This window comes from Zea mays, chromosome 4, assembly GCF_902167145.1.
Source record: "Zea mays cultivar B73 chromosome 4, Zm-B73-REFERENCE-NAM-5.0, whole genome shotgun sequence".
NCBI classification, from domain to species: Eukaryota; Viridiplantae; Streptophyta; class Magnoliopsida; order Poales; family Poaceae; genus Zea; species Zea mays.
The window spans coordinates 18,742,043-18,802,990 of record NC_050099.1 but is presented as its reverse complement, the minus strand read 5'-3'; the positions used below and the strand labels follow the sequence as shown (position 1 = coordinate 18,802,990).

The 60,948-nt window shown below is 45.9% G+C and overlaps 1 protein-coding gene across 1 annotated transcript; it reads right to left on the bottom strand.

Moving 5' to 3' along the window:
- Nucleotides 1–17,819: 17,819 nt before the first annotated feature.
- LOC103652905 (protein transport protein SEC23) lies at nt 17,820–27,127 on the bottom strand. The gene is made up of 12 exons (XM_008679894.4): nt 26,158–27,127; nt 25,911–26,084; nt 25,461–25,622; nt 23,445–23,587; nt 22,164–22,239; nt 21,902–22,074; nt 21,751–21,832; nt 20,165–20,242; nt 19,178–19,339; nt 18,837–19,100; nt 18,436–18,540; nt 17,820–18,224 (listed from the first exon to the last, which is right to left on the bottom strand). Exons 1-12 carry the CDS (start codon nt 26,965–26,967, stop codon nt 18,078–18,080), a joined length of 2,376 nt encoding a protein of 791 aa, XP_008678116.1. The 5' UTR covers nt 26,968–27,127; the 3' UTR covers nt 17,820–18,077.
- Between the last annotated feature and the right edge of the window lie 33,821 nt (nt 27,128–60,948).

Below are 60,948 nucleotides of genomic sequence, written 5' to 3'. Positions count from 1 at the left end.
AAGGATGACACCACAGTTACCGGATGGGACTCGAAGTAGTGTCGTAGCTTCCGCCTTGTCAGGATCACAGCATACAGCAGCTTTTGAACTTGTGGGTAGCGGATCTTAGTCTCGGACAGCACTTCGCTGATGAAGTAGACCGGCCTCTGAACGGGCAATGTATGCCCTTCCTCCTGCCTTTCGACCACAATCGCGGCGCTAACCACCTGAGTGGTCGCGGCGACGTAGACCAAGAGGGTTTCTCCGTCCGCCGGCGGCACCAAGACTGGCGCCTTTGTAAGGAGCGCCTTCAGGTTGCCGAGGGCTTCCTCGGCCTCAGGGGTCCAAACGAAACACTCGGCCTTCCTTAAGAGGCGGTACAGAGGCAGACCTCTTTCGCCGAGGCGTGAGATGAAGCGGCTCAGGGCCGCGAGGCATCCCATGACCCTCTGTACCCCTTTTAAGTCCTTGATGGGTCCCATGCTGGTGATGGCCGCAATCTTCTCCGGGTTGGCCTCGATGCCTCGCTCAGAGACGATGAACCCTAGGAGCATGCCTCGGGGCACCCCGAAGACACACTTCTCAGGATTAAGCTTGACTCCTTTCGCCTTGAGACACCGGAATGTCACTTCAAGGTCGGAGAGGAGGTCGGGAGCCTTCCGTGTCTTGACCACGATGTCATCGACGTAGGCCTCGACTGTGCGACCGATGTGTTCGCCGAACACATGGTTCATGCACCGCTGGTACGTCGCGCCTGCATTCCTCAGGCCGAACGGCATGGTGACGTAGCAGTACATGCCGAACGGCGTGATGAAAGAAGTCGCGAGCTGGTCGGACTCTTTCATCCGGATCTGGTGATACCCCGAGTAGGCATCGAGGAAGGACAGGGTTTCGCACCCAGCAGTGGAATCCACGATTTGGTCGATGCGAGGCAGAGGGTAGGGAACCTTCGGACATGCTTTGTTGAGACCAGTGTAGTCTACACACATCCGCCATTTCCCCCCTTTCTTCCTCACAAGCACAGGGTTGGCAAGCCATTCGGGATGGAATACCTCTTTGATGAACCCTGCCGCCATTAGCTTGTGGATCTCTTCGCCAATCGCTCTGCGCTTCTCCTCGTCGAATCGGCGCAGAGGCTGCCTGACGGGTCGGGCTCCGGCCCGAATATCCAGCGAGTGCTCGGCGACATCCCTCGGTATGCCGGGCATGTCCGAGGGACTCCACGCAAAGACGTCGGCGTTTGCGCGGAGAAAGTCGACGAGCACTGCTTCCTATTTGGGGTCGAGCCCGGAACCGATCCGGATCTGCTTGGTGGTGTCGCCGCTGGGGTCGAGGGGGATGGCCTTGACCGTCTCCGCTGGCTCGAAGTTGCCGGCATGGCGCTTCACGTCTGGGACCTCCTTGGAGAGGTTCTCCAGGTCGGCGATGAGGGCCTCGGACTCGGCGAGGGCCTCGGCGTACTCCACGCACTCCACGTCGCATTCGAACGCGTGTTTGTACGTGGGGCCGACGGTGATGACCCCGTTGGGGCCCGGCATCTTGAGCTTCAGGTAGGTGTAGTTGGGGACGGCCATGAACTTCGCGTAGCATGGCCTCCCTAACACGGCGTGGTAGGTTCCTCGGAACCCGACCACTTCGAACGTCAGGGTCTCCCTTCGGAAGTTGGAGGGTGTCCCAAAGCAGACTGGGAGATCGAGTCGCCCGAGGGGCTGGACGCGCTTCCCAGGGATGATCCCGTGGAAGGGCGCAGCGCCTACTCGGACGGAGGACGGATCGACGCGCAGAAGCTTGAGGGTCTCGGCGTAGATGATGTTGAGGCAGCTGCCTCCGTCCATCAGGACCTTGGTGAGCCTGACATCGCCGACAACGGGGTCGACGACGAGCGGGTATTTCCCCGGGCTCGGCACATGGTCGGGGTGGTCGGCCTGGTCGAAAGTGATGGGCTTGTCGGACCAGTCTAGGTAGACTGGCGCCACCACCTTCGCCGAGCAGACCTCCCGGCGCTCTTGCTTGCGGTGCCGAGCCGAGGTATTCGCCGCATGCCCTCCATAGATCATGAAGCAGTCGCGGACCTCGGGGAACCCCCCTGCTGGGTGTTCTTCGTTCTTGTCGTCGTCGTGGGCCCTGCCACCCTCGGCGGGTGGCCCGGCCCTGTGGAAATGACGCCGAAGCATAACGCACTCCTCGAGGGTGTGCTTGACGGGCCCCTGATGGTAGGGGCACGGCTCCTTGAGCATCTTGTCGAAGAGGTTTGCACCTCCGGGGGGCTTCCGAGGGTTCTTATACTCGGCGGCGGCGACAAGGTCCGCGTCTGCGGCGTCGCGTTTCGATTGCGACTTCTTCTTGCCTTTCTTCTTGGCGCCGCGCGGAGCAGACGCCTCGGGAGCTTCTTCCGACGGGCGGCCCTGGGGCTGCTTGTCCTTTCGGAAGATAGCCTCGATCGCCTCCTGGCCGGAGGCGAACTTGGTGGCAATGTCTATCAGCTCGCTCGCCCTGGTGGGGGTTTTGCGACCCAGCTTGCTCACCAGGTCGCGGCAAGTGGTGCCGGCGAGGAACGCGCCGATGACATCCGAGTCGGTGATGTTGGGCAGCTCGGTGCGCTGCTTCGAGAATCGCCGGATGTAGTCCCGGAGCGACTCCCCCGGCTGTTGCCGGCAGCTTCGAAGGTCCCAGGAGTTCCCGGGGCGCACGTATGTGCCCTGGAAATTGCCAGCGAAGGCTTGGACCAAGTCGTCCCAGTTGGAAATCTGCCCCGGAGGCAGGTGCTCCAACCAGGCGCGAGCAGTGTCGGAGAGGAACAGGGGGAGGTTGCGGATGACGAGGTTGTCGTCGTCCGTTCCGCCCAGTTGGCAGGCAAGGCGGTAGTCCGCGAGCCACAGTTCCGGTCTCGTTTCCCCCGAGTACTTTGTGATAGTAGTCGGGGGTCGGAACCGGGTCGGGAATGGCGCCCGTCGGATGGCCCGACTGAAGGCCTGCGGACCGGGTGGTTCGGGCGAAGGACTCCGATCCTCCCCGCTGTCGTAGCGCCCCCCACGCCTGGGGTGGTAGCCTCGGCGCACCCCTTCGTCGAGGTGAGCCCGACGGTCGCGTCGATGGTGCTCGTTGCCGAGGTGGCCCGGGGCCGCAGGCGCGGTGTTGCGCGTGCGCCCGGTGTAGACCGAGGCCTCCCGCATGAATCGGGAAGTCGCGGCATGAGGTTCCGAGGGATATCCTTGCCTCCGGGATGCAGTGCTCTCGGCCCGCCGGGCCGCAGCGCCTTCCAGGAGATTCTTGAGTTCTCCCTGTATTCGCCGCCCCTCGGTGGTTGACGGCTCCGGCATCGCGCGGATGAGCATCGCTGCGGTCGCCAGGTTCTGACCGACCCCGCTGGATGCGGGCGGCGGCCTGATCCTGACGTCGTTGGCGACGCGGTGCTGGAGACCTTGGGGCAGATGACGTATTTCTCCGGCCAGGGGTTGGCCCACCCATGCCTGTCCGGCGTCCCGACGGATCGGTTCAAGCGCCCCTGTTCCCTCGTTGAGCCTGGCCTGCGCCTCGCGGACTTGCTCGAGTTGTGGGTCGTAACCCCCCGCCGGAGCGGGGACCACAGCTAGCTCCCGTGGGATGTCGGCGCGAGGCACCGGCCTAGGGAGATCACCATCCTCCGGCATGCCAAGATGGTTGCCTTCGGTGGGATCCCCTAGCTCGATGTGGAAACATTCGCGGCTTGGGCCGCAGCTCTCGTCACCGAGGCTGCGGCTTCCGTCGGAACGGTCGGATAGACAGTAGTCACATGCGGTCATGAAGTCCCGCATGGCACTGGGGTTGCCATGTCCGGAGAAATCCCAACCGATGCTGGGATCGTCATCTTCCTCGGACCCGGAGGGCCCGTAGGTCGAGACGTCCGTCAGTCGGTCCCAAGGCGACCGCATACAGAACCTCAGTGGGGTTGAACTCGCCTCAATGAGAGCGCCCGCCAAAACGAGGTCGTTTGGCGGGTTGAGGCCGAGTCGAAATGACGCAAGATTGGAGTTAGTCGTTACCTTTTGGTCGACGAGGAGCGACGTAGTCACATCGGGGACTGGTTGCGCCGTCGTCTCTGGTTCGAGGGCGACGTCCTGCAGGCTTTCCGCGAGCGCGCCGGCGTCGTCTTCTTGCTCGGGGTCAGCGTGCCGCGGGGGGACGGCGCTTGCCTCCGTCTCGAACGCGAGGTCGACGTCCGGCGTGCCTTCCGTCGGGGCGTCGGGGGCGTCGATTCGCTCGACGACCGGCGAAGCGTGACCTCCCGTCTGGCCTTGACGGCCCCGCCTCCTCCTCCGTTGGCGGGGGAGAGAACGGAGCGAGCCCGAATGTTGCTCTTCCACCACGCGGGGTAGACGTCGTCGATTCCGCCGCCGGCGGGCGGGTTGTCGGCCGCCATTGTCGTAGTCGCGCGGCGGTGGAAGAAGTGTCATGTCGTAGCTGCCATCGAAGGACATGAACTCAAGAGTCCCGAAACGAAGCACCGTCCCGGGCCGGAGAGGCTGCTGGAGACTGCCCATCTGGAGCTTGACGGGGAGCTGTTCGTCAGCACGCAGCAGGCCCCTACCTGGCGCGCCAACTGTCGGCGTTTCGAGACAGGGGGGTCCCTAAGCCTACGAGTGAGTGTGCTGCGTGCCCCAGCCCAGATGGGTCGAGCGCGTGGGCGAGCGCGAAGGGGGGAGAGGCGAGGCGGCCAGAGCCGAGCGTGAGAGAGGTGGAAGTCCCGCGGCCTTCGTGTTCGTCCCGCGCCCAGGTCAGGTGCGCTTGCAGTAGGGGGGTTACAAGCGTCCACGCGGGTGAGGGAAGCGAGCGGCCCCAAGAGAGCGCCTGTCCCGTCCTCGGTCCCGCGCGGCCAACCTCCTCTGAGAAGGCCCTGGTCCTTCCTTTTATAGTCGTAAGGAGAGGATCCAGGTGTACAATGGGGATGTAGCAGAGTGCTACGTGTCTAGCGGAGGGAGAGCTAGCGCCCTAGGTACATGCCAATGTGGCAGCCGGAGAGATCTGGGCACCCTGCTGGCGTGATGTCGTGGCTGTTGGAGGTGCGGCGGAGCCTGATGGAGGGACAGCTGTTGGAGCGGTCGAGTCCCTGCTGACGTTGTCCTGCTTCCGTAAGAGAGCTAGGGGCCGCCGTCGTCATAGAGCTTGTGGAGCGCCATCATTGCCTCTCTGGCGGAGCTGGCCGGATGAGACGCCGGTCTTGTTCTCCGTGACCCGAGTCGATTCGGGGTGGGATGATGATGGCGCCTCCTGTTGACGTGGCGGTCTGTGCCCTAGGCAGGGCGACGTGGGGTTTCCTCCGAAGCCGAGGTTGAGTCTGCCTTCTGTTGCCGTGGCCGAGCCCGAGCCAAGGGGTCGGTCGAGGCGGAAGTCGTTTGGCCGAGGCCAGGGCGGAGTCCGAGCCCTGGGGTCGGGCAAGGCGGAGTTTCGTCGTCTTCCGGGTCTTAGCCCGAGTCCGAGCCCTGGGGTCGGGCGGAGCGGACTTCGCCGTCTTCCGGGTCTTAGCCCGAGTCCGAGCCCTGGGGTCGGGCGGAGCGGAGTTCGTGAAAGGGAATTAGGCTTACACCTAGTTCCTATATAATTTTGGTGGTTGAATTGCCCAACACAAATCTTTGGACTAACTTGTTTGCCCAAGTGTATAGTGTATACAGGTGTAAAAGGTTCACACTTAGCCAATAAAAAGGCCAAGTTTTGGATTCAACAAAGGAGCAAAGGGGCTACCGAAGGCACCCCTGGTCTGGCGCACCGGACTGTCCGGTGTGCCACCGGACAGTCAACAGTACCTGTCCGGTGCACCAGGGGACTCAGACTCAAACTCGCCACCTTCGGGAATTTCCAAGGTGACTCGGCTATAATTCACCGGACTGTCCGGTGTACACCGGACAGTGTCCGGTGCGCCAAGGGAGGTCGGCCTCAGGAACTCGCCAGCCTCGGGTTAGCGCGGCAGCCGCTCCACTAAAATTCACCGGACTGTCCGGTGTGCACCGGACTGTCCGGTGTGCCTGCGGAGCAACGGCTCCCTGCGGCGCCAACGGCTCCCTGCGGTGCATTTATTGCGCGCGCAGCGCGCGCAGACGTCAGGCACGACCATACCGGTGCACCGGACATCAAACAGTACATGTCCGGTGTGCACCGGACACCCAGGCGGACCCACAAGTCAGAAGCTCCAACGGCTAGAATCCAACGGCAGTGATGACGTGGCAGGGGCACCGGACTGTCCGGTGTGCACCGGACTGTCCGGTGCGCCATCGAGCAGACGCCTCCAGCCAACGGTCAAGTTTGGTGGTTGGGGCTATAAATACCCCAACCACCCCTCCATTCATTGCATCCAAGTTTTCCACTTCCCAACCACTTACAAGAGCTAGGCATTCAATTCTAGACACATACAAAGAGATCAAATCCTCTTCAATTCATCACAAAGCCCTAGTGACTAGAGAGAGTGATTTGCCGTGTTCATTTGAGCTCTTGCGCTTGGATTGCTTCTTTTCTTTCTCACTTGTTCTTGAGATCACAACTTCATTGTAATCAAGGCAAGAGGCACCAATTGTGTGGTGGCCCTTGCGGGGAAGTTTTGTTCCCGGCTTTGATTTGAGAAGAGAAGCTCACTCGATCCGTGGATCGTTTGAGAGAGGGAAGGGTTGAAAGAGACCCGGCCTTTGTGGCCACCTCAACGGGGAGTAGGTTTGCAAGAACCGAACCTCGGTAAAACAAATCTCCGTGTCTCACTTGCTTATTCGCTTGGGATTTGTTTTGCGCCCTCTCTTGTGGACTTGTTCCTTATTACTAACGCTAACCCCGGCTTGTAGTTGTGTTTATATTTGTAAATTTCAGTTTCGCCCTATTCACCCCCCCCCCCCTCTAGGCGACTATCAATTGGTATCAGAGCACGGTGCTTCATTAGAGCCTAACCGCTCGAAGTGATGTCGGGAGATCACGCCAAGAAGGAGATGGAGACCGGCGAAAAGCCCACTACAAGCCAAGGGAGCACTTCATCGGAAGAGTCCCGCACCAAAAGGAGGGAGAAGAAGAAGAGCTCCTCCAACAAAGGGAAGGAGAAGAAATCTTCTTCTCACCACAAAGAGAAGAAGGAAAAATCTTCTTCCCACAAGCCGCATCGGAAAGGCGACAAGCACAAGAGGATGAGGAAGGTGGTCTACTACGAGACCGACACTTCATCAACATCGACTTCCAACTCCGATGCGCCCTCCGTCACTTCTAAGCGCCAAGAGCGCAAGAAGTATAGTAAGATCCCCCTACGCTACCCTCGCATTTCCAAACATACACCTTTACTTTCCGTCCCATTAGGCAAACCACCAACTTTTGATGGTGAAGATTACGCTAGGTGGAGCGATTTAATGCGATTTCATCTAACCTCGCTCCACAAAAGCATATGGGATGTTGTTGAGTTTGGCGCGCAGGTACCAACCGTAGGGGATGAGGACTATGATGAGGATGAGGTGGCCCAAATCGAGCACTTCAACTCTCAAGCAACAACAATACTCCTCGCCTCTCTAAGTAGAGAGGAGTATAACAAAGTACAAGGGTTGAAGAGCGCCAAGGAGATTTGGGATGTACTCAAAACCGCGCACGAGGGAGACGAGCTCACCAAGATCACCAAGCGGGAAACGATCGAGGGGGAGCTCGGTCGGTTCCGACTTCACAAAGGAGAAGAGCCACAACACATGTACAACCGGCTCAAGACTTTGGTGAACCAAGTGCGCAACCTCGGGAGCAAGAAGTGGGACGATCACGAAGTGGTAAATGTTATTTTAAGATCTCTCATTTTTCTTAATCCCACTCAAGTTCAATTGATTCGTGGCAATCCTAGATATACTAAAATGACCCCCGAGGAAGTTATCGGGCATTTTGTAAGTTTTGAGTGCATGATAGAAGGCTCGAGGAAAATCAACGAGCTTGGCGACTCATCCGAAGCCCAACCCGTTGCATTCAAGGCAACGGAGGACAAGAAGGAGGAGGCTACACCAAGTCGACAACCAATCGACGCCTCCAAGCTCGACAATGAGGAAATGGCGCTCGTCATCAAGAGCTTCCGCCAAATCCTCAAACAAAGGAGGGGGAAAGACTACAAGTCCCGCTCCAAGAAGGTTTGCTACAAGTGTGGTAAGCCTGGTCATTTTATTGCTAAATGTCCTATATCTAGTGACAGTGACCGAGGTGACGACAAGAAGGGGAGGCGAAAGGAGAAGAAGAGGTATTACAAGAAGAAGGGCGGCGATGCCCATGTTTGTCGCGAGTGGGACTCCGACGAGAGCTCAAGCGACTCCTCCGACGATGAGGACGCCGCCAACATCGCCGTCACCAAGGGACTCCTCTTCCCCAACGTCGGCCACAAGTGCCTCATGGCAAAGGACGGCAAAAAGAAGGTTAAATCTAAATCCTCCACTAAATATGAATCCTCTAGTGATGACAATGCTAGTGATGAGGAAGATAATTTGCGTTCCCTTTTTGCCAACCTTAACATAGCTCAAAAGGAAAAATTGAATGAATTGGTTAGTGCTATTCATGAAAAGGATGACCTTTTGGATTCCCAAGAGGATTGTCTAATTAAAGAAAACAAAAAACATGTTAAGGTTAAAAAGGCTTATGCTCTTGAAATTGAGAAATGTGAAAAATTATCTAGTGAGCTAAGCACTTGTCGTGAGATGATTGACAACCTTAGAAATGAAAATGCTATTTTAAATGCTAAGGTTGATTCACATGTTTGTAATGTTTCAATTCCCAATCTTAGAAATGATAATGTTGATTTGCTTGCTAAGATTGATGAATTGAATGTATCTCTTGCTAGCCTTAGAGTAGAAAATGAAAAGTTGATCACTAAGGCTAAAGAACTAGATGTTTGCAATGTTACAATTTCTGACCTTAGAACTAAAAATGATATGTTGCATGCTAAGGTTGTAGAATTAAAATCTTGCAAACCCTCTACATCTATTGTTGAGCATGTATCTATTTGTACTAGATGTAGAAATGTTGATATTGATGCTATTCATGATCATATGGCTTTAATTAAACAACAAAATGATCATATAGCAAAACTAGATGCTAAAATTGCCGAGCACAACTTAGAAAATGAGAAATTTAAATTTGCTCGTAGCATGCTTTATAATGGGAGACGCCCGGGCATTAAGGATGGCATTGGCTTCCAAAGGGGAGACAATGTCAAAATTAGTGCCCCTCCTAAGAGATTGTCCAACTTTGTTAAGGGCAAGGCTCCCATGCCTCAGGATAACGAGGGCTACATTTTGTACCCTGCCGGTTATCCCGAGAGCAAAATTAGGAAAATTCATTCTAGGAAGTCTCACTCTGGCCCTAATCATGCTTTTATGTATAAGGGTGAGACATCTAGTTCTAGGCAACCAACCCGTGCTAAGTTGCCTAGAAAGAAAACTCCTAATGCATCAAATAATCATGCTATTTCATTTAAAACTTTTGATGCATCTTATGTTTTGACTAACAAATCCGGCAAGGTCGTTGCCAAGTTTGTTGGGGGCAAACACAAGGGTTCCAAGACTTGTGTTTGGGTACCCAAAGTTCTTGTTTCTAATGCCAAAGGACCCAAAACAGTTTGGGTACCTAAAGTCAAGAACTAAATTTGTTTTGTAGGTTTATGCATCCGGGGGCTCAAGTTGGATACTCGACAGCGGGTGCACAAACCACATGACCGGGGAGAAAAGGATGTTCTCCTCATATGAGAAAAACCAAGATCCCCAACGAGCTATCACATTCGGGGATGGAAATCAAGGTTTGGTCAAAGGTTTGGGTAAAATTGCTATATCTCCTGACCATTCTATTTCCAATGTTTTTCTTGTAGATTCTCTAGATTACAACTTGCTTTCTGTTTCCCAATTATGTCAAATGGGCTACAACTGTCTTTTTACTGATACAGGTGTCACTGTCTTTAGAAGAAGTGATGATTCAATAGCATTTAAGGGTGTGTTAGAGGGTCAGCTATACTTAGTAGATTTTGATAGAGCTGAACTCAACACATGCTTAATTGCTAAGACTAACATGGGTTGGCTCTGGCACCGCCGACTAGCCCATGTTGGGATGAAGAATCTTCATAAGCTTTTAAAGGGAGAGCACATTTTAGGATTAACAAATGTTCATTTTGAGAAAGACAGGATTTGTAGCACATGCCAGGCAGGGAAGCAAGTTGGAGTCCATCATCCACACAAGAACATCATGACGACCGACAGGCCGCTTGAACTACTCCACATGGATCTATTCGGCCCGATTGCTTACATAAGCATTGGCGGGAGTAAGTATTGTCTTGTAATAGTGGATGATTATTCTCGCTTCACTTGGGTATTCTTTTTACAGGAAAAATCTCAAACCCAAGAGACCCTAAAGAGATTCTTGAGACGGGCTCAAAATGAGTTTGACTTAAGGATCAAGAAAATAAGAAGCGACAACGGGACGGAGTTCAAGAACTCTCAAATTGAAGGCTTCCTTGAGGAGGAGGGCATCAAGCATGAGTTCTCTTCTCCCTACACGCCACAACAAAATGGTGTAGTGGAGAGGAAGAATAGAACTCTATTGGACATGGCAAGGACCATGCTTGATGAATACAAAACTTCGGATCGGTTTTGGGCCGAGGCGGTCAACACCGCCTGCTACGCCATCAACCGATTGTATCTACACCGAATCCTCAAGAAGACATCATATGAACTCCTCATCGGTAAAAAGCCTAACATTTCATATTTTAGAGTTTTTGGTAGCAAATGCTTTATTCTTGTTAAAAGAGGTAGAAAATCTAAATTTGCTCCTAAAACTGTAGAAGGTTTTTTACTTGGTTATGACTCAAGCACAAGGGCATATAGGGTCTTTAACAAGTCCACTGGACTAGTTGAAGTCTCATGTGACGTTGTGTTTGATGAGACTAACGGCTCTCAAGTAGAGCAAGTTGATCTTGATGAGATAGGTGAAGAACAGGCTTCGTGCATCGCATTAAGGAACATGTCCATTGGGGACGTGTGTCCTAAGGAATCCGAAGGGCCTCCAAATGCACAAGATCAACCATCCTCCTCCATGAACGCATCTCCACCAACTCAAGATGAGGAAGAGGCTCAAATTGATGAAGAAGAAGATCAATCAAATGAGCCACCTCAAGATGATGGCATTGATCAAGGGGGGGATGCAAATAATCAAGAAAAGGAGGATGAGCAAGAACCAAGACCGCCACACCCAAGAGTCCACCAAGCAATCCAACGAGATCACCCCGTCGACACCATCCTCGGCGACATTCAAAAGGGGGTAACTACTCGATCTCGTGTTGCACATTTTTGTGAACATTACTCGTTTGTTTCCTCTATTGAGCCACACAAGGTAGAGGAAGCACTTCAAGATTCGGATTGGGTGGTGGCGATGCAAGAGGAGCTCAACAACTTCACTAGAAATGAGGTATGGCATTTAGTTCCACGTCCTAACCAAAATGTTGTAGGAACCAAATGGGTCTTCCGCAACAAGCAAGATGAGCATGGTGTGGTGACAAGGAACAAAGCACGACTTGTGGCCAAGGGATATTCCCAAGTCGAAGGTTTGGATTTCGGTGAAACCTATGCACCCGTAGCTAGGCTTGAATCAATTCGCATATTATTGGCCTATGCTACTTACCATGGCTTTAAGCTTTATCAAATGGACGTGAAAAGTGCCTTCCTCAACGGACCAATCAAGGAAGAGGTCTATGTTGAGCAACCTCCCGGCTTTGAAGACAGTGAGTACCCTAATCATGTTTATAGGCTCTCTAAGGCGCTTTATGGGCTCAAGCAAGCCCCAAGAGCATGGTATGAATGTCTTAGAGATTTCCTTATTGCAAATGGCTTCAAAGTCGGCAAGGCCGATCCTACACTCTTTACTAAAACTCTTGAAAATGACTTGTTTGTATGCCAAATTTATGTTGATGATATTATATTTGGGTCTACTAACAAATCTACATGTGAAGAGTTTAGTAGGATTATGACACAGAAATTCGAGATGTCGATGATGGGGGAGTTGAAGTATTTTCTAGGATTTCAAGTCAAGCAACTCCAGGAGGGCACCTTCATTAGCCAAACCAAGTATACTCAAGACATTCTTTGCAAGTTTGGAATGAAGGATGCCAAGCCCATCAAGACACCCATGGGAACCAATGGGCATCTCGACCTCGACACGGGAGGTAAGTCCGTGGATCAAAAGGTATACCGGTCGATGATAGGTTCTTTACTCTACTTATGTGCATCACGACCGGATATTATGCTTTCCGTTTGCATGTGTGCAAGATTCCAATCCGACCCTAAGGAATCTCACCTTACGGCCGTAAAACGAATCTTGAGATATTTGGCTTATACACCTAAGTTTGGGCTTTGGTACCCTCGGGGATCCACTTTTGATTTGATTGGTTATTCGGATGCCGATTGGGCAGGGTGTAAGATTAATAGGAAGAGCACATCGGGGACTTGCCAGTTCTTGGGAAGATCCTTGGTGTCTTGGGCTTCAAAGAAGCAAAATTCGGTCGCTCTTTCCACCGCCGAAGCCGAGTACATTGCCGCAGGACATTGTTGCGCGCAATTGCTCTGGATGAGGCAAACCCTGCGGGACTATGGTTACAAATTAACCAAAGTCCCTTTGCTATGTGATAATGAGAGTGCAATCAAAATGGCCGATAATCCCGTCGAGCATAGCCGCACTAAACACATAGCCATCCGGTATCACTTTTTGAGGGATCACCAACAAAAGGGAGATATCGAGATTTCATACATTAATACTAAAGATCAATTAGCCGATATCTTTACCAAGCCTCTTGATGAACAAACTTTTACCAAACTTAGGCATGAGCTCAATATTCTTGATTCTCGCAACTTCTTTTGCTAGATTGCACACATAGCTCATTTATATACCTTTGATCATAGCTCTTTTATATGCTATGACTAATGTGTTTTCAAGTCTATTTCAAACCAAGTCATAGGTATATTAAAAGGGAATTGGAGTCCTCGGCGACGACAAAGGCTTCCACTCCGTAACTCATACTTCGCCATCACTCCAAGCAACTCTCTATTCTTTGGGGAGAAATGAGCATCAAAGAAAAGGACTTCATCTTTGGTATAATCTTAACTCATTTTCATATGCCCAAAGAGGAAGGTAATTCTAAAAGGGCTCTAATGATTCCGTTTTTGGCGATTCATGCCAAAAAGGGGGAGAAAGGAGCCCAAAGCAAAAGGACCGCACCACCACCAATTTCAAAAAACTTAGTGTTTTCAAAGAAGTATTTATCACTTGGTATCCTATTGTGTTCAAAAGGGGGAGCAAGTAGTATTTCAAAATGGTATATCAAAACCCTCTTGAACACTAAGAGGTGGATCTCCGCTAGGGGGAGTTTTGTTAAGTCAAAGGAAAAGCATTTAAAACAAGGGAGAAAATTTCAAATCTTGAAAATGCTTTTGCAAACTCTTATTCATTTACCTTTGACTATTTGCAAAAGATCTTTGAAATGGATTTACAAAAGGATTTGCAAAAACAAAACATTTGGTGCAAGCGTGGTCCAAAATGCTAAATAAAGAAAGAAACATTCCATGCATATCTTGTAAGTAGTTATATTGGCTCAATTCCAAGCAACCTTTACACTTACACTATGCAAACTAGTTCAATTATGCACTTCTATATTTGCTTTGGTTTGTGTTGGCATCAATCACCAAAAAGGGGAGATTGAAAGGGAATTAGGCTTACACCTAGTTCCTATATAATTTTGGTGGTTGAATTGCCCAACACAAATCTTTGGACTAACTTGTTTGCCCAAGTGTATAGTGTATACAGGTGTAAAAGGTTCACACTTAGCCAATAAAAAGGCCAAGTTTTGGATTCAACAAAGGAGCAAAGGGGCTACCGAAGGCACCCCTGGTCTGGCGCACCGGACTGTCCGGTGTGCCACCGGACTGTCAACAGTACCTGTCCGGTGCACCAGGGGACTCAGACTCAAACTCGCCACCTTCGGGAATTTCCAAGGCGACTCGGCTATAATTCACCGGACTGTCCGGTGTACACCGGACAGTGTCCGGTGCGCCAAGGGAGGTCGGCCTCAGGAACTCGCCAGCCTCGGGTTAGCGCGGCAGCCGCTCCACTAAAATTCACCGGACTGTCCGGTGTGCACCGGACTGTCCGGTGTGCCTGCGGCGCCAACGGCTCCCTGCGGTGCATTTATTGCGCGCGCAGCGCGCGCAGACGTCAGGCACGACCATACCGGTGCACCGGACATCAAACAGTACATGTCCGGTGTGCACCGGACACCCAGGCGGACCCACAAGTCAGAAGCTCCAACGGCTAGAATCCAACGGCAGTGATGACGTGGCAGGGGCACCGGACTGTCCGGTGTGCACCGGACTGTCCGGTGCGCCATCGAGCAGACGCCTCCAGCCAACGGTCAAGTTTGGTGGTTGGGGCTATAAATACCCCAACCACCCCTCCATTCATTGCATCCAAGTTTTCCACTTCCCAACCACTTACAAGAGCTAGGCATTCAATTCTAGACACATACAAAGAGATCAAATCCTCTTCAATTCATCACAAAGCCCTAGTGACTAGAGAGAGTGATTTGCCGTGTTCATTTGAGCTCTTGCGCTTGGATTGCTTCTTTTCTTTCTCACTTGTTCTTGAGATCACAACTTCATTGTAATCAAGGCAAGAGGCACCAATTGTGTGGTGGCCCTTGCGGGGAAGTTTTGTTCCCGGCTTTGATTTGAGAAGAGAAGCTCACTCGATCCGTGGATCGTTTGAGAGAGGGAAGGGTTGAAAGAGACCCGGCCTTTGTGGCCTCCTCAACGGGGAGTAGGTTTGCAAGAACCGAACCTCGGTAAAACAAATCTCCGTGTCTCACTTGCTTATTCGCTTGGGATTTGTTTTGCGCCCTCTCTTGTGGACTTGTTCCTTATTACTAACGCTAACCCCGGCTTGTAGTTGTGTTTATATTTGTAAATTTCAGTTTCGCCCTATTCACCCCCCCCCTCTAGGCGACTATCAGTTCGCCGTCTTCCGGGTCCTAGCCCGAGTCCGAGCCCTGGGGTCGGGCGGAGCGGAGTTCGCCGTCTTCCGGGTCTTAGCCCGAGTCCGAGCCCTGGGGTCGGGCGGAGCGGAGTTCGCCGTCTTCCGGGTCTTAGCCCGAGTCCGAGCCCTGGGGTCGGGCGGAGCGGAGTTCGTCGTCTTCCGGGTCTTAGCCCGAGTCCGAGCCCTGGGGTCGGGCGGGGCGGAGTTCGCCGTGGCGCCTTTGGCGAGGCTTGACTGCCTGTCAGACTTACTCTGTCGAGTGGCGCTGCAGTCGGAGTGGCGCAGGCGGCGCTGTCCTTCTGTCAGACTGGCCAGTGGAGCGGTGGAGTGACGGCGGTCACCTCGGCTCTGCCGGAGGCGCGTGTCAGGATAGAGGTGTCAGGCCTCCTGTGCGTTAAATGCCCCTGCAATTTGGTCAGTCGGTGTGGTGATTTAGTCAAGGTTGCTTCTGAGCGAAGCCAAGGCCTTGGGCGAGCCGGTGATGTGTCCGCCATAAAAAGGGGGCCCCGGGCGAGACGGAAGTCTCTCGAGGTCGGCTGCCTTCGGCCGAGGCTAGGCTCGGGTGGAGCGTGATCGAGTCACTCGTGTGGACTGATCCCTGACTTAATCATGCCCATCAGGCCTTTGCAGCTTTATGCTGATGGGGGTTACCAGCTGAGAATTAGGCGTCTTGAGGGTACCCCTAATTATGGTCCCCGACAGAGGCGCTCCGCTATAATTCACCGGACTGTCCGGTGTACACCGGACAATGTCCGGTGCTCCAAGAATGAAGCGTCTCTGAACTCGCCAGCTTCGGGAATTCGCTCCGCTATAATTCACCGGACATGTCCGGTGTGCACCGGACTGTCCGGTGAGCCAGCGAAGCAACGACTACTTCGCGCCAACGGTCACCTGCAGAAGCATTAAATGCGCGCCAGAGCGTGCAGAAGTCAGGCACGCGCAAAGTGGCGCACCGGACACTCTACAGTACATGTCCGATGTGCCACCGGACATCCAGGCGGGCCCAGCAGTCAGAGCTCCAACGGTCGGAACCCAACGGCCTGGTGACGTGGCTGGCGCACCGGACAGTGTCCGGTGACGCACCGGACTGTCCGGTGCACCATGCGACAGCAGCCTCCACCAAACGGCTAGTTTGGTGGTTGGGGTTATAAATACCCCCAACCACCCCACATTCAAGTCATCTAAGTTTTCCAACTTCCAACCACTTACAAGAGCTAGGCATTCAATACAAGACACACTCAAGTGATCAAATTCTCTCCCAATTCCACAAAAGCTTTAGTAACTAGTGAGAGTGATTTGTAGTGTTCTTTTGAGCTCTTGCGCTTGGATTGCTTTCTTCTTTCTCATTCTTTCTTGTGATCAATACTCACTTGTAACCAAGGCGAGAGACACCAATATTGTGGTGGTCCTTGCGGGGAAGTTTTGCTCCCGGATGATTTGAGAAGAGAAAGCTCACTCGGTCCGAGGGACCGTTTGAGATAGGGAAAGGGTTGAAAGAGACCCGGTCTTTGTGACCACCTCAACGGGGAGTAGGTTTGCGAGAACCGAACCTCGGTAAAACAAATCTGCGTGTCACACTCTTTATTCGCTTGCGATTTGTTTGTCACCCTCTCTCGCGGACTCAATTATATTTCTAACGCTAACCCGGCTTGTAGTTGTGATTAACTTTGTAAATTTCAGTTTCGCCCTATTCACCCCCCTCTAAGCGACTTTCAAACCTCGCGCCTCATGCGTCATCGTCGCTACTCACACGTCGAGAGGGTGACGCTTGCTCGCCGGTCTTGGAAGTGCCGCCGTCTCGAGGCCCCGGGGACACCGTCGCTTGCTCGCACAAGGGCCCCGCTGTCGCTCGCCCTCTGAATCAGGGAGTCACCGCCACTACTCCGGATCGAGGAACCGCCGCCACGCGCATCGAGGTGAGGTCAGGGAGCCGCGGCCACCGGCTGGTGGTCCACCATCGCGCACGCTCTCGAGCAACCGCCATCGTCGCACGCGTCGTCGCTAATGAATCGATGTGAAGCGTAAAAAACTGAACCCTAACACTCCAGATCTTGTTTTATAAACGTCTGGACATGTCCGACTCGACCGGATTGTACCGTCCGACCTGGGCTTCCTCTAATTATTGGAAGCCAGGGCTCTTAATTAATATATATATATATATATATATATATATATATATATATATATATATATATATATATATATATATATATTATACATATATATATATCAGAACTTCGATATTAGTTCTGTCTAGAGTATAAAAGCTATATCTTTAAAAACTACTTACAATTTAAAATAAAGAGAGTAGCAATTAAAATCTCATTTTCTGTACAAATTTTATTTTTTCCATGAAAAACTTAGTCATAGTGTCTCGGCATAATTCACTAAGGGCTCCAATTTAAAAAACCCATTTTATAAATGTGCCATTTTTTATGTATAAGATAGCAGTAAAATCTAATGTTGAAGAGCATGTCAATCGTCCAAAATGTCACATTTACAAACTGATGTGCTTGAGAGACAATTGCTTAAGGGAGTATTTGAATGCACTAGAGCTAATACTTAGGTGGGCTAAAAAATACTAGTGGAATTAGCTAGCTAACAAATAGATAGCTTAACTATTAGCTAATTTACTAAAAATAATTAATAGCTGAACTATTAGCTAAATGTTTTCAACTAATTTTAGTAGCTAACTATTAGACCTAGTGCATTCAAACATGATCTAAGCTGCTCAATTGTATGCACACTGCATTATAATGCCTTGCGATCTTACATTTCTGATTTCTGGAAAGTGAACTTGACACACAACTCAATTCATGCAACCACCTTGCAGAAGAAAGCTGGGTGATGTCAACATAAATAAGTATATATACTATATATGTAGATAATAGACCTCTGTAGGCAACTTACACATTCCTTTAGGGCAGTTTCCCGAAAAAATTGTCTGATCTCAGAAAACTATGGCCAAAGAGAAACAGAAAAGGGAAATTCTCACAACTCCAACCTAAGAACCCAGTGCATTATGAGCAACTATCAAATAGGGTGTACAACCTTTGCATACAGGTAGGTCCTCAAGACTGAACAGCCAGCCTTTGTAGGTGCTCACAGAAGACCTGGAAGCTAACATCATCGGTGAAAATGATGTCAGAACCAGGAGCAACATCATGAGCTGAGTTATATGTGGCCGATGGATTCAGCTTAGCCAACAAAAACCTTGCCTGCAAAGATTTGTATGATATGCGACGTTAATAGGTTGAAGGCACTTGCTTCACCAATGTAAGGAATTTTGCACAAAATAATATCACGTGGGGAGAATCCAGGTAATTTACAAGATGAAAAGGGTACTAATTTTCGAAGCATTTGTTGAATGTTTGCAACATGAAGGTGGCAGAAAGCAAATGCAACATAAAGCGTGTAAAAATCACAAACCTGCGAGCCATGTTGGTCGCAGACAACTAGTCTTGGAACTGGAAATCGACCCTTTATTATCATTTGTGCCTCCTCATGTGGTGCTTGTAATAGTTGTGCAAATTGCTAAAAAAGTGAACAGAAAGCATCAGAATGTGAGAACACTTAGATTGTGTGCACATCAGCCCTGAAAAAGAATGAAAAACAATACATGCAACCACAATGTGTTCTCATAAATGACAGCACGTAAGGCCATTAGTGTGAAACCAGCACGACAGTGGCTTCCAACTTCTAGCAAAAATGCACTCCATAAAAAAGAACATAGCTCTCAGCATCAAAACATGGGATCAGGCTAGTAATAAAGGAACATGGTCTCAGGCTAGTAATAAAGGGAAGGAATTGTTGTGGATTATTCTAGTTACCTCATGCTCAGGTTGGTTCTGATAACCCATGTTTCTCCACTGAGCAATTGTCATTCCGTGAAAAATGACAACACTAAAGTACGCATCAAGTAGCAGTATACGATCTGCTGCTATTGATGCCACATCTAGAAATACCGGAGATGGAGGTGAATCAAAAGAAAATGATATCAAGGAAGGCTGGATCATGGCAACCGAGTTAGTGATACTCTCACGATTGAGTAACATCCTGAAATAAGCTGTCTCATCTGGACTGTTATTGAAAACCTGTAACATAAAATCTGATAGTATTAGTGGGGCAAAAACATTTTCAGTACATAGGGTGAAAATGCATGCCAGCTCACCTGAACAAATTGTGAACGCCGAAGATTAAACATAAACTGAGGGAACAATGAGAAATTTGAATGCAGGCTAAATGAAGAGGGATCATCCTTCCGGTAATCCCCAAATCTTGAACAAAGACGTATGAGAGATCTATCAAGCCACCGGGTTGCATCGAACTCTTCCTACAAATATAAAAATAAAATGTTAATGTCATGTTTCAATTTCTAAGCATACATTTTTTATCAATCACAAAAGGACAATGGCCCAAAACATATCTTTAGACTATCTCCAGAGGTTCGCGTAAAATAGGGGACGCAGAGTGAAGTTTGAAATAGAGGATCAGATAGGGGGATTGAATACAGGATCTGCTGGAGATAGCCGCGGAAATCAGTCAGATATTGATGATAGGTGACAACCAAATTTCCCAATGCAAAACAGAACGTACCCCAGCCATGGAACAATACAGTTCGAATTGAAAAAGAATGAATGGCAATTCCAGTTGGCACATTTGTGACGATAACAAGGTTAAGAATTTTGGTTATGTTCAAATTTGTCAAACAAGTTCACAATTCAAACCAGCTTGAGTAAGAATCATTCCCACTGGTTAAAGACTGAACTGGTGTCGGCCATGGTTAACATTGTTTGATAAATGCAAATCTGGACTTCTAGACCTCTGGTCTTAATTCAGAGGGCCCTACACAGTACTCTAACAGCTCCTTGAATAATAAAGTAATATATAGCAAATAGAGTGGAGCGGAAACATGTGTACTGTTTAAAGAAAAGATTGTAGTCAACATTCCTACTTCCCAGACTGCCCAAGTCTGTAACTCATAGAAACATGACAATATATATTTTAAACCAAAAATAACATAGAACAAAAAAAGGACTAGTATGTGCCTAGTAGAATGCCGATTAGATAACAGAAGGACCAATACACGACTGTTACTGCTTTATAACAGCATTAAATGTTTAACATATTGCTCAATTCAAGTGCACCAAAAGTTTACCTCCATCTCCATTTTCAAAGAGATGTATCTTGCCAACACAACAGCTGCAGTTTCCTGGTCAAAACCTTCAACTAATTCCTATTTGAAAAAAAAAAAATCGGTCAAGTCAAAATGCACAATGCTGGCACTTACCACTTCTTGCATATCATCCAAGAAAGTCCAATATATTCACACAAAACTGAATCAATACTCCACATGAATAAGCAGGTGCAGATTTGTTTGAATAGAATATCATAACAAAAAAAAGAAACTATGAAATCGTTGTATATTACCATAAAAAAGATATACATGTAGTAAAAGTAAAGTACTATCTATCCAGCATGAGCATAACACTTAATAAGTACAGACTAGGATATTATAACAAAGAAAATTGCAAAGAAAACACCTCACATGGGATAATTTGGGCCCTAGCGCAAAATGCTAGTGAGGTCATGCATTGAAATGCCACGAGCCAGTCTTTTCATTTGCAGTTGCAGCATGCGTTTCATAAAAATACCACTTCTATAGTTCATGTTCAAAGAACCAAAACATTAATCACCAAGTACGTTCCGTGAAATATTGAGCTGTATTTATAGAAAATAATGTACCACAAAACTAAATATTCGATGTGAACACTCCAGGTTAAAGCTAGTTGATGCAAGTTTGTTCCCGTGCATCGATTATGCTTGTTCACCATGTATTATGAACAAATATTGACGGTGTATAAAGCTTGTCACGTGAATGGTGATTGCTTTGGGGGAAGCTCTAAAATTTTTGAGTATGAACTTTAAAAAAAACTCGACCTGTGGAGGGTAAGACAGCCCCTGGCCATTATATTAAGAAGAAGACCTCACGCAGGTCGAGAAAACCCTCGAACGCCTGCCCCACCCATACACAGTGGCACCGTAACCCATGTGAGAAACGACCACGATCGGGACCGGGCCTTAGACCTGTGCTTTGGCATGGGAGTATGGGACGGACGAGGGGGGGTTTAACCACAGCCTGAAATTTGCTCCCACGGGGAGTCAAACCCAGGACCTGAGGAGTGCTACTCAGGGTGTGTTTGGTTTGGCTTTTGGCTTTGGCTTTTGTCCCCTAAAAGCCAAAAGTCAAACCAAATGGCTGAATCTGGAAAGCAGCTTTTTCTAAAAGCCGACTTTCCTGTAGTGCAAAACTGAAAGCACCTCTAGACCTGCTTTTAGCAGCTTTTAGGTGGAACTGTGAAAATATATATGGAAGAATTTTTAGCGACTTTTAGTGGTTTCACCAAACGATTTTTAGTTTTTTAGCAGTTCACAGCCCACAGCAGCTTTTTTCACAGCTCACAGCCCACGGCAGCTTTTTTCACAGCCACAGCCCAACCAAACAGACCCTCAGACTGCCTAACCAACTCGGCTAGAGGCCCTTTCATATTGAGTTTGAACATTTAGAACACTGAACCTGATCAAGACTGTTATCAAGCCCTCATTGCCAAAAAAACGGTGGAATCAGAACCTCAAAACTGAAGTGACATATGTGGAGAGTTTGGCAATTTTCCCTAGTAACAACTTAAGGTAGAAGAGAGTATACCATCACAAACAAAGCAGATAAGAAATTTTAAAGCTAACCTCGGTATTAGTGGAACCATCTACCCATTTCCTGCATATCGTAGTAACTCTTATCCTCATTTGACCTTCTGGGTGTTGGTAACTACAAAAGAATCAGCACATTTAGCATATTGAGTCATTCTTAGATCAAAGGTGGCAAAAGAGTAAATACCTTGTCACAAATTGTATATACAAATGGGGATTTTGGTTTCCTGGCTGGCTCGATCGTTCACTCGGTGAGACATCAAAAAATACTGTAAGAGAAGTATTTCTATCGAGACCACACATTTTCCATGCTGATGTATTTCCTTGACCGACAACTGTGTCAGAGCACATGGCTCCTTTCTGTGAGAGAGGTGCAAACATCAAGCCAAATTTTAATATTAATGCCACCAATTTAAAGAACACTGAGAACACAATACAAATAGATGTACCTTCTCCAAAGATGTGCATGGTCCAATAATACCTTGGACTTTAATATCTTTTGAACAGTTTATTTCAATTATGCCACTGCAGAACAAAACAAACCATGAATAACTGCATTTTAGGAGTTATCAAAATGATATCACAAAATGACAAAGCAGTTGTTCTGAATTTTGTATATAAAGTAGTATGCGAGCTTATAAGACTAGTCAAAATAACACCCAGTTTATGGGACCTTATGGTTCTCTATAATTATGGATTTGCCGGCTTTTGAGAAGCAATTCTATTGGGTTTTCTTTTTTACTTCTAACTGTTAAGTGTTGTTTCCTTTATGAAAGCAAAACCTATGATACAAAAGAAACATATTTGTGGCCACTTCAACTTCTCCATGGAAATGCTTTCAGAAAAAGCCCCCGAAAAATCACCCAGCATGTTGTACGGGTTTATGTCAAGTCTATTGATTTTGTATGCACAAAAGACAATTCAGTTCCACCCCGATACTCCACTACCAATTTGTAATAAACACAACTAATTTATGTTAGGAAAACTGTCAATCAATCACCTAATTGATGTACCTAATTAATTGAAGAAAATAGCAGGCTCGAATAATTTATGCAGTTCACATAATCAGCTGTTTCTCTTTCGCATGGACAATGGACCAGAAATAGAGCAATTGGATGTTACCTATGGTTATAATAAACCCAAAACATAACACACTGTCCAGTACTGCAGTATAATCAAGTTGGTTAGAAATCTCATTGCTGCTCTTCTTTTATATAGTTTGCATTATTTTTGCACCATTTGCACTCCTAAAGACATGATTTTGTTTGTCCCAGATTCCAAATAGGCAAATATTAACTTCTATTTTTTTCTGAATCAAACAGTTCAAAATAATTTAGATCTCAAACAACAAACCCAAATCAACTAAAAATAATGAAACAACTTGGTCGGTGGGGAAAGACTGCCCCCGCAGTATTGCACTAAGAAGAAGCTCTTAGTCAAACCAACAAACAGAACCTCTGAAGCCGGTTTCGCCCTCAAGGTCACACAACAAACCTGGACCGATCACAACCTTCTGGGCTTGCAGTTACCCCCTGGTAAGAGGGCCAAACCAACCATGTTCACCAAAGGGGGCTTACCTCTATTTTTTCAGGTGTTAGCTATGGGATCTACTGTGATTCTCCAGGAGATAAAAGTAAATATTGATAAATCATGATACAGATCAACCCACACCTATCAACTTAAGAAGGATATGTAAACACGAAAGAAAAAATGAGAGGCAGAAAACGCACTTGAAAGAAAGTCCTAGAGACTGTTCACCTCCCTCAAAAATGCGTTTGAAAGAATCCTTGAATACGGAATGCCCAAAACTTTCAGACAAGACAACAAGGCCACCTGTTCTCTCAATAGCAACCTTCATCTCAGCTAGCCCAACCTGTTAGCATTGCAAATATTAACCAAGATAAAAAAAAGACATCAGATCAAGTAACATGTCTAGCAGGAATAAAAAATAAGAACCAGGTGTAGAAGAGAGAAATCCATAGTATAACCCTCGCATGGAGTTAACATTTTGTTAATTTATACTCCCTCTGTTCCATAATAAAATTCGTTTTGGCCTTTTGACAGATTCATGTAACAATTGATGTATGTGTTTTGTAGAAGTGTCTAGATTCATCATCATCCATTTGAATATAGACATAAAAATCAAGAGCTAAAATGAATACTAATTTGGGACGGAGGGAGTATTAGGTATTATAAATTGTGCACTTTTTGCTGACGGAACACACAAGCTCCCAAACACACCAGCAAACTTATTAATATAATTTGATTGACTGATATTGTCTTGCTTAGTTGGATTTACATCAATATTAAACAAGCACTAACAGATAGATGTCAATGAACAAGGACTGACATGAAAAGCAAACAAGAGAACCATATCTAATGTCAGTGTTATAAGCTTATGCATTGTTGCCCAATTAATGAAGGGGAAAATCCACTTCTGTTTTTTAGATAATGTTTGTAAAATATTTCTCTGCCTAATGACATTTTTCCTTTTTAATCTCACATAAGTCATGTCTTAAGGTTGCCTCTTGCCGTCCAGGGAAGCTGGCACTTTCCTTTATTAAGGCAAGGGAAGGTCGAGGTTGACATGGTAAGAGACGGTAAAAGAAGACTAAGAATATACCCAAAGATTTAGCCTTGAATAGAAGCGAATGAAAAACAGCTACCCACGTGCCTGAACCTTGAGTTATTGCTAGTATTGGGTTTCAACTCTAACCAACCCCAACTTGCTTCGGACTAAAAGGCTTTGTTGATGTAGTGGTATTGCCTATTCTAGAGCTGGAAAAAAAGCTCGAGGCTCGCGAGCCTCGAGTGAGCCGAGCCGAGCCAGATTTTCAAGCTCGTTGGTGCAGCGAGCCGAGCCGAGTCAGCTCGTTACGGACCTATGCTAAAATAATCAACCTATAGAATAATGGTGGATATTGGATAATTTTATAGATATTTGACTCGTTCCTTAGCCTTTAATGATGAATATATGACAACTTATAATTTAGATTACTTAAAATGTTGAATGACGATTATATATTTCACATTAAGTCACTATATAATGCAATATTATTTATCAAGGATTCAAGGTGCATCTCGCGAGCTGAGTCGAGCCTCCTCATTCAGCTCGTTGAGTGGGCGAGCCAAGCCGAGCCAAGCTCAGCTCATTTCCAACCCAAGTTTGTTCTGCGTTCCGTCAAACTTTTGTAATGTTGTTGCTTCTGGTAATCAAATTTGGTTTCAACCATGATGGAAAAGATGTTATGTTTTAAGTCTTAAAACTTGTGACGATTGAAGAAATTGTGCCCTATGTTATGAAATATTTCCATTTTTTACCATTTGCAAGGATCTTTCGTATCTCAGGATTAAACTAGCTTCAGTTGACTCCCAATGTAAAACTTAATTAATACTACCTCCATGCCAATTAGAAAATGTTTTGGCTTTTCTGATACATAGTAAAAGCAATGTATCTAGAAAAGCCAATACACCCTATAATTTGGGACGGAATAGAATCTTTAGGGAATTAAAAATCTGTTGAACAAGAACAATATATTCATCAAGATTAGAATTCAATTAAACAATCTAGTTATCCATCAATTCAGTTTACGACCAGAATCCAAATATCCAATATTCGATCAACTATAATCAAAAATCACTGGGAAACAAATTCAGGATTTTCTCTTCTGTTTATAAACTAATGAAAATAGAAATCTTGATGCAAATGCAAGCATAAACAACCTTAAACAATGTGCTAAACAAACCTGATCGAGAGCAGAAGCAAAAACATCTAACACGTGACCTTGACTGACCAACTGCTTAGCAAGACCATCATAAAATTTAACTGCTTTCTGGAAGTGAGGAGCTGCATCCTTGTCAAGATCCTTATGTGATCTAACTGGTTCTGACAAATCTTTTGAAACAATCTGCACTCACGAATACAGTATTAGAAAGACTTTAAAAGAATTATGAACAATAAATAGAGAAAAATTCTGCTATGAACAGAGGAGCATGATAAATTCCATATTGCATACAAAAGCTAGGCTAAATGCACATCAGGCATGACAACCGACAAAGCATAAATATTTTTCAACTTTTAACGTCTTAATCAAGCCAACATTCATGTACTTGAAAACTTCACAAGAATCACAAAATTGTAACGCAATTATGTTAATGTAGATCAATATAAGGAGTAAAATAGGAGTGATCTTTACCATTCCAGGTCCCTCAGTACACGGACCACCTAGCAATGCGATGATCCTTGCACCTGTTCCAGGCATGCAAGCACCAAGTAACCCAGCAGCTACACTGAGCGCAACACCAGTGCAACGGATCGCACGGTTCCCAGCCTCGACTGGCCATTGGTCAGGCTGCAACTCGTCCAGCAACTGCATGGGACAAGGAACTACATCAGCTTCCAGTAAACCCAAGTCCAACGAGATCAAAACCAAAATCCCTTACCGTGCTGAGAGCAATCTCACAATCTGACACCGGGAGCAGGAACCTGTTGACCCCGGCCGTGGACGGCGGATGCATCCCATTCACCTGTGGCCCGCCCGGTTGCTGTGGCATCTTGGGGAAGCCCGGCCGCCCAGCACCCGCCAGGCCAAGCTGATCCAAAATCTGGTCCTTAGAGATCTCCTTGGTCCCCCGGAAGACGTAGATCTTGCTGAGATCGGAGAATCCGAGCTCGTGCAGGTGCACCTGCGTGCCGAAGGTGACGAGGCCCACGAGTGCGTGCTCCGGCAGGAGCGCGACGGCCTTCCGCATGGCCATCTTAACGTACTCCAGCTCCTCCTCGATGACGCAGGTGTCGATGACGAAGAGAAATACGGGCGGCGGGGGCGGCGGCGCGCCGCCTACCCCAGGGATGCCGGCTCCGCCGACGATGTAGTCGACGGTGGAGCACTGCGGGAAGAGCTCGGCGGGGACGTTGGACTCAGATATGGCAGCATAGTGCGGGGGAAAGTGGTTCCGGGAGAAGCAGAGCGGGCAGATCCAGATCTTGGCAGCGAAGTCTACGCGCGCGAAGGGGTTGAGGAGCGCGGAACAGGGAGGCTTGCAGCGGAGCGGAGGGTAAGGGAGCGGCGGCGGGGATGCCGCGGAGGGATCCGGGACGCGAGTGGGCGAGATGGTGGCGGCGAGCGGCACGACGCAGCGGCTGGCCTCGACCTTTGACCGTGGCCAGGTATTCCAGGTGAGCCGCACGGAGTCAGGGCCGTCCGGGTCGGCGGCCGCGGCCGGAGCCGCGGAAGGGTCGGCGGCCGACATCGGGTGCGGCGAGCGGCGGGGAGGGCGGATCGGGGCAGGAGGGAGGAGGACAGGAGGTGGTGATGCCCGCCGGACGCTGCGCGTGCGTGCGCGCTGGTGTGTTGCTTTGGCTTCGTCGTTCTCGTTCGCGTGTTGCCTCTTCGCTGTCCGGCTATATGTTTTTTCAATGGAAATTCTATTTAATACCTTATTTAACTGCGTAAATAAATATCATAATCCTTGTAGGGTACGATTTATTACCCTTTAATATTATGTCCTTACCCTTTTAATTATTATTATAATCTCTATCCCTACTACTCTATATGACGCTACTCTACAATAGCCTCACCATGCCCCGTCTCCGCATATCTCGCATCTGTCCCGCTCGATGGAAGGCGCGAGTCCTCCCCGGCCGTAAGCCCGTAATCCTCGTCGGCAACCCCGCGTGTTGTCAATCCCCCCGCGATCTTCTCTACCTTGGACTTCCCGATACTCTTTCGAACATAAGCTTCCTTTTATGATGCTCACGGCTTAAGTATTGCGATGCACTTCTTGCATCATTTCCGGCGTCATCTCTTCTACTTGGGCAGACTTGTTCATACATATATTAACAATCTCTCAAAGACTAGTATGCACACCGATTAAATGTGACTTCACCTTGTCAGCCCACTCGACATAGTTCAACTCACTGAGAGTTGAAAGCTTTCCGAAGGGCGCCGAAGAGAAGTTGGGAACAAAATTACGAGAATAATCGAAGTGAACTCGGTTGAACTCGTTACCTTTACTCTTGGTGGAAGATTCCTCGGTGTTGAGACTTACCTCACTCATCACCTTTGACACCAAAAGTTCAACCAAGTCGTCGTTGTATTCTATTTTTTCCATTTCATTTATCTTCGTCGGCCTTTTTTCTTGATTCTTCTTCTTCGTCTTTTTTCTTTATTCTTCTTCTTCGGTCTTTTTCTTTGTGTCCTCCTCTTTCATCTTGAGGAACATCATCTCGACAATCTTCTTGGCGAGGTCGAGGACCTTGGAGTCCATTTCCTCGTTGGTGGATATGGTTGGGATTTCCTCGAGAAGATGATCCACATGGTCCATTTGAGTCGACATGATCGTTTCCTCACGTGGTTAAGCGTAAAACGATACACGAAGCTCTTATACCATTTGAAAGTAGCCTAGAGGGGGGTGAATAGGCTAAACCTAAAAATTATCACCACAAACTTCGAGATAATATTAAATCTACAGTTCAACCGGTGCAGGCCAGTTCAATTGCTATAAAGGCAAGTTGAACTACTCTGAACCAGTCCAATTGCTAGAATAAATCTAGACTATGAACTACGCGGAAAATAGAAGATGGATCTCTTATAGTGGAAAACGCGAGAGATAAGCTAAGTGTGGATGGTGAAAATACAGGAGTTAATTCACCACAAGATCCACACGGTGAATAAACCTATATGTCTATCTTGCCAAATAAAATCACAATCACAGATCGAGCAAGAACACAAGACACAAGATTTATCCTGAGGTTCGGCCACACCACAAAGGTGTCCTACTCCCCGTTGAGGAGCCCACAAAGTACCGGGTCTTTTTCAACCCTAATCCTCCACAATCTGACCACCAAGGTCAATGGATTATTTTCTCAAACTTGCTCATAAAAGCGGGGAAAACAAACTTCTTGGGGTCGTCCACAAATTTGGAGACTCCCAAGCAACCTCAATCCGTCTTGACCCTAGTGTTTCAAGAACAACAATATCGCACAAGAGATGTTTGCAACAAGTTCAAAAGATCAGAGTGAGAGAGGAGAGAAAAACCAAATCCAAGAGCACAAGCACAGACCTCACACCAAAGGGGGTTCCTTCAATCGATTTGAATCGAGGGCTAGTTTGGGTGTGAGAGGAAGAAGTGTGTCTTTGTCTCTAGTTAGGTGTGCAATGAATATGTGGGTGACCATCAGTTATGAGGGGAGAGATGTGGGGGGCTATATATAGACTATCCTCAAAAAGATACGTTGGGCTAGATTTTTCGGGGGGAGACCAGTTGAACCGCCCCTATCTAACTGTCAGTCTATCTGCCAGTCTGACTGGCAGACTGCTGGAGAGTCTGGTCAAACAGGTCTGACACTGGTTGAACCGGCCCTAGGAGCGGTTCAGCCGCCCTGGTGGCAGCTGACAGCCAGTCTACCATTGTGACTGGCATACTGTTGGTCAGTCTAGGAAGATGTCCTAAAGACCAGTTGAACTGCTCCTGGGGACTAGTTCAACTAGTTTTGACCAGAAATTTTAGGAGAGAAAACCCCATTTCAACTGGCCTGGAGGCAAGTTCAACTGGTGTATGGTCAGAGAGGTTCACAATTGAAGTCCAACTCAGCTGAAAAAGCTCAACTCAGCTGAAGAAGCTCAACTCATCTGAAAATGCTCAACTCAGCTGAAGAAGTTCAATTCAGCTGAAAAAACTCAACTCAGCTGAAGAAGTTCAACTCGGCTGAAGAAGCTCAGCTCAGCTGAAAAAGCTCAACTGCAGTTCTGTTGACAGAGGAGAAGTATCATCAAAAGCAAAATTTCCATGATGGAAATCTTCATACCAGTCGTCCTCGTTGTAGAAGCCCTCCTGATGAAGCTCTTTGTGCGGAGGCCTTCGGTTCTGGTCATCTTGAGCAAGATGACGAACTTCTTCAGAGGCTTCGTCTATCTGCCTTTGCAGGTCAGCTAGACCAGCCATCTTTTCCTTCTTCCGTTGGACCTGTTGATGGAGCATCTCCAAGTTTTGAATTTCTTGATCCAAGTCGTCCTCCGGAGGCGTTGGACTGGTGGCCTTCCTCTTCTGGCTTCGGGCCTCCCTAAGAGAAAGGACATCCTGATTGGGGTCCTGAAAGGGAAATGTGCCTTTGGGCCATTTCTAAGTATTTTGGTGATTAAGTGCCAACACAAGTGCTTAAATGTGAATCTATGCCCATGGATGAACAAAGTGCAAATCACAAGTAAAGGTATGTTTCTAAGCCTTAGTACATTAGTTTTGTGTACTAATATATTTGTCTAAGTGTTAGAAACAGAGAGAAGAAGAAAAGGAGAATGTTGGCTGTGTACAGCCAACAGGCTGTTTCGGTCTGGGGCACCGGACTGTCCGGTGGTGCACCGGACAGTGTCCGGTGCGCCAGGCTGCCTCGACCCGAAGACGCCGCTCTCGGGAATTTGCCGACGGCGTACGGCTAAAATTCACCGGACTGTCCGGTGTGCACCGGACTGTCCGGTGAGCCAACGGTCGGCCGAGCCAACGGTCGGCCGCGGAATCTGCGCGCGACACGTGGTCTGGCCAACGGTCGGAAAGTGGCACCGGACTGTCCGGTGTGCACCGGACTGTCCGGTGCGCCAGATCTGCAACGGTCGACTGCTCTGTTTAAGGAAGGAAATCGGGCACCGGACAGTGTCCGGTGTGCACCGGACTGTCCGGTGCCCCCGACGACAGAAGGCAAGGATGGCCTTCCAGATTTGTTTTCAACGGCTCCTAGCTGCCTTGGGGCTATAAAAGGGACCCCTAGGCGCATGGAGGAGTAAACCAAGCATTCCTTGAGCACTCTTGATCACTCACACATCAATCTTGCGCACTTGTTCGACATTCTAGTGATTTGAGCTCCGTTCTAGTGTGCTAGTCTCTTGAGCTCAAGTCTGGGTCTTGTGTGTGCGTATTCGCTGTGATCTTTGTGTAGTGTGTGAGTTGCTAATCCCTCCCTTGCTCCGTGATTCTCTGTGAACATCTTTTGTAAGGGCGAGAGGCTCCAAGTTGTGGAGATTCCTCGCAAACAGGATTGAGAAAAGAAAAGCAAGAACACCGTGGTATTCAAGTTGATCATTGGATCACTTGAGAAGAGTTGAGTGCAACTCTCGTCCGTTGGGACGCCACAACGTGGAGTAGGCAAGTTTTGTACTTGGCCGAACCACGGGATAACCACCGTGTCATCTCTGTGATTGATTTCTTGTGGTTATTGTGTTTTGACTCCTCTCTAGCCACTTGGCCATAATTGTGCTAACACTTAACAAGTTTTTGTGGCTTAAGTTTTGAAGTTTTACAGGATCACCTATTCACCCCCCCCTCTAGGTGCTCTCAATTGGTATCAGAGCCGTTCTCTTCAAGAAAGGGACTAACTGCCCGAAGAGATGGATCCTAAGGGGAAGGGAATCGTGATCAACGACAAGGAGAAGGAGTCCTTCGTCAACGAGCCCAAAGATGACAAGCCTAACGACTCTGGCTCAGGTCATAGACGAAAGGAAGGGAAGAAGAAGAAGACAAGGCGCATCAAGGAGATCGTCTACTACGACGACAGCGACGAATCTTCCTCTTCCCAAAAGGACAACGACTACAACGACTATGACAAACAAAAGACGGTTAACTCAAACTTTTCTTTTGATTATTCGCGCATTCCGCATAGTTCAAATGCTCATTTGCTCCCCATTCCACTTGGCAAGCCTCCTCACTTTGATGGAGAGGACTACGGATTTTGGAGTCACAAAATGCGTACTCACCTATTTTCTCTCCATCCAAGCATTTGGGAGATTGTGGAAAGTGGAATGAAGTTTGATAGCTCGGATAGTCCTTCGTTTATTAATGAACAGATTCATAAAAATGCACAAGCTACTACTGTGTTGCTAGCCTCTTTGTGCAGGGACGAGTATCACAAGGTGAGCGGCTTGGACAATGCCAAGCAGATTTGGGACACCCTCAAGATCTCTCATGAGGGGAATGATGTCACCTTACTCACCAAGATGGAGTTGGTGGAGGGCGAGCTCGGACGATTTGCGATGATAAGGGGCGAGGAGCCGACACAAACATACAACCGGCTCAAGATCCTTATCAACAAAATAAGGAGCTACGGAAGCACGCGATGGACGGATCACGACGTCGTCCGCCTAATGCTAAGGTCATTTACCGTTCTTGATCCTCACTTGGTGAACAATATTCGTGAAAATCCTAGGTACATCAAGATGTCGCCCGAAGAAATTCTTGGAAAATTTGTAAGCGGGCGGATGATGATCAAGGAGGCGAGGTACGTGGACGACGCGTTGAATGGCCCAATCCATGAGCCTCAACCCATCGCTCTCAAGGCAACAAGGAGCAAGGAGGCGCTGCCCAGCAAGGTGGCGCAAATTGAGGCGGCCGGTCTTAATGATGAAGAGATGGCTCTCATCATTAAAAGATTCAAGACGGCACTAAAAGGTCGCAAGGGACAGCCAAGCAAGACTAAGACCAAGGGAAAACGATCATGCTTCAAATGCGGTAAGCTTGGTCATTTTATTGCTAACTGTCCCGACAATGATAGTGACCAGGAACACGGGAGCAAGAGGGAAAAGAAGAAGCACTACAAGAAGGCCAAGGGCGAGGCACATATCGGAAAGGAGTGGGATTCGGATTGCTCCTCCTCTGACTCCGACAATGAAGGACTCGCTGCCACTGCCTTCAACAAATCAACCCTCTTCCCCAACGAGCGTCACACATGCCTTATGGCAAGGGAGAAGAAGGTATGTACTCGCAACTCTACCTATGCTTCGTCAAGTGAGGACGAATCTAGTGATGAGGATGAAGTAGATTATTCATGTTTGTTCAAGGGCTTAGATAGATCTAAGATAGACAAAATTAATGAATTAATTGATGCCTTGAATGAAAAGAATATACTTTTAGAAAAGCAAGAGGATTTGTTGTATGAAGAACATGATAAGTTTGTAGAGGCTCAAAAATCCCTTGCATTAGAAGCTAAAAGAAATGAAATGCTTTCTTTTGAACTATCTACTTGTCATGAAACCATTTCTACTTTGAAAGGTGTCAACAATGATTTAAATGCTAAATTAGAAGTAGCAAATAAATCCAATTCTTGTGTAGAACATGTTGTAATTTGTACTAGGTGTAAAGATTTTGACATTGATGCTTGTAGTGAACACCTTGTTTCAATTTCCAAGCTTAATGATGAATTGGCTAGTCTTAATGCTCAACTTAAGACTAGCAAACATGATTTCGATAAACTAAAATTTGCAAGGGATGCCCACACAATTGGTAGACACCCCTCAATTAAGGATGGACTTGGCTTCAAGAGAGAAGCTAAGAACCTAACAAGCCATAAGGCTCCCATTCCCGCCAAGGAGAAAGGGAAGGCCCCTATGGCTAGTAGTGTGCAAAAGAACCATGCTTTTATATATCATGATAGAAGACAAACTAGAAATGCTTATAGGAGTTATAATGCATATGATGATTTTAACTCTCATGCCATGTTTGCTTCTAGTTCTTCCTTTATGCATGGTAGAAATGTGCCTAGAAAGAATGTTATTCATGCTCCTAGGAAAGTAGTGAATGAACCTTCTACAATTTATTGTGCTTTAAATGCTTCCTTTGCTATTTGTAGAAAGGATAAGAAAATTGTTGCTGGGAAGTTAGGGGCAAAATGCAAGGGAGACAAAACTTGCATTTGGGTCCCTAAGGATATTTGCACTAACCTTGTAGGACCCAACATGAGTTGGGTACCTAAGTCCCAAGCCTAAATTTGCCTTGCAGGTTTATGCATCCGGGGGTTCAAGCTGGATTATCGACAGCGGATGCACAAACCATATGACGGGGGAGAAGAAGATGTTCACCTCCTACGTCAAGAATAAGGATTCCCAAGATTCAATTATATTCGGTGATGGGAATCAAGGCAAGGTAAAAGGGCTAGGTAAAATTGCAATTTCTAATGAGCACTCTATTTCAAATGTGTTTTTAGTAGAGTCTCTTGGATATAATTTGCTATCTGTTAGTCAATTATGCAACATGGGGTATAACTGTCTATTTACAAATGTAGATGTGTCTGTCTTTAGAAGAAGTGATAGTTCACTAGCTTTTAAGGGTGTATTAGACGGCAAACTTTATTTAGTCGATTTTGCAAAAGAAGAGGCCGGTCTAGATGCATGCTTAATAGCTAAGACTAGCATGGGCTGGCTGTGGCATCGCCGCTTAGCTCATGTGGGGATGAAGAACCTTCACAAGCTTCTAAAGGGAGAACACGTGATAGGTTTGACTAACGTTCAATTCGAAAAAGATAGACCGTGTGCAGCTTGTCAAGCAGGTAAACAGGTGGGAGGAGCGCATCACAGCAAGAATGTGATGACCACCTCAAGACCTCTGGAGCTGCTGCATATGGACCTCTTCGGACCCGTCGCCTATCTGAGCATAGGAGGGAGTAAGTATGGTCTAGTTATTGTTGATGACTTTTCCCGCTTCACTTGGGTGTTCTTTTTGCAGGATAAGTCTGAAACCCAAGGGACCCTCAAGCGCTTCCTCAGGAGAGCTCAAAATGAGTTTGAGCTCAAGGTGAAGAAGATAAGGAGCGACAACGGGTCCGAGTTCAAGAACCTTCAAGTGGAGGAGTTCCTTGAAGAGGAAGGGATCAAGCACGAGTTCTCCGCTCCCTACACACCACAGCAAAATGGTGTGGTAGAGAGGAAGAACAGGACGCTCATCGATATGGCGAGGACGATGCTAGGAGAGTTCAAGACCCCCGAGTGCTTTTGGACGGAAGCCGTGAACACGGCTTGCCACGCCATCAACAGGGTCTACCTTCATCGCCTCCTCAAGAAGACATCGTATGAGCTGCTAACCGGTAACAAACCAAATGTATCTTACTTTCGTGTATTTGGGAGCAAGTGCTACATTCTAGTGAAGAAAGGTAGAAATTCTAAATTTGCTCCCAAAGCTGTAGAAGGGTTTTTGTTAGGTTATGACTCAAATACAAAGGCGTATAGAGTCTTCAACAAATCATCGGGTTTGGTTGAAGTCTCTAGCGACGTTGTATTTGATGAGACTAATGGCTCTCCAAGAGAGCAAGTTGTTGATTGTGATGATATAGATGAAGAAGATGTTCCAACGGCCGCGATACGAACCATGACGATTGGAGACATTCGGCCACATGAACAAGATGAACGAGAGCAACCTTCTTCCTCAACGATGGTGCATTCCCCAACTCAAGACGATGAACAGGTTCATCAACAGGAGGCGTGTGATCAAGGGGGAGCACAAGATGATCATGTGACGGAGGAAGAAGCGCAACCGGCACCTCCAACCCAAGTTCGAGCGATGATTCAAAGGAATCATCCCGTCGACCAAATTCTGGGTGACATTAGCAAGGGAGTAACTACTCGGTCTCGATTAGTTAATTTTTGTGAGCATTATTCCTTTGTCTCTTCTATTGAGCCTTTCAGGGTAGAGGAGGCCTTGCTAGATCCGGACTGGGTGTTGGCCATGCAAGAGGAGCTCAACAACTTCAAGCGCAATGAAGTTTGGACACTGGTGCCTCGTCCCAAGCAAAATGTTGTGGGAACCAAGTGGGTGTTCCGCAACAAACAAGACGAGCACGGGGTGGTGACGAGAAACAAGGCTCGACTTGTGGCAAAAGGTTATGCCCAAGTCACAGGTTTGGATTTCGAGGAGACTTTTGCTCCTGTGGCTAGGCTAGAATCAATTCGTATCTTGCTAGCATATGCCGCTCATCATTCTTTCAGGTTGTACCAAATGGATGTGAAGAGCGCTTTCCTCAACGGGCCAATCAAGGAGGAGGTGTACGTAGAGCAACCCCCTGGCTTCGAGGATGAACGGTACCCCGACCATGTGTGTAAGCTCTCTAAGGCGCTCTATGGACTTAAGCAAGCCCCAAGAGCATGGTATGAATGCCTTAGAGACTTTTTAATTGTTAATGCTTTCAAGGTTGGGAAAGCCGATCCAACTCTTTTTACAAAGACATGTGATGGTGATTTGTTTGTGTGCCAAATTTATGTCGATGACATAATATTTGGTTCTACTAACCAAAAGTCTTGTGAAGAGTTTAGCAGGGTAATGACGCAGAAATTCGAGATGTCGATGATGGGCGAGTTGAACTACTTCCTTGGGTTCCAAGTGAAGCAACTCAAGGACGGCACCTTCATCTCTCAAACGAAGTACACGCAAGATCTGCTAAAGCGGTTTGGGATGAAGGACGCCAAGCCCGCGAAGACTCCGATGGGAACCGACGGACACACCGACCTCAACAAAGGAGGTAAGTCCGTTGATCAAAAAGCATACCGGTCAATGATAGGGTCATTACTTTACTTATGTGCAAGTAGACCGGATATTATGCTTAGCGTATGCATGTGTGCTAGATTTCAATCCGATCCTAAGGAATGTCACTTAGTGGCGGTGAAGCGAATTTTGAGATATTTAGTTGCTACGCCTTGCTTCGGGCTCTGGTATCCAAAGGGGTCTACCTTTGACTTGATTGGATATTCAGATTCCGACTATGCTGGATGTAAGGTCGATAGGAAGAGTACATCGGGGACGTGCCAATTCTTAGGAAGGTCCCTGGTGTCGTGGAACTCTAAGAAACAAACCTCCGTTGCCCTATCCACCGCTGAGGCCGAGTATGTTGCCGCAGGACAGTGTTGCGCGCAACTACTTTGGATGAGGCAAACCCTCAGGGACTTTGGCTACTATCTGAGCAAAGTCCCACTCCTATGTGATAATGAGAGTGCTATCCGCATGGCGGAAAATCCTATTGAGCACAGCCGCACAAAGCACATAGACATCCGGCATCACTTTCTGAGAGACCACCAGCAAAAGGGAGATATCGAAGTGTTTCATGTTAGCACCGAGAATCAGCTAGCCGATATCTTTACCAAGCCTCTAGATGAGAAGACCTTTTGCAGGCTGCGTAGTGAGCTAAATGTCTTAGATTCGCGGAACTTGGATTGAATTGTAGCATACATGTGCTTATGCCTTTGATCATGTTCATTCTGCATTTTGTTGCTTATTATGGTGCTCAAGTTGTACAAACACTCCCTGGACCTCACAAGTCCGTTGCAAAGTGATGCACATGTTTAGGGGGAGATGTGTTACAACTTGACCCTTTGAGACTAACCATATGCTTGAGTTTGCTTGATTTAGTCTCAAAGGAGGATTGAAAGGGAAAAGGTGGACTTGGACAATGAAAGACTTCCACTGCACTCCGATGAGAGGGTAACTTATTCCAAGTTCATCTCATGAACTCTTATTGTCATTTGCTCTTAATTGAAGATTTTGGTGAGGCAATGGGGTTAAAAGGGCCAAGATTGATCCCGTTTTGGTGCTTGATGCCAAAGGGGGAGAAAATAAAGGCCAAAGCAATAAATGGATCAGCTACCACTTGAGAAATTTTGAAAATAGTGAAATAGAGAAATTTTGAAAATAGTGAAATAGAGCTTTTTGTTTTGTCAAAACTCTCTTATTGTCTCTTTTGTCAAAAGTTGGTTTCTTGTGGGAAGAAGTAATGATTATGGGAAATAGGGGGAGTTTTTGAAATCTTTGATCAATCTCTTTTGGAATGACTCTCTTTATGCTTCAACATGTGTAGAGATAGAGATTTGAGTTTCATTTGCAAAAACAAACCAAGTGGTGGCAAAGGATGATCCGTATATGCCAAAAATGAATCAAAATAGATTTGAATTCTATTTGAAGTGATTTTGCACTTGTTCTAGTTGCTTTATGTTGTGTTGGCATAAATCACCAAAAAGGGGGAGATTGAAAGGGAAATGTGCCTTTGGGCCATTTCTAAGTATTTTGGTGATTAAGTGCCAACACAAGTGCTTAAATGTGAATCTATGCCCATGGATGAACAAAGTGCAAATCACAAGTAAAGGTATGTTTCTAAGCCTTAGTACATTAGTTTTGTGTACTAATATATTTGTCTAAGTGTTAGAAACAGAGAGAAGAAGAAAAGGAGAATGTTGGCTGTGTACAGCCAACAGGCTGTTTCGGTCTGGGGCACCGGACTGTCCGGTGGTGCACCGGACAGTGTCCGGTGCGCCATGCTGCCTCGACCCGAAGACGCCGCTCTCGGGAATTTGCCGACGGCGTACGGCTAAAATTCACCGGACTGTCCGGTGTGCACCGGACTGTCCGGTGAGCCAACGGTCGGCCGAGCCAACGGTCGGCCGCGGAATCTGCGCGCGACACGTGGTCTGGCCAACGGTCGGAAAGTGGCACCGGACTGTCCGGTGTGCACCGGACTGTCCGGTGCGCCAGATCTGCAACGGTCGACTGCTCTGTTTAAGGAAGGAAATCGGGCACCGGACAGTGTCCGGTGTGCACCGGACTGTCCGGTGCCCCCGACGACAGAAGGCAAGGATGGCCTTCCAGATTTGTTTTCAACGGCTCCTAGCTGCCTTGGGGCTATAAAAGGGACCCCTAGGCGCATGGAGGAGTAAACCAAGCATTCCTTGAGCACTCTTGATCACTCACACATCAATCTTGCGCACTTGTTCGACATTCTAGTGATTTGAGCTCCGTTCTAGTGTGCTAGTCTCTTGAGCTCAAGTCTGGGTCTTGTGTGTGCGTATTCGCTGTGATCTTTGTGTAGTGTGTGAGTTGCTAATCCCTCCCTTGCTCCGTGATTCTCTGTGAACATCTTTTGTAAGGGCGAGAGGCTCCAAGTTGTGGAGATTCCTCGCAAACAGGATTGAGAAAAGAAAAGCAAGAACACCGTGGTATTCAAGTTGATCATTGGATCACTTGAGAAGAGTTGAGTGCAACTCTCGTCCGTTGGGACGCCACAACGTGGAGTAGGCAAGTTTTGTACTTGGCCGAACCACGGGATAACCACCGTGTCATCTCTGTGATTGATTTCTTGTGGTTATTGTGTTTTGACTCCTCTCTAGCCACTTGGCCATAATTGTGCTAACACTTAACAAGTTTTTGTGGCTTAAGTTTTGAAGTTTTACAGGATCACCTATTCACCCCCCCCCCCCTCTAGGTGCTCTCAGGTCCAGCGGCTGCAGAGTGGCAGCCCCTGTTGCTGAAGCTTTCTTCGGCGGCATGACGAAGGTGTTGCTTGCCGAAGGTGTCCAAAACTCAAAAAATGGAAGTGAGTTCACCGGAGGTGGGCGCCAATGTTGGGGACTTGTTCTCAAAAGCTAATAATTAAGAACAAGGCAACATAAAAAGTGTTAAACATTAAATCCCTTCGTCCTTCAAAGCATTATCTCCCTTCGGATATAATGAATTTCGGACGAAGGTTATGAAGGACATACCTTCATAAGCACAATAAATAATGAAGAAAGATATATATATATATATATAGAATATGGAAAAATGGCATAATCACTTTAAACATTATTATCAATTTATTTTTATTTACGATATTTGTACCAACAATAACGAATTACAAATGTACCTTCGGTTTAAAGGAAAGCAAGGGTACAAGTGTGACGCGAGGGCAAAATGCAAAGTCAGCGTGAACAGTACGGGAGTACTGTTCATCTATTTATAGGCAAGGGACGCAGCCCATGTAGAATTACATTCATGCCCTTTACATTTATCAACAACTCTATAGTAATTCTTCGAGGTCTAATTTGCCTTTTCATCTTTAAGTCGGTTCCCCTTCTCTGCTGTTATGCCGAAGCTTTTCTACGTACAGCTTCGTGATCACCTTATCCTTCGTCATAATCGCCTTACGTCTCGCTCAGGCTTCGTCCTGACCATGCTCTTGTATACTCATGACCCGATTCCGAAGATGCCTGTTCACATATTTCACTTGGAAAACATTGTCAAATTATGTTTTTGAGGACCTTCGGAAGCCGAAGGCCCCCAACAGTAGCCCCTCGCAATATTAATTTACTAGAATGATAAATTTATATTACGACATGGACGAAGGCCTTAAGTCGAAGGTCCGAAAAAACACCTTCCCGTTGCTAGAATAGCAATAGTCATTGACAAGCGTGACCCTCCAGTTTTCAACGCACTAGGTGTATAAATAAGAGCTCACCACGAGTTTATTTGGCACGCTTTCTTGCCATCTGCTCTTGCTCACTCGACTTTTAGCCTGTGCGCAACAACACTTGCTTGGCTTTCTTAAATTTTTAAGCTTCGGGTTCGAGAGCACTTTTCTCAGCATTTGCGAAGATGTCTGAAGATAAGAAAGTTGTTGCTGAATCGAAGCTGAGCCTTTCTGAGGAGATGCATCTTGGCTTTCTTCAATCAATAGCAAAGACCAATACAGAGAAGATTACTAGGGAGATTTTGGAGGGTTTATCTGAAGATACTGGTGACAGTGACAGTTATGATGTGGATAGTGGTGGTGAAGACTCCGAAGATCGACCTTGGCGACCAAGCCATGCGGTTTTTGGTAAATCAAGTATTAAACAAAGCCATCTTGTCAATATGAGGGGTAGATATTTTCGGGACTTGTCTATTGTGAGGGCTGACGAAGGAGAGAAGACTTGTCTGACTCCCGAGGAAAATGAAGTCGTGATATTCCGAAGCTTCTTAAAGGGTGGATTGCGGTTTCCCTTGAGCAGTTTTGTCGTGGAAATACTGAAGATATTTGAAATCTACCTTCATCAACTTACTCCCGAAGCAATCATAAGGATGGGCATATTTGTCTGGGCCGTGAGGAGCCAAGGTTTAGAACCAAATGCAAAAAGTTTCTGCAACATACATGAGCTATTGTACGAGACGAAACCCTGGGGTAAAGAGCAGTATCACAACAATTTTGGCTGCTACAGCTTCGGCGCCCGATCTGGGTCAAGCTGTCCCGTGCCAACCTTTCGGAAGAGATGGCCCGGCGACTGGATGACGGAATGGTTTTATGTGAAGAATGACTTGAAAATACGGGAAGATATTAAAGATATCATTATGCGCCCCATCTGGCAACGCTTCGGCCTCCGGAGGCCGAAGGTGGAAATGGATGAAGCAGCCGAAGAATGCCAGAGAGCCTTCGGCGTGGTTTGCTCTTTTATTGGGACAAGGGATTTGGTCCAAGAACACATTGCCTTTAGAGTATGGCCACTTGTAGAAAAGTGGGAAATGCCGAAGGAGACCGTTAGGGAAACTGACGAAGGTGGATTAGTTAGGCTAAAATACACATTCCAATATGGAGATAAATTCGTCGAGCCAGATGACGACTGGCTAAAAAGTATTGAGGCCATAAGTGATGAATTGCTTGGATTATACTCGAAGGCCGAAGACACTGCATTATCAGCGGCCTTCGGAGGCCGAAAGAAGAAGAGACTCAACCGAGTGTTTGATGCAATTGAGTTTGTCTACCCCGACTACCGTTATCCAACGCGGGGTCAAAAAAAGAAAGAATACATCTTCTGTGAAAGAAGTTGCTTCCGCTGCTACTAGCGAGCCAGCGCCGAAGAGGAAAAGGATAAAGGTTCTCACACACCGGCCATGTTATATTGAACCGGTCATAGTGCCTGAGTTTGTCGGTGAGACCTCTTCGGCCACCGAAGCTAAAGGACCAACCCCCCTGCCGAATATTGAAGGGCTGGCCGAAGTGCTGGCGACGGAAAAAATAGAAGAACCGAGGGCTGAAGAAACAAAGACATTGGAAATTCTAAGTCCTTCAGCAAAAATTGAGGTGCCAGTGCCAATGCCAATGACGACCCAAAGAGAAAAAGAATGGTTAATGTACTGGATGTACTGGAGACAATAAAGTCTTCAAGCACTACTCCGAAGGAATTTGGCGAGACTTCCGAAGTACAAATCGAAGCATTTGATGCCGAAGCTTCAAAGCATCAATCTGGAACTGAAGCTGGGCCTTCAGAGCCCACCAAGGTGAAATCCTTGGAAACCGAAGAAACAGAAATAGCAGAACAAATTTCGGCTGAAAAAACTAGCACTGCCGCCCCCGAAGCATCTTCTGAAACCTTCGATTACATTTTACGTCATGCTTCGGGGAAAAAATTGACTGAAAAAGAAATGCAAGAGGCCCAGTTTTACGCCCAAAAACTGAAATATCCAAAGGGGGCGTTGATATTCAACGGCAGTGGAGAAGAAGACTTTTTGTATTGTCTCCCTGACAATAAGGAGATTTCTGTCTGTCGGGAGATGAGCAAGAGCTTCGGATTCCCAACACTAGAAAACGGGCTCTCGGTGCTATCAAAAGACGAACTAGCCGACAACTTGGCGTATAATAGCTTAAAGGTGCGAAAATGAGGTTTTTGTATTATTTTCTGAAATCAAAATTTTTCATTTGTTTAAGCTTACTGAAACCAAACTTTTTGCAGGGTCTTATACTTAGCAATGCCCTCAGGGCTCAAAAAGATGCTGAAGACGAAGGGTGCGTTATGGCCCTGAGCAATCTTCGTTCCGAAGTAATTGAACTAAGGAACGAAGGTCTCGAAAAAGATAAAATATTATATTCATTGATAGATAGAATAAAAGAAGACGAAGCTACTTTTAAAGCTCAAGCTGAGGCTCAGAAGCGTGAAATTGAAGATCTTCGAAAACAACTAGCCAGAGCTAAAGAGGAGCGCACCCTTGAAGAAACAAAACGAGAAATCAGTGAACAATGGGCAAATCATTTGGAGAAAAATGTTGAAGAGCTTCGTGCATCTAAGAAAAGATGCTATGAAAAATCTATGGAATGTGTTAAGACAATAAAAACCAGCTTCGCCAGCGTTGGCGCATTCTCAAGTGAGGAGAACTTCATAAGGGGTGACCCCGAAGGCCCAATTGGATGGATCAGCCACGAAGCTGAAGCTTTTGAAGAAATTTTAAGTAGTCGAGGAGACATATGCGCCTTTTCGGGTGCCAGGGGAATTGCTATCATTTTGGAGAGGAAAGGCTGTGACCACGTGAAATCCTTGGCACAATCCGAAGCCGCCTTGTCCTCTGAAGATATAAAAGACCCCTCGGCCGAAGCGAGCCTGGTCGGTGGAAAATTTTTCACCGACATCTGGGACAATGGTGGCCGGGAAATGGCCCAAGAAATTATACGGAAAAGCGAAAAAGGCATTCATGACGCTAGAAAAGTAGCAGAGGCCGCTGAGAAAAGTGCAGAGCCCGAAGGGCAAATAGGTATTGACTAGTGGTTTTTGATTCTTTGTTGTAATTTTTTGATTTCGAACTTGTTCACGGTTTGTAATATTCACGGTTTGTAATAGTAATATAGCCGTATCTTCTCCTCCCTCAGAACCTGCCGAGCCATCTGCGGACCCCCACACGAAGGGGGACTGTTGGGGACTCGTTCTCAAATGTTATGAATTAAGAACAAGGCAACATAAAATGTTAAATGTCGATGCCCTTCGTCCGCTGAAGCATTATTCCCTTAAGGATTTAATGAACTTCGGACGAAGGTTAAGAACGGTACAACTACGAAGGTTGAATCTTCGTAATTGAACTCTAATAGATTATATAAAATAATACGAGATATGAAGCATCAAAGACAAATAAATTATAAATGAATAACATCGCTTTCATATTATATTAGCTTAGTGTATTTAAATATTAGACACATTTGTACCTCTGCCTTGACGAAGAATAATTTCCGAGTGATGCGATTGCAATTACAGGAATGCGTGAACAGTAAAGGAATACTGTTCACTATTTATAGGCACAAGACACAGCCTGTGAGGAATTACAATCATGCCCCTCATAAAAGTTTACAACAATGACTCAAACACTTATGGACTAAAAGGTCATTCTACTTTTAAGTCGGTTTGTAATTCCGAAGCTTCATGAACAGCAACCTTCGGTCATCACGTGCAGACAGCTTCAGCCAAAGCTGTTTCTTCCTGCAGGACCTTTGGCGACGAAGCATGGTCCCAACAGTAGCCCCTTCGCGGTGCTAGATCGTTTTTCGTAACGAGCTTGATCTGTGAAAAAAGTCTCTTAGGCTTCAGGAAGCCGAAGGTCCGAAAAACACCTTCCCTGAGCTCGTTGTCGAGAAACGATTCAGTTTCCGAGCGCGTAGCGGTCCCGCCCTGCAGGGTTACTATTTGGTCTCTGCGGTCCACCACGCAGTGGGTGTAAGCAGTTGTTTGCCTGGTGTAAAAATCCTGATGATTCACCTTTTTACCTGCAGCACTATATAAATAGACGGGTAGGTGTGAAGTTACCACAGCATTCATTGTTATTGCACTGTTTTGCTGCCAAAATTTTTAACCATAGCCGAAGCTTGACTCTCGCAATCAGACGAAGCTCCAGTCTAAAGCCTACTTCGTCAGAAGAAAAAGCTTCGGAAGAAAAAGTTTTTTAGTTCCCAAGAAATTCAGAATTAAATGGCCAGAGTGCGCTCTACCGCTAGAGTTGAGCGTGAGGGAGGCGAAGCCGAAGGAGCGGAGACTGTTCCTATCTCCGAAGCGATGCAACGATCCGGACTGGTGACCTCGGAAGGAATCCGTACTGCCGAGACAGAGCAGGCTGTTGCCGAGACAGAAGAAGTTGCTGCCGAAGCAGAAGAAGGAGATATTGAGGAAGCTGATTCCGATGATGATTACCATATTGTCGTACCAAGCAAGCCCAGCCATTTGGACTTCGGAAAGTCAACTATTTCCAAGGCTGATTTCCCCAAAATGGTGAAGTCGGGCTATTTTAGTGAGAATGAGAAGAAGCTGCTTCGCTTCGGGGGGGAAGAAACTACCCCGAAGCCAGAAAAAGATGAGATAGTTATTTTCAAGAGCTTTCTAAAAGCTGGGTTGAGATTCCCCTTAAATAGGATGATCTCTGATGTGTTGCAAAGATTTGGTATCTACTTTCACCAACTAACTCCCAACGCGATTGTCAGACTCAGCGTCTATATCTGGGCTCTCCGAAGCCAGGTGGTGGAGCCGTTTGCCGACAGCTTCTGTCGAGCTCATGAGCTGCATTACCAAACTAAGGCCAGAAAAGATGGATTGCATGAAAATTGTGGTTGCTATAATTTTGCTTATCGGAAAACCACGAAGTTTCCCGTGATCAGCTACCGAAGCAAATGGCCGGCAGGCTGGAAATCAGAATGGTTTTATGTCAAAGTTGACGAAGACAAAGAGAAACTGGTTCAGAGCCCTCTTGAATTAATCTTCGGAGAAACAAGACCCCGATGCAAAATGGCAGTAGAAGGTCCAACTTGGGCTGCACTGGGCGAATTCAAAATTATAGCAGAACATATTGGCACTAGAGATTTAGTGCAAGAATTCCTGGCCTTCAGAGTTTTTCCAACGATGAAAGAGTGGACAATGCCGAAGCTTAAAGGGGAAAAGAAAGAGGGGGAACTCGTCCGACTGCCCTATTATTATAAGTTCAAGAAATATTTTAAAGTACCCTGCCAAGAATGGCTTGATACAATTGAAATAATGAGTAATGAAATTCTTGGGAATTACTCTAAAAAAGAGGACCAACTGATGACAGCGGCCTTCGGCACTCGGCCGAAACGAAGGCTGAACAGGGTGCTTGATGCCATAGGATTTGAATATGCTGACTACGGCCGATTGGGCGGAGATGCTGGAGGCCCGAAGCGAAAAAGGATTGCCAGCGCTACTGACGAAGAAGTCGTCAAGGTAGCCAAAAAGAAAAAGAAAGATTCTGAAAATCTTAGCGCCGAAGAGTTAAATCCTGAGCCGAAGGTGGCCGCTACAAGAAAGAGAAAAAGTGCATCCCTAGAGCCGGAAACGCCGGTCCGAGAAGAAGATATTCCTGCTTCTCCTGCTGCTGTTGAAGTAGAAGAGATTATGAAGGTAATGACTGAACCCTTGCCTATCAGGCTAAGTCCACTGGCACTGAAACTGACGAAGTTTTTTCAGAGGAACAAGGCAGTTTCGGCAGTAAAAAGTCCTGTGAAGCCGAAAAAACGGAGAATTATTCAAGTGACAGATGTGATCCATCAGACACCGCCACCGGCGACGGTGTCAAAAATTGTCTCTGCCGAGACTGCCGAAGCCGAAGGCGCCGCAGCCGAAGCTACTGGAGCGGAAACCACTGAAGCTGAGACCGGCGAAGCCAAAGCTACCGGGGCCGAAGCCGGGACCACCGAAGAGTCGAACCTAGAAACTACACTTGAGGTTATTGACAGTATACTCCTGAAAATGGCTGAAGAAGAAACTACTGCAGCTGCGGTGAGCACGACAACTGAAAAGGGGAAAGAGCAAATTGATGAAATTTCTGAAGAAGAAGATTTTAACTTTCAAGATCTACTTGGACAAGAGTTAACAGACGCTGAGAAAGAGGAGTTGAAAAAATATGCCATATCTTGCGGATATTTTGGTGGGGTGAACGAAGGGAAACTAAGATGCCTTCGGAACCGCACCGAGGCTAAAATTGTTAGAACCCTTTCCAAAAGCATTGGCTTGCCGAAGCTGGAAGCGGATTTGTGCCGTTATCAACGACACCACATCGTCGGAAGCTTGCTTTATGCTAACTTCAAGGTAACGAATATTTTTGTTATTTTATTACTATTACTATTATCTTTTAGGTCGTGTTCTAACGAAGATCGTTTCAACAGAGCATATTATTAAGCAAAGTTCTAAAAATGCAACAAGATTTGGAAGAAGAGAAGAACAAAGCCGTCATTCAAGAGTTGGCTGAAAAAGTTGAAAATCACGAAGCCAATCTGAAAAAAAAGATTTCATAATCCAAGATCTTGAAATCATGGTCAAAGAGCACGAAGGTGCATTAGAAAAGAAGGATTTTGTTATTCAGACCATGGAGGGCTCTTTGGCTGAAGTTCAAAGTGAGAATGACAAATTAAAGAATGAATTGCTCCAACAATCAGAAAAATTCGAGCAAGAAAAGAAATATCTTGAAGCAAGCCTGAAAACTGAAGTGGATAAATACTCAAATTTGCAGAAATCCTTTACAGAACTTCAGGAGAAATGCTTAAGCTTCGGCAGCCGATGTGTGCAGCGGCTGAAGGATGTGTTTCACTCTGTCGGAGCTAGCTCTTCGAAATTTACACCTTCAGCTGAAAATCTGCCAAAAACATTAGAATATATTGAAGACGAAGTTGACACCCTTGACGAAGTTATTGGTGGGCATGCTGACTTCTGCGCCCTGGTAGCTTCTCGGGGCACAGCTACGACTTTTTTGAAGGCTGGCTGCACGCATGGAAACATTGTGAACAGACCAAACTTCAGTTTGTCAACTTCAGATTTGATGGATATCCCAAGCTTAGCCAGAAGTATCGGAAATAGATTCATGACCCAGATCTGGGTAAGTGGCGGGCGGAAAATGGCAGGCGACGAAGCTCGAAGCCATCTTAAGCCGGCAAGAAACTTATGTTTGTTACTTTGACCTTCTCCTTTGAAATTTGTACCTTTCTTACTCTGCTATTTGGTATTTACAGGATGACGAAGCTGAAGATTGACAATACTGAAGTTTGACAAAACTGAAGACGAAGCCTTAACTGAAGCTTAAAGTTGCTTATAACATGCTTTCCTGTAAAAATTCTTGGAGAAACTCTTGTAATATAGATATGGAATAACTTATGTAAATTTGTACATACCTTGTAATATATCATGTCTCCCTTATCCGTATTCAATCTGCTTTGCTGTGGACGAAACTTCTCTTTTGAGCCGAAGGCGAAAAACACCTCCCCTTCTTTTCGTACACAACGAAGCATAGAAAATTTTTCCTTCGAATCTTTTCCTTATTTTCTGAAGCACCTGTCTTTTTTGTGTAGCATAATGATGATTCTATATATGTCTAAATGGATGTTTATGAATGCAAATGACATGATGACATGTAATGTGCAAATGAACATTAGGACAAATGTTCAAAAACCATAAGTACAACTCTTCATCTCCTCAAGAATGATAAAAATCTTTTTGCCGTTTACTTTTCGGCTTCACCGTTTACTTTTCGGTGTATCAACGTTGACTTTTCACTGTAAGCCTCCCTTAGGAGCTTCTTCGCCTTTTACTTTCGGCGGAATCAACGTTTATTTTTCGCTGTAAGCCTCCCTTAGGAGCTTCTTCGCCTTTTACTTTCGGCGGAATCAGCGTTTATTTTTCGCTGTAGGCTCTGCATTCCCTTAGGAACGACTTTTGAGCTTCTCCCTGTTTTCTTTTCTTTTTCCTTTGCACTCGAAGGTGCGTTCTCAACTTTTACATTTACATTTTTGGGGGATATCGCTCTTATAGAATTGAAATAAGGAAAAGAAAAATTACATGTTGTGGCCCCATTAAAAACCTTTCTCCCCCTTTGGAAAGGAAAAGGGTGCCACAAAAAAGAATATAAAAAATTACATCAAACTAAACATAATATCACCGAAGCTCATCCACATTCCACGATCTAGAAATGTCATTGCCGTCCATATCCTTCAATCTGTAGGAACCAGGTCTTGACGAAGATACTACCAAAAAGGGGCCTTCCCACTTCAGCTGTAATTTGCCTACTGTTTCAGGGTTAGCTACTCTTCGAAGTACCAAGTGTCCTGGTTCAATATTCTTCAGCTTGACCCTTCTATCACGCCATTTTATTGTTTCAGCTTGATATTTATTGATGTTTTCCACAGCTTGAAGTCTGATCCCTTCAATAGCATCTTTTTCTACAGAGCAATCAGCTTCGCTTTCGCCTTCTGCCGAAGCTACTGTCCTTATTGATCCTGTTTTGGCCTCTTCTGGGGTTATTGCTTCGTCACCAAACAATAGTTTAAAAGGTGTAAAGCCTGTTGATCTTGACATGGTTGTGTTATGACTCCACACCACTTTGATTAACTCGTCTGGCCACTTTCCCCTGGGCTGATTGAAGATTGACTTCATTATTCCTGTCATTATGATCCCATTGGCTCTTTCAACAAGTCCATTTGACTCTGGGTGTCGGACTGATGCAAAATGGATCTTCGTGCCGATTTGATTACAAAATTCTCTGAAGGCTTCAGAATCAAACTGTGTTCCATTATCAACAGTGATAGCCTTCGGCACTCCGAAGCGACAAACAATGTTTTGCTAGAAAAACTTTTAAATAGTAAATGAAGTGATTGTGGCTAAGGGCTTCGCCTCAATCCATTTGGAAAAATATTCCACTGCCACCACCACATATCTTAAGTTCCCCTGTGCTGGTGGTAATGGACCTAGCAAATCCAGACCCCACCTTTGCAACGGCCATGTGGGTTGTATTAACTGAGTTAAAGACGAAGGTTGTTTTTGATCTCTTGCACATTTCTGACAACCTTCACACTTTTGAACTAAATCCGCTGCATCCGAAGCTGCCTTTGGCCAATAAAATCCTTGGCGAAAAACCTTCCCAAGCAAAGGCCTAGGTCCAATGTGAGATCCACACAGACCTGCATGTATGTCCTTCATTAATTCTATACCTTCGGATCTGGATAAGCACTTGAGCAATGGGGAACAGACCCCACGCTTATATAGCTCCCCTTCTATTATGACATATGGTCGAGCTCTTGCTTCTATCCTCCTGTTATAAGCTTCGTCGTTTGAAAGAAAATTACCCTGGAGGAAAGAGATAATCTCAGTTCTCCAATCTTCACTATAAACAGGGGATATATTAAGGATTGCTCTTTCAAGAAGCTCGATCGAAGGTGCTTTTATTGTTTCAAAAAATACTTCCGAAGGTATAGGCAGCCCCTGGGCTGCTGACTTAGCCAATAGATCAGCGTATTCATTTTCTCCACGAGGAATATTTTTGACAGAGAAACCTTCGAAGGAAGCCTCGATCCTTCGGACTGTATCTAGATACTTTTCAAGCTTCGGGTCTCTTGCTTTGTAGCTCTTGTCAATATGACCAGAGATGACTTGAGAATTAGTTTTAAGAATGGCCCTTCTGATTCCCATTGCCCTTAATTTCCGAAGACCCAAAAGCAGAGCTTCATACTCAGCGATGTTATTTGTGCAACTGAAATCAAGTCTTGCCGCATAACAAGTTTTAACTTTAGAAGGTGAAATCAACACAGCAGCCGCTCCTGCTCCGAAGGTTCCCCAAGACCCATCGCAAAACACTGTCCATGCTTCGGCATCTTTATTTGTTTCTTCCTCCTGAGCCCCTGGCGTCCAGTCAGCAATGAAGTCTGCTAATGCCTAGGACTGAATCGAAGATCTATGAACATAATCAATACAAAATTCATTGAGCTCTGCAGCCCATTTTCCAATCCTTCCAGTAGCTTCTCGGTTTCTCATAATATCCTTCAGAGGTTGTGAAGAAGGAACAATTATGTTGTAAGCTTGAAAATAGTGCCGAAGCTTCCTGGAGGCCATCAAAACAGCATATAGCACCTTCTCCAATTCTGTATAATTTTTCTTTGATAAACTAAGAACCTCGGATACGAAATATATTGGGGCCTGCTTCTTAACTTGACCTTCAAGCTTCTCCTGGACAAGTGCTGCACTTACCGCTGAGTGCGAAGCTGCCACATATAATAACAAAGAAGCCCCTGGCGTAGGTGGAGTTAATGTTGTTAGATCTATCAAATACTGCTTCAGCTCTTCGAAGGCCTTCTGCTGGATTGGTCCCCATTGAAAGACTTCAGCTATCTTCAACACTTCGAAGAATGGTAAGTTTCTTTCTGCTGATCTAGATATGAATCTGTTGAGAGACGCCAGCCTTCCTGTTAATCTTTGAGCCCCCTTTTTTGTACTTGGTGGTTCCATTCGAAGTATTGCTTCGATTTTGCTTGGATTAGCCTCGATTCCCTTTGTTGAGACTAGGCAACCGAGAAATTTCCCCTTCTTTACTCCGAAGACACATTTTTCTGGATTCAATTTCAGACCAGCCTGTCTAAAATTAGCGAAGGTCTCCTGCAAATCAGCTATGTGGTTATCTTGCTTCGTGCTTTTTACAATATCATCAACATAAGTTAGCACATTCCTTCCTATCTGAGAGTGAAGGACCTTCGCTGTCATTCTGCTGAAACTTCCTCCAGCATTTTTAAGCCCCTCAGGCATCCGAAGGTAGCAATATGTCCCACTAGGGGTTATGAAGCTGGTTTTTGGTTCATCTTCCTTCTTCATCCATATTTGATGATAGCCTGAATAGCAATCCAGCAAACTCATAAGCTCTGATGAAGCTGCTTGTCAACTAAGGAATCTATCCTTGGTAATGGAAACTCGTCCTTCGGACAGGCTTTGTTGAGGTCAGTAAAATCGATACACATTCTCCATTTACCATTGGCCTTCTTTACCATAACAGTGTTAGCCAACCATTCTGGGTATTTTACCTCTCTAATAACTCCGGCACTGAGGAGTCTTTTTACTTCATTCCGAGCACCTTCAGCCTTGTCTTCAGACATCTTCCGAAGCCTCTGCTTTCTGGGCCTGAAGGATGGGTCAACATTGAGCGAATGCTCAATAACATCCCTGTTAACTCCACAAAGATCATTAGCTGACCAAGCAAAAACATCTTTATTGTTGAACAGAAACCTTATCAAGGTTTTATCCTGCTCTTCAGACAATTGAGATCCCAATAGCACCTTCTGCTCTGCTATATCCTCACATAGGAGCATGGGTTTCGGCTGGTCAGCCGAAGCAGCTTTTTCCCTTCTGAACTTGTATTGCTCACAAGCTTCAGTTCCATCTATATTATGGATTGCTTTTGAGTCTGTCCAATTTCCTTCGGCCCTTCTGGCAGCTTCTTGACTTCCATGAATAGCAATGGGCCCTTGATCCGAAGGTATCTTCATGCAAAGATAAGCTGGATGCAGAATTGCTTCGAAGGCATTAAGAGTACCATGACCAATGATTGCATTGTAAGGGTACTCCATGTCAACGATATCAAACATAACTTGTTCAGTCCTTGTGTTGTTGATGAATCTGAAGGCCACTGACATTGAGATTTTGCCGAGTGCTACAATCTGCCTTCCTCCGAAGCCGCAGAGGGGATGTGTGGCATCAAGAATTTTATCTTCGGGCTCTTGCATCTGTCTGAAGGCCTTAGCAAATATGATATCAGCTGCACTGCCTGTATCAACCAAAACATTATGGACCAGAAATCCTTTGATAACACAAGAGATAACCATAGCATCATTGTGTGGGTAATCCTTGAGTTGAAGGTCCTCTTGGGAGAAGGTAATAGGAATGTGAGACCATCTTGACTTGATGAAGGGTCCTTGCACCCCGACGTGCTGTACCCTTCTCTGTGCTTCTTTCTTCTGCTTCTTATTGGCTGGTTCCGAAGATGAACCGCCTGTTATCGGGAGCACAAGCTTCGGAACCGAAGCAGCTCCAGCTTGAATATTGAACGAAGCCATCAGCTCAGAAAAGTGGTAGTGAGTTCACCGGAGGTGGGCGCCAATGTTGGGGACTCGTTCTCAAATGCTATGAATTAAGAACAAGGCAACATAAAATGTTAAATGTCAATGCCCTTCGTCCGCTGAAGCATTATTCCCTTAAGGATTTAATGAACTTCGGACAAAGGTTAAGAACGGTACAACTACGAAGGTTGAATCTTCGTAATTGAACTCTAATAGATTATATAAAACAATACGAGATATGAAGCATCAAAGACAAATAAATTATAAATGAATAACATCGCTTTCATATTATATTAGCTTAGTGTATTTAAATATTAGACACATTTGTACCTCTGCCTTGACGAACAATAATTTCCGAGTGATGCGATTGCAATTACAGGAATGCGTGAACAGTAAAGGAATACTGTTCACTATTTATAGGCACAAGAAACAGCCTGTGAGGAATTACAATCATGCCCCTCATAAAAGTTTACAACAATGACTCAAACACTTATGGACTAAAAGGTCATTCTACTTTTAAGTCGGTTTGTAATTCCGAAGCTTCATGAACAGCAACCTTCGGTCATCACGTGCAGACAGCTTCAGCCGAAGCTGTTTCTTCCTGCAGGACCTTCGGCGACGAAGCATGGTCCCAACAGGGACGACGAAATTAGGAAAATGGCCGAAGCCATCATGGATAAAGTTGTTGATCAACTACTAAACGAAGCTGCAGAGATAGTTCTAAGGGAAGATTAGCTGTTATTGTAAAAAACATTTAGAATGTAACATTTGTTGTGTGTAATATTTTGTAACCTTGAATGTAATATATTAGCTGTTTATAGTTCTATTCTTTACGATGCTTTTCATATACATACCGTTTTTGAGCCTTCGGCGAAAAAACACCTTCCCTTCTTTTCATGCTTCGTAAATTGTTGGGCCTATGCTTCGTCGCCGAAGGTCCTACAGGAAGAAGCGGTCTTCGGCGGAAGCTGTTTGTATAATATGGCCGAAGGTTCCTCTTCGCGAAGCTTCGGTATTGCAAACCGACTTAAAGATAGAATGACCTTTTAGTCCATAAAGGTCTGAGTCAATGTTGTAAGCTTTTATAAGGGGCATACTTGTAATTCTTCACGGGCTGCGTCCTGTGCCTATAAATAGTGAACAGTATTCCATTACTGCTCACGCATTCGAGTAATTGCAATCGCATCTTCCGGAATACAACCTTTTGCCAAGGCAAAGGTATTATTGTATTCAATAATTCAATATATTAAGTAAATACAATGTAATTCGTCTATGGTGTATTTACCCCATTTATATCTTTTGTTTTATATTATCTTATAACTTTTACTGAAATTTTATTACGAAGATTTAAGCTTCGTAATTATGCTCTTATCAGCCTTCGTCCAAAACTCATTATTCTCAAGGGAATAATGTTTCATGGACGAAGGACATTGACATTTAACACTTTATGTTGCCTTGTTCTTAATTCATAGCATTTGAGAACAAGTCCCCAACATTGGCGCCCACCGTGGGGCTCGAACCCACGACCACAAGCACTTCCACTTTTTGAGCTAATGACTTCGTTCAACGACCAAGCTGGAGTTACTTCGGACCCGAAGCTGGTGCTCCCGATCACAGGTGGTTCGTCCTCAGAGCCAGCTAACAAGAAACAAAAGAAGGAAGCACAGAGAAGGGTACAGCATGTTGGGGTGCAAGGACCCTTCATCAAGTCAAGATGGTCTCACATTCCTATTACCTTCTCCCAAGAGGACCTTCAGCTCAAAGATTACCCACACAACGATGCCATGGTTATCTCTTGTGTTATCAAAGGATTTCTGGTCCACTATGTTTTGGTTGACACAGGCAGTGCAGCTGACATCATATTTGCTAAGGCCTTCAGACAAATGCAAGAGCCAGAAGATAAGATTCATGATGCTACACATCCTCTCTGTGGCTTCGGAGGAAGACAGATTGTAGCACTGGGCAAGATCACCATGTCAGTGACCTTCGGGTTCATCAACAACACTAGAACTGAGCAAGTTGTGTTTGACATTGTTGACATGGAATACCCTTACAATGCAATTATTGGTCGTGGTACCCTCAATGCCTTCGAAGCAATACTTCATCCTGCCTATCTTTGCATGAAGATACCTTCGGATCAAGGACCCATTGCTATCCATGGAAGTCAGGAAGCTGCAAGAAGGGCCAAAGGCAATTGGACTGACTCAAAAGCAATCCATAACATAGATGGAGCTGAAGCTTGTGAACAGTACAAATTCAGAAGGGAGAAAGCAGCTTCAGCAGATCAGCCGAAGCCTATGCTCTTATGTGAGGACATAGCAGAGCAGAAGGTGCTGTTAGGCTCTCAATTATCCGAAGAGCAGGAGAAAACCTTGATAAGGTTTTTGTTCAACAACAAAGATGTTTTTGCATGGTCAGCTAATGATCTTTGCGGAGTAAATAGGGATGTTATTGAACACTCGCTCAATGTTGATCCATCCTTCAGAGCCAGAAAGCAGAGGCTTCGGAAAATGTCAGATGATAAGGCCGAAGGTGCTCGTAACGAAGTTAAAAGACTCCTCAGTGCAGGAGTCATCAGAGAAGTAAAGTACCCAGAATGGCTGGCTAACACTGTTATGGTAAAGAAGGCCAATGGCAAATGGCGAATGTGTATCGATTTTACAGATCTCAACAAGGCGTGTCCGAAGGACGAGTTTCCATTGCCAAGGATAGACTCTTTAGTTGATGCAGCAGCTTCTTCCGAGCTCATGAGTCTGCTAGATTGTTACTCAGGCTATCACCAAATTTGGATGAAGAAGGAAGATGAGCCGAAGACTAGCTTCATAACTCCAAGCGGCACATATTGCTATCTTCGGATGCCTGAGGGGCTCAAAAACGCTGGAGGAAGTTTCAGCCGAATGACTGCGAAGGTTCTCCAATCTCAAATAGGCAGAAATGTGCTAACCTATGTTGATGACATCATTGTAAAAAGCACGAAACAGGAGAATCATATTGCTGATCTGCAGGAGACCTTCGCCAGTTTCAGGCAAGCTGGCTTAAAATTAAATCCAGAAAAGTGCGTCTTCGGAGTAAAGAAGGGGAAATTTCTTGGATGCTTGGTTTCAACAAAGGGAATTGAAGCTAATCCAAGTAAAATTGAAGCTATACTTCGGATGGAGCCACCAACTACAAAGAAGGGGGCTCAAAGATTGACAGGAAGATTGGCATCTCTCAATAGATTCATATCCAGATCAGCAGAGAGAAACTTACCATTCTTCGAAGTGCTGAAGTCAGCCGAAGTCTTTCAATGGGGACCAATCCAGCAGAAGGCTTTTGAAGAGCTGAAACAGTATTTGATAGATCTAACAACATTGACTCCACCAATGCCAGGGGCTCCTTTGTTATTATATGTGGCAGCTTCGCACTCGGCGGTAAGTGCAGTGCTTGTCCAGGAGAAGCTTGATGGTCAAGTCAAGAGGCAGGCCCCAATATATTTTGTATCCGAGGTTCTTAGTTTATCAAAGAAAAATTATACAGAGTTGGAGAAGGTACTGTATGCTGTCTTGATGGCCTCCAGGAAGCTTCGGCACTATTTCCAAGCTTACAACATAATTGTTCCTTCTTCACAACCTCTGAAGGATATTATGAGAAACCGAGAAGCTACTGGAAGGATTGGAAAATGGGCTGCAGAGCTCAATGAATTTTGTATTGAATATGTTCATAGATCTTCGATTCAGTCCCAGGCGTTAGCAGACTTCATTGCTGACTGGACACCGAAGCATGGACAGTGTTTTGCGATGGGTCCTGGGGAACCTTCGGAGCGGGAGCGGCTGCTGTGTTGGTTTCACCTTCCAAAGTTAAAACTTGTTATGCGGCAAAGCTTGATTTTAGTTGCACAAACAACATTGCCGAGTACGAAGCCCTGCTTCTGGGTCTTCGGAAGCTAAAAGCAATGGGAATCAGAAGGACTGTTCTTAAAACTGATTCCCAAGTTGTTTCGGGTCATATCGACAAGAGTTGCAAGGCTAAAGATCCGAAGCTTGAAAAGTATCTGGATATGGTTTGAAGAGTTGAAGCTTCCTTCGAGGGATTTTCTGTCAAAAATATCCCTCGAGGACAAAATGAGTATGCTGATTTGCTAGCTAAGTCAGCAGCTCAGGGGCTGCCCTTACCTTCGGATGTCTTCTTCGAAACAATAAAAGCACCTTTGGTGGAACTTCTTGAAAGAGCAGTCCTCAATATATCTCCTGTTTATAGTGAAGATTGGAGGACTGAGATCATCTCTTATCTTCAGGGTAAATTCCTTTCAGATGACGAAGCTTATAACAGGAGGATAGAGGCAAGAGCTCGTCCATATGTCATGATAGAAGGAGAGTTGTATAAGCATGGAGTTTGTGCTCCGCTACTCAAGTGTTTATCCAGAACCGAAGGTATAGAGTTGATGAAAGAAATACATGCAGGCCTGTGTGGATCTCACATTGGATCTAGGCCGTTACTTGGAAAAATTTTCCGCCAAGGATTTTATTGGCCGAAGGCAGCTTCGGATGCAGCGGAATTAGTTCAAAAGTGCGAAGGTTGTCAGAAATGTGCACGAGATCAAAAACAACCTTCGTCCTTAACACAGCTCATACAACCCATTTGGCCATTGCAAAGGTGGGGCCTTGACTTGTTAGGTCCGTTACCACCGGCCCAAGGGAACCTAAGATATGTTGTAGTGGCGGTGGAATATTTCTCTAAATGGATTGAGGCAAAGCCTTTAGCTACAATAACTTCGGCCACCGTCCAAAAGTTTTTCTGGCAGAATATTGTTTGTCGTTTCGGGGTACCAAAGGCTATCACTGTGGATAATGGAACACAGTTTGACTCCGAAGCTTTTAGGGATTTCTGTGATCAAATTGGTACGAAGATCCATTTTGCATCAGTCAGACATCCGGAGTCAAATGGACTCGTTGAAAGAGCCAATGGCATTATAATGACAGGAATAATGAAGTCAATCTTCAATCAACCAAGGGGAAAGTGGCCAGATCAGTTAACTAAAGTGGTGTGGAGCCATAATACAACAACATCAAGGTCTACAGGCTTTACCCCGTTCAAGTTATTATTCGGTGACGAAGCAATAACTCTAGAAGAAGCTAAAACCGGATCAATAAGGGTAGTAGCTTCGGCAGCATCAGGATCCGAAGCTGATTATTCTGTGGAAAAAGACGCTTTAGAAGGGATCAGGTTGCAAGCCGTGGAAAACATCAACAAATATCAAGCCGAAACAATTAAATGGCGAGATAGAAAGGTTCGGCTAAAGAATATTGAGCCAGGACACTTGGTGCTTCGGAGAGTGGCCAACCCAGAAACAGTGGGCAAGTTACAGTTGAAATGGGATGGACCTTTCTTAGTAGCATCTTCGTCAAGACCCGGTTCTTACAGATTGAAGGATATGGACGGCAACGACATTCCTAGATCTTGGAATGCGGATGAGCTTCGGCGATATTATATATAATTCGATGTAATTTTTCATATTTTTAATCTTTCTTTTGTGGCACCCTTTTCCTTTCCAAAGGGGGAGAAAGGTTTTTAATGGGGCCATCACATGTAATTTCCTTTTTTAGTTCTATAAGAGCAAAATCCCCCAAGGAATGTAAATGTAAAAACTGAGAACGCACCATCGAGTGCCGAAGAGTAAAAACGAAGAAGCTCCAAAGTCGTTCCTAAGGGAATGCAGAGCTTACAGCGAAAAGTCAACGCTGATTCCGCCAAAAGTAAAGGCGAAGAAGCTCCAAAGTCGTTCCTAAGGGAATGCAGAGCTTACAGCGAAAAGTCAACGCTGATTCCGCCAAAAGTAAAGGCGAAGAAGCTCCAAAGTCGTTCTTAAGGGAATGCAGAGCTTACAGCGAAAAGTCAACGCTGATTCCGCCGAAAGTAAAGGCGAAGAAGCTCCAAAGTCGTTCCTAAGGGGATGCAGAGCTGAGGTGTGATTGTTTTTAAGGAAATAATGGCTATGAGTATGGCTTGAGGTGTGATTGTTTGGCCATTCATTTGCACATCGCATTACATCATAACATTTGCATTCATAAACATTCATCCAGGCATATGTAGGATAATCATCTTCATAGCATAAGCGGTTGCTTCGGCAAATAAAAAAAGAGCTTCGGAAAGAAAGAGCTTCGTGTATAAAGGAGAGCTTCGGAAAGAAGGAAAATGTTGTTTTCTATGCTTCGTTGCGTACGAAAAGAAGGGAAGGTGTTTTTTCGCCTTCGGCTCAAAAAAGAAAATTTCGTCCACATCAAAGCATTTCTCATACATCAATGGAAGGATAAGGATATATTACAAGGTATGAACAGAATTCATTAAAGACAAGTTTTGGTTACATTTACAAAAGTTATCTCAAAAGTTTCTCAAGTACTGTCTACAGTCTACTGTTTAATCTCTAAGGAGCTCCAGCTTCGGCGTCATTTTTTAATCATCGGCTTCGGCTTCGTCATCCTACATGAATAAGGTCGTTGTAAGTCAAAATCGAGCTTGCAAGAAAAGGTAAGCACAAGGTATGATTTCTTACTGCTTCAAGGTGGCTACGAGCTTCGTTTCCAGCCTTTTCTCGCCCACCTTTTGTCCATATCATTTTTACAAATCTATTCGAGATACTTCGGGCGAGATCAGGAATGTCATCCAGGATTGATGGTGATAAAGTGAAATTTGGCCTATTGACAATCTTTCCATGATCGCAGCCAGCCTTCAGGAACGCTGCAGCAGTGCCTCGAGAAGCCACCCAGGCACAGAAGTCACCATGCCCAGCTATGACTTCGTCGAGCTCGTCAATCTCCCCCTCAATATGTTCGAAGGTTTTCGGTAGATCTTCAGCTGAGGGGGTGAATTTTTCACTGCTGGCTCCAACTGAGTAAAAAATCTTTCTTAATCGTTGAATGCATTTGTTGCTAAATTCCAAGCATTTTTCTTGAAGACTTGTCAGTAGTTTTCTCAAATCTGAATTTTGTTGAGCTTCGGCTTCAAGTTTTGCATTAAGATCTTGTTTTTCTCGTTCGAACTGCTCAGACTGGCGGAGAAGCTTCGTGTTCAGTTCTGTTATTTTTGCTTCAGCTTCCGCCAATAAACCTTCGGTTGCCTGGAGCTCAAAGTTCTTTTTCTCGAAAGCATCTGATTGCTCCTTTATTCTGCTTTCCAAATTTTCAATTATAACTTCGTGCTTCTTATCTTCAAAATCTTGCTGCATTTGCAAGGCTTTGCTCAACAGCATACTCTGCACGCAAACAACCTTCGTCAGACATGTTTTTATTATTAGAAACAATAAAAGTTAAGGGACAAGTAGTTCACCTTGAAGTTGGAATAAAATAAACTACCAACGACATGCTGTCGTCGGTAGCGGCTGATGTCTGTTTCTAGCTTCGGAAAGCCGATACTCTTGGACAGAGTACCGATAACCTTGGCTCCGGTTTGATCTCGAATACAATCTAATTTTTCATCATCAACGCCTCCGAAGAGGAGCGCCCCGGGTTTGTATCCGCAGGATTTAGCGTACTCTCTAAGTTCTTCTATTTCAGCTTTTGATAGTTGCTCTCCAACCAAATTCTGGAACATGAAGGTTTCGTTCTCCGAAGCTTCATCAGCAATTTCTTTCCCTTTCTCCGACGCTACGGTCGCGGCCTCTTCGGCGGCGGTGGTAGCTTCTTCTGCAGCCATGTTTAGCAGTATCTTATCAATATGTTCGATTGTGCTCTCCAGGTTCAAATCTTCAGCCGAGGCAGCTTCGGCAGCTGCGACCTCCGAAGGTGTGATTTCAACATCTGTCCTTTCCGCAGCCGCTGGTGTTTTCTGAGCTGAAGCCCTTGGCGGTGTTTTGTCAATTACTTCTGTCACAGTGATAATTCTTTGTCTCTTTGCTTTGATTATTTTCTTCGATTTTTCGGGCTCCTCGTCCTTCTGAAAAAACTTTATCAGTTGGGGCCCCAGTGGACTTAGCTTCGCAGGTAAGGATTCAGTCATTACCTTCAGAATTTCCTCAACGTCAGCGGCAGAGGGAGATGCGGGGGTTTCTTCTTCGTCGGATATTTTACGCTTCGGAGAAGACGCTTTCTTCCTTTTTGGAATTTTCTTCTTTGGTAGTTCTTTTTCACCTTCATTTAAGGCTTCAGTTATCCTTTTCCTTTTTTGGCCTCCGGCACCTTTGTTCAGATTTTCGTAATCAGGGTATTCGAAACCCAGGGCGTCCAGCACCCGGTTTAGTCTTCGCTTCGGACGGGTGCCGAAGGCCGCGGTCATCAATTGATCTTCTTTTTTGGAATAGTTCCCAAGTATTTCGTTGCACATTACTTCAATTGTTTCCAGCCACTCTTGGCAAGGTGTTTTAAAGTATTTCTTAAATTTGAAATAGTAAGGCAAACGCACAAGTTCACCTTCTTTCTTTTTCCCCTTCAGCTTCGGCATTTCCCATTCTTTTAAACTAGGAAAAACTTGGAAAGCCAAGAACTCCTGAACCAGGTCTCTTGTACTAATATGATCTGCAACAATTCTGAATTCATTCATTGCTTGTTGTGTGGGACCGTCTACTGACATGTTGCAGAGAGGTCGGGTTTCTCCGAAGATTAGTTCGAGTGGACTTTGCACGAGCTTCTCCTTGTCATCATTAACCTTGACATAGAACCACTCAGACTTCCACCCTGCTGCCCATTTACTCCGATAGCTGATTACAGGAAACTTCGTAGTTTTCCGATAAGCAAAATTGTAGCAACCAAAATTGTCATGCAATCCATCCTTTCTAGCCTTCGTCTGATAATGCAGCTCGTGAACCCGGCAAAAGCTGTCCGCAAATGGCTCCACTGCTTGGCTTCGGAGTGCCCAGATATAAACACTGAGCCTAACGATAGCGTTAGGGGTCAGCTGGTGAAAATAGATACCGAACCTCTTCAGTACCTCTGCAATAATCCCATGTAGGGGGGATCTTAATCCAGCCTTCAAAAAGCTCTTAAAAATGACAATTTCATCCTTTTCCGGCTTCGGGGTAGTCTCTTCTCCCCCGAAGCGTAATAGCTTCTTCTGATCCTCATTGAAAAAGCCTGACTTTACCATCTTGGAGAGATCAGCCTTCGAAACGGTAG

Excerpts from the sequence above, each read along its gene's own strand:
- LOC103652905 (XM_008679894.4), bottom strand. The coding sequence starts at position 26,967 with ATGTCGGCCGCCGACCCTTCCGCGGCTCCGGCCGCGGCCGCCGACCCG. Across the intron at positions 25,623-25,910 it reads GTACTGAGGGACCTGGAATG|ATTGTTTCAAAAGATTTGTC; the intron begins GTAAAGATCACT and ends TCGTGAGTGCAG. Across the intron at positions 21,833-21,901 it reads TATATACAATTTGTGACAAG|TTACCAACACCCAGAAGGTC; the intron begins GTATTTACTCTT and ends ATTCTTTTGTAG.